Here is a 72,089-nt window from a genome sequence, read left to right on the forward strand (position 1 = left end):
TTGATGTATTTTAATTAAGTCAAGTGACAAGTTCTCTACAACCGGACATTAACAAATTCCCATCTGCCTCATAACCGCGGGCACGGCTTTCGAAAGATAATACCCTGCAGGGGTGTCCCAACTTAGCCCATCATAAGCTCTCACGGTCAACGAAGGATAAACCTTCTCCCGGAAAGACCCGATCAGTCTCGGAATCCCGGTTTACAAGACATTTCGACAATGGTAAAACAAGACCAGCAAAGCCACCCGAATGTGCCGACAAATCCCGATAGGAGCTGCACATATCTCGTTCTCAGGGCACACCAGATTGTCCAAGCTTCCGCTGGCGAGTCCAGAGTTGCCCCTGGTGGCCACCGGCGACTAACAGGTTGGACCAATACTCAGAGGAGCACTGGCCGGGGGGTTTAAATAAAGATGACCCTCGGGCTCGCAAAAACCCGGGGGAAAAAGGCTTAGGTGACAAATGGTAAAACCAAAGTTGGGCCTTGCTGGAGGAGTTTTATTCAAGGCGAACTGTCAAGGGGGTCCCATAAATCACCCAACCGCGTAAGGAACGCAAACTCAAGGAACATAATACCGGTATGACAGAAACTAGGGCGGCAAGAGTGGAACAAAACACCAGGCATAAGGCAGAGCCTTCCACCCTTTACCAAATATATAGATGCATTAATATAATAAGAGATATTGTGATATCCCAACATATCCATGTTCCAACATGGAACCAACTTCAACTTCACCTGCAACTAGCAAGGCTATAAGAAGGGCTGAGCAAAAGCGGTAACTTAGCCAAACAACGGTTTGCTAGGAAAAGATGGCTAGAGGCTTGACATGGAAATATGGGAGGCATGATATAGCAAATGGTAGGTAGCGCAGCATGGCACTAGAGCGAACAACTAGCAAAGCAAAGATATAAGTGATTTCAAGGGGTGGTCATCTTGCCTGCAAGGTTCTCAGAGTTGTCGAAAGCTTGATCCTCGTAAGCGTACTCAACAGGTTCCTCATTCACGAACTCGTCTCCCGGCTCTACCCAAGACAAGAACACAAGCAAAGGAACCACAATCAATCACGGGAAATGCACAAGCAACATGATGCAATACATGACTGATATGCAAGATATGATATGCGATGCGTATGCGTGCTCCGGAAGAAAAATGATGAACAAGTCAGTAACTTGGCAAACCAAGCATGCCACTGGAAAGATGAGATGATTTCGGTTGAAACCGATATAAAGATCACCGGAAACGGATGCACGGTTTGCAAATGGCAAGCAAAACAAGAATGACACGAATCTGCGGTTAACAGCATGATAGCACATAGAATGCAACAAGTAACACTGCTACAGCACTCCAACATAGCAACAAAGCATATGACAGTAATCTACAGGAGATGCTTGACAAAAGATGAACACTGAGCTACGGCTAGATCACACCACAGCAGGTTCAAACAAGCATGGCAAAAGTGCAAAAGATAACAGGTTCACAGACTTGCAAGGCATGGCTACAGGAACTTAACATGGCAAAACAAGGCATGACAGTATTCTACTAAATGCATATGACAAAAGTCCCTTAGTGACTATAAGCCAAAAAGGACCAGACGATATGATGGCAACCATGTAAACATAGCAAGTTTCGTTAACAGGTTTCAGACTTAGCAGAAAACAGAGCATGGCAGAAACAATAATATGAAGGCATCTTGGTGAGCTTGATGCACTCACCAGAAAGCAATGCATGACAAAACAAGCATACCTACAGCAAGATGGCATGTTTATGAACCTATCCATGGCAAGATCAAGTACATAGCATGTATGGATCAACTACAACAAGCTTGGCAAAATTGAATAACACGTAAACAATCTGCCAGAAATATTTTATAGCAAAAGTAGAGCAAGAGAGAGTCATGCTATCTACAAAACATCCTTACTAAACATCTACAAAATATGCATGGACCTCTCTGTAGCATCAAGTTTACATGGCAACAAAATAACAGCAGACAAAGACTTAGAGAAATTACTAAGTCCCTGAAATCAGAAACATCACGAGGCCTAGTTTGCATGCTTGTGCTAGTCACCACAGAGATCACAAAAATACATGGCATACACCTCTGTAAAGATGGCATGGCATACAACAAAACACATGTAGAGCTCATGCCCATAAGATGCACAGATTAAATGCAACGAAAACAACAAATCTCCAAGTTCTGCTAAGTAACAGCAGACAACAACAACTAGCACTCTTGCACCAGAGATTTGGGCATCAAGATGGCCTCAAATGAACATGGTGCAATGGAACAAAATGAAGAGCATCTCGAGGCGAACATTTCGATATATTACATGCGCGAAACGGAGCTATATGTAGAGAGTTATGATGCGATGAACATGGGCATATACTGTGAAAATAAAAGACTTGGAAGTTTCGGGGGGAGAAAAAGTCAACGCACGTTTCTTCCAGATCCGATCGGATCGAGGCATGGGCCGGCTCGGGCTCGGGGATCGCCGGAGTACGGAGGCCGGAGTGGAGGGGGAGGTCGCCGGTGGTCGGGCCGGTCGGGTCCGGCCGGCTACTCGCCGGAGATGGCGCCGGCGGACGGCGGCGGACGGGCGGAGGCGGATGGGCGGGGCGCGCCGGGGCTCGGGCGCGGCGGCGGCGAGGGCCGGCGGGGACCGGCGAGCGGCGGCGGCGCCCGGCGGAGCCCTGCGAGAGGCGGCGGCGGGAGGCGATGGGCCGCGGGGGCCAGCCTCGGGCCCAGGCGGGCCGGCGGCGCGGGAGGCCGGAGGCGATGACGTGGCGCGTCCCGATTGGGCGCGGGTGGCGGCGCTGGTTCGTCCGGTGGCGGCGGACGCGTCCGGCCGCGGAGAGGGCGATTTTTAGGGTTTGGACTGCGAATGATTTCGGGAGGGGTGCAAATATATAGGTAGAGGGAGCTAGGAGAGTCCAAATGAGGTGTGGTTTTCACCCACACGATCGTGATCGAACGACCTAGAGCATGGAGATGACTTAGAGGCGTTTTGGGCTGTTTAGAGAAGGGTTTTTGCTGCACACACAAACGGACTTTGCGGATGCCCGGTTAACCGTTGGAGTACCAAACGACCTCCAAATGGAACGAAACTTGACCGGTGGTCTACCGGTGGTATACCAAGGCCACTTGACAAGCCTCGGTCCATTCCGAGAACGTTTAACACCCGCTCACGAAAAGAAACAAGAGGGGTGCGCCGGAGGAGGTGGGAGCGCCGGATTGCAAAACAGACAACGAGGAAAATGCTCGGATGCATGAGACGAACACGTATGCAAATGAGATGCACATGATGACATGATAAGAGATGCATGACATGAAAAAAAAATGCAAAATGAAAAATAAAACCCGACCACGAAGGGAATATCATAACACATAGCCGAAAAAGGCAAGAGTTGGAGTTACAAATATGGAAAATTACATCCGGGGTGTTACATAAGTGCAGTAAGAGCTTCCATAGTCTTCGGCTTTTCCTGACCGAGGTGTCGGGCGAGCCATTTATCACGGACGCTGTGTTTAAAGGCCGCTAAGGCTTCGGCGTCCGGAAAATCAACGATTTGGTTCTTTTTAATTAAGAACCGAGTCCAGAGTTTGCACGCTGACTCTCCGAGTTGCAGGACTATGTGACTAAGGCCATCAGCGTCCGGTGGCCGGACATAAGTACCTTGGAAGTTGTCTCGAAAAGCATCCTCCAAGTCTTCCCAGCCGCCAATAGAGTTCTCTGGGAGGCTATTCAACCAGTGCCGCGCTGGTCCTTTTAGCTTTAGGGGGGAGGTATTTAATGGCGTGGAGATCATCTCCGAGAGCCATGTGAATATGGAGAAGGAAATCTGCAATCCATACAGCAGGATCTGTGGTTCCATCGTATGCTTCAATGTTTACGGGTTTAAACCCTTCTGGAAACTGGTGCTGCATTACCTCATTGGTAAAGCATAAGGGGTGTGCGGCGCCTCTGTATCGGGCAACGTCACGATGGAGTTTGGATGACATCTGTGTTCGGTGTTCGGCCCAAGTTTGGTTATGCTTATCGCGCCAAGCTTGATGGCCGTCGTCTCATGTTGGAGCACGTCCCCTTGATCCGTAGATTGATCTAGTCTGACCGGCTCAATTGTCTAGGTCCTGTCGTAGGTCATAGGTATAGCTCGGAGCCACTACCTCGTTGCCTCGATGGCAAGGTGGCGCGGGCTGGTGTTCGGCATAGGTAGCCGTTTTGTCCCGTCCACATGGTGGTCGGTCCGGCTCGTCAGAATGATTATATTTTGACGGTATTGGCTCAAGGGCCTCGTCGTCGAATTGTGGTAGTAGCCTTCATTTTGGATAGCTCTTTGCTGGACGCTTGAGGTTGTATGCTTCGGCAGCTAGGACCTTGGTCCATCTGTCGTTGAGCGTATCCTGTTCGGCTTGAAGACGTTGTTGTTTCTTTTGCAGGCTCCTCGCGGTGGCGATGACCTGCCGCTTGAAGCATTCTTGTTCGAGGGGTTCCTCTGGTATGATGAAATCCTCGTTACCGAGGCTAACATCCTCCGCGGAGACCGGTAAATAGTTACTATCCTCTCAATCTTCGCGATCGATAGGTTCGTCTGGGTTGACTTGTCCTTTTTCCCACTCATCCTGCTCGAGAGCAGGCTCGACGGGGCGGTCGGAGTCTTCGGCGTTGTCCGGGGTGTTATTGTCTCCGGTCCCGGTGTTACTGTCCTTTTCTCGACGCGGTCGTGAGCGGCGCCGCTAACGTCGGTGCTTTGGTGGTGCTTCGACGGGCTTGTCCTCAATCGAGTCTTGCATGCCGTCGTCGTCGTCCTTTTTGGGTGTATCCACCATATACACATCATATGTAAAGGTGGCCATCCAATGCCCGGTGATAGGCGGGTTTTGGCCTGGGTCGGCTCCGGCATCGTCGTCCAGACCGTCGATGTCCTAGGAGGCGTAATCTCGCATGTCGGTTAAGTCCTCGACAGTGGCTACCAAGTGGATGGTGGTTGGGATGCAAAATTCCCGGCTCTCAGCCCCTAGTTTGGGTTGGGCATAGTTCAGAGGTGATACTTCCGTAATGGCGAGCGATCGCATTAGGTCCAGAGCCTCATTTAAGAGCGAAGGCTGGACGGGTGACCGAGGACCTACGGAGCTGGGCATGGTGAACGCCGCCTGACAGTGCTCAATGAACGCAGGCCTCGAGAGTTCGGACTTAGCATCCAGAGGTGAGTCCGGCTTTTCGATAACAGGGAGAGTCCTGCTTGATTCCAGTCCTGCCGATAATATAGTCACCTCTGGGTCTCCGGCAGGGAGCTCCGTAGTAGGAGAGGGTCCGGCGGGGTTCATACTTCTGTCTTCGGATAGGGTGGTCCGCTCTGGATCTAAGGCCGGGGCAGGAACGATAGTTGGTTCTTGAACGGAGCCTGATGGTGGATCCGACAGGTTTCCCTCTTGTAGATGAGGAACAGCGGTCGAGGCCGAGAACCCTTCGAAGATCAAATCTCCTCGGATATCAACGATGTAGTTCAGGCTTCCGAACCTGATCTGATGACCAGGGGCGTAGCTATCGATCTGTTCAAGGTGACCAATTGAATTGGCACGCAGAGCGAAGCCGCCAAACACAAAAAGTTGACCAGGGAGGAAAGTTTCCCCGGAAGCAGCATCGTTGTTGATGATCGAACGAGCCATCGAACCTTCTGTGACGACACAGTGGAACTCTCAATGAAGGCACCAATGTCGGTGTCAAAACTGGCCGATCTCGGGTAGGGGGTCCCGAACTGTGCGTCTGAGGATCGAAGGTAACAAGGGGGACAAAGGGGACACGATGTTTACCCATGTTCGGGCCCTCTTAATGGAGGTAAAACCCTACGTCCTGCTTGATTGTCTTTGATGAGTATAGGGGTTACAAGAGCTGATCTACCTCGAGATCATAATGGCTAAACCCTAGCAGTCTAGCCTATGTGAATTCGGATAGCCTCTACGGACTAAACCCTCCGGTTTATATACACACCGGAGGGGCCTAGGGTTGTACAGAGTCAGTTTGTAGAGGAAGGAAATTACATATCTGGACACCAATCTTGCCATCCACGCATAGGGGAGTCCTACCCAGACACGGGGGAAAGTCTTCCGCTTTATATCTTCACGGCCCATCAGTCTGGCCCACACCAAATAGCCCGGACATCCGAGGACCCCTTAATCCAAGACTCCCTCAACGGTCACCTTGCGCTCGTTGTCGCCAGCGACAAGGAGGCACACGGGGAAGGTGATGAAGGCGATGATCCACATCTAGCGTCCTAGAGGGTCTTTCTTTGACAGGCCTCGCATTCATTCTTCAAATTCCTGACGTTTTTGCAGCACTGGCACCTGCTGTATAGGCAACGCGACCGAGAGCGCCTGGGACTAATGATGAACACACTGCATGATGTTGCTTGCCGCCTTTGCCTTGTAGCAGGCCCCCTGAGTCTGCCTCCACTTGATGGTCTTTTTTCTCTATTTCTTTTATACTTTTCTTAGGCATGTTTGTGTTGATGCCCTAGTAGGATCCTCTTTTTGCGTTGAACTTGTAACTCTTGTATGGACGGGGTGTTGACTTTATTTATAAAGTGAGGTAAGAGCATCTATAGCCCCCCCCCCAAACCATTCCCAAATGCTCAGGCGGACGCCTCGGTCACTGACAAGTCAAAAACAAACCCAGCCCAGACAGGTGCCTCAAACTGGCCTTAAACGTCCGGGTTGACTAGCACCCCTCATATCCAACCCAAATCTGGGGTGGATATGGGGCGTCCAGGGCGCGACCATCCCGTCGGAACTGACAGCCCGACCCCCACAAACACCACAAGAAATACGTCAACTTGCGACCATCTCTATTGGTCACTGGATGGTCATTGTTTTCCATTTGCGACCTTTTTGTGACCAAAAACAGATGGTCAAAATCTGGCCGTCATAAACTGAAATTAACGACATTCTTCGGGATAAGTTCGTGGAAGGCAACGACCAAAACAAAAGGTCGTTGAACCAACGACCTTTTGTTTTGGTCACTGGCTGTCTGCCCAGGCCACGTCGGATCCGACGTGGCAATCTGACGTGGCAAAATTGCAACCAATTGAAAAGGTCGTAAATTAGAATCCGCCCGGTCTAATTTGTTGTTTTAGATGGTCCGAGCCCAACAATTCAGCCTTTTTATATATATTTTTTCTTATTAATTTTGGTCAGCTATATGGGCCAAGCCCTACAATTCGGCCTTTTTATTTTCTGGGCCTAGGCCATTTTGCATTCCGTTACATTAAGCCTTTTGTTGTTGTTTTTCATAATGCACAATATTCCAGTCCACTATTGTTTGGGCCATAGCCTTTTTAGACCCGAAATATTACTTGGTCCAGTAGAACGTGTTCGGTCTTTTTCATTCACAGATTTCAATTTTACACATTTCAACAGCAAACAATAAATAATTCTCGATTAAATTATTAAATACAGAATCATTCACTCAAATATTCACAACATCACATACATGTTTGCATGTCCAACAGCATATACATGGTGGCAAACTAGCAACATCAACAACATCAAATATTCAAAACATGGTGGCAAACTAGCAACATCAACTAAAACTGTGGTGCGCGTCTCGAGGCTTCTTTGATCTTCTGTCACAGCACCAGCATCCTCAACAACATTATATCCTGATGTACATAAACTATTAGTGAGATACAGTGGGAGTTAAATTATTGTCAATAAAAAATATTGAGACAATTATACGTACATGCCCAAATGCTTCAGTTCATTAAACACTAAGCAAGGCATAGCAAAAATTCCATCAACTTGACTGCAACACGTTAACCTGTTGTTCTACACTTCCACTAAAACATTCAAGCTCAGTTTAGGCACCAACAATACTAACCTACTGGTACGAGCATGCTATATTGGTACAAGTGCATGTCATGCAATGAACATCACTGTAACACATTCACCTGAAGAAAAGTACTGTACTATTCTACTACCATGACCATCCATTCAACTGATAGCATCTAACAATACTAGTAAGCCCACATAGACCAACATCACAAGGCAGGAGAGCATAAAGGGAATCAAGACCTGATGATGATAGTGTTGACGATGATCTGATTGGAATTATCAAGAAGAGCAAAACAGCAGCGTGGCCATCAAGTCGCAGCCCTGAAGAAAGAAGGAACCAATAGGGTCAGCTACTTATTTATTCAGAGTTTAGAGCTGAACAATCATCAGAAAACTAAAGATATTGCTCAGCCAACTAAATAACACATGATTCAGTCACACGGTATAATTCTGACTATAATATAACAAGAGAACTAAAGATACTACATACTTAGAACTCAACTAATAAGTGAGAATGATCCAATCTAATGCAAACAACTGATTTTATTTGTTGATGTTACAAAAGGAAGTGTATAAAACAAACTGCAGCAAACAAGCTTTGATTTGCTGCTCCAAATAGAGGACCCTGGGATTGGGGTGCTGATCACATAAGTAAATAAACAGTAGTACATCTCCAAAACCTTAATTATGGTATCAACTTCTCAGATGACAAAGGTAAATGAACAATAGTATATGTCTGAATTTATAGCATCACACACGAGGTCTAAATTTATACTATGTTCCTTTAGTAGCAAGAGCTGGTTCATGTCTAGCTTGTATTGCAGATAACTAGTACATTTTTCACACACAAGATAGGAGCGACATATGTTTTAATGATCAACTCTGGTGTTGAAGTATATATTCACAGCATGTAAGAATACTTGGATTAACAGACTAATCAACCATCAACTAACACTTCACAGTACCAACTAACACTTTACAATACCAAAAGAATGGGGTGGCGCTCACCACTTCAGATGTGCAGCAGCCATGAGGGCTTCTTCCTGTTCCACCTGCAACAGCAGCAGCGGCGGCGGCGGCAGCTTCTACAGATCTGAGACACAAAACAAAACACAGGCAGGAGGAATCAGAGGGAGTGGAGATGAAGAACATGGCAGGCATTTATATGATGGCAGTACATCACTACATATGAAACAAACAGCAGTCCATACTTGCATCATCATGTGTATAACAAAATCACGATGGCCTCTACAGACAGCTCTACTAGAGTAGAGAGCCAAACATAATAATTCTACCATGAGACAATGTAAACACAGAGTCACACCATTGACAGGTTAAGCCATATAACATGTTTGGTGGCTTAGTGAGAAGATATATTCATGCACAAAAAGGGGGACAATTTTTCAATCAAACTGAAGAAAAACGCACATCATCCAGTAACCAGTACAAATCCCTTAGCTGTAGATGCATGCATGGTGTAACAACGAGTAATCAATAGCATTTCAGAGTTGTGCAGTTACTAGTGCCTCGACCTCTGTTTACCACCCCACACATGGGCATGAAAAATTGCTAAAAACCACTGATCATGTGCTAATCTACTTGGAAGATATGGCACATGATGGCACGCAGTGGATATGAAACAAACAGGACTCCACACATGCACATGAAGGCCTGCAGTACAAGGGGGTTCGGAGGAGGTGTGAATCATACCTAGAAGCAGTGTGGTCGGACTCTACCCAGCAGCAGCAGTAGGCCTGGCATGGCCTTGAGATCTGGCGCGTCCATATGAGGGGCGACGGTCTGAGTACCCCTCCTGGTTCCTTAGCCGCCTTGTTAGGGCTTCGGGGTGGCAAGCCAGGCCGTCCCTTGTCGCTGGGCGTCGTCGTCCACGGCCAGCTCTAGCCACTCCATGGCGCCGGGGCACGGGATGAAGCGGCCATCGCGTCCATGGCGCACCGCATCAAATGAATGAGGACTCCTAGAACAATTAGAGAATGAATGAATGTGAAAGGCATAGCAGCATCATTAGTACCACAAGCTGCATTATCCTACTATCACTAGTACAACAAGATGCAGGTTGGCATAGTTAATGAAGAAATATTATTCATTATCCTCCTACAACTAGTACAACAATGTATGTAGTAACACCAGACACATTACACCTAAAGAATTATTATTCATTCAAGAGACTAAAAATTATACATACATGCCCAAATTCTGGTGCCCACATGCCTCAATGTAGTAAACAATAAGCATGATACATAGTAAATTTTGACACAACCAGAACTGAGATCACTCAGTCCTTCAATGACACACACTAACTTCTTTTACATAACCAGGCAACCAAATCCAATACAGGCAGACTAGAATGACTAAGAAATTAACCGCTCCAAAAAGGGGCAAGCCATACAACACGTACAGAATTAGTAGTAATCTGTTGGCAGTGACCCAGTTGCCATAGGAGTTCGAGCTTGGAATTGCAGGTTTCCAATTCATGATCCTACCTTGAGAACGATAAGACAAGATACACTACAAAGCAACCTGTTGTCTTTGGAAATCAAACATCACCTTTGCTAGGGAGACGTTGAGCCACTGACGCCGTCGAGGTACCCCCTCCGTGATCACCTGTTCACCAGCAAAACCAAGGTGATGGAAAACCCAGCAAGAGAAAGCAATCAGTAACCTAGGTGTGGAGAGGGTAGAGCTGCAGCTGGAGTAGGTACTGCTTCCATGTCCTGCGGGAGGGAGTGAGGGAGATAAGAAGTTACCGGATCTGAAGCTCCTGGTGCTCCTCGGTGCCATTGTTGTCGAGGAAGAGCGGATCCGGAGGTGTTGCTATCGGAGAGGAGGGGATCCGGTGGCGGCCTTGTCGGAGAGGCGCGGGTCCAGCGGCGGAGAGGAGCTGATCCGACGGCGGCCTTGTCATGGAGGAGGATCTCACTCGCGCCGCCACCACCGCTGAGGACGTTCACCTCAGGCGTGAGCAGCAAAGAGGTCCACCACACCACCGAAACCCTAGCGGGAGGAAGTGATGCGGGCGACCACATGAGGCAGGGTAAAGCAAATCGACGCGGTGGTGAAGAAAGAGAGCGGCGAGAGGAAGCTGTGGGTAGGCTTGGCGACGCTGGAGGATGCCGGAATCAAGCGGGATCCGTAGGTGGTTGTCTCAGCGAGGAGTGGTGCATGGGAGAGGGAGAGACGAGCAAAAGAGGGGTCGCCTGAGGTGGGAGGAGAGAGAGATGGATGGGTGGTGGCTCTGCTTGAGGTGGGAGGAGAGGGAGAGGCCACCGGACAGCGAGGTTTGGATGGGTGGCAGCGGTGATGTGGGAGATGAGGGGAGGGATGGGATCGGGGAGAGGAGGGGGATGAGGCGGAGGACTGGATCGGGAGGGGGTGGTGGCGGCGAGGAGGGGGGTCTGAGCTAGTGTTTGGGCTGCGGGTGGGTACCTCCTTTTTAGTTTTTTTCTTTTTTCTGTAGATAGATGGATGTGGGATGGAGAGATGGATGGATGGATGGGCGCCATGTCATCGATTCGTGGAAAGAGTTTTGATTGGTTCGGAAAACCAATGATTTAAATAGTTTTCAAGTACTAAAAATAGAGGGATTTTGTGAAGTAGCTATCAAAAATATTTTGCAAAAGGGCACCACACAAATTTTCACTAGAGTTAGACCACATTTTATGGATAAGGACCAATTTGTATGCATTTCTGATCTTTCTAGCTATTTTAATCATTTTCCGAGTGGCAAAAATGGGGTTTTTTTAAGAACCTACCAAATATTTGTTGTAAAATTGGACTCCATCAATTTTCTAAAATACTTGTCCATATTTAATATACAATTGACCAAATGGTTGGGTGTCAAAAGCTTTGATCGACCTCTCATGAAAAAGAAAAACAATTTGCTGATTCAGTTGGAAGCGGGTCAAATTTGAACTGCAGCTGCCTCATAGTTTGCTCTTTATTTTTTTCAAAAATCATTTCTAGGTACAAAAATATCTATTTCTTCATAGATACTCCAAAATATTTGCAAAAATCAAGCCCTAGCTACGAACGGTCATAGAAAATTCAAAAAAATGAAAAACCTTCGCATTGTGTCATTATATGTGACCAAGTTACCAGAAAAAATAATAAACTTGTAATACGATAATTATTTTAAAAAAAGTGTTTTCAGAAACAAGCTAGCATGTGTGGAGATCAAAGCTAAATGATCAATCTTATGGCCACATTCATGGCATAGTTTGTTCAAATGATCTCATATTGTGCCAAGGGTGCATATTGGAATGGCAAACAATGTTGGCTAAGGAAGTTTTCATTTTCTTTGGACCAAAAAATTATTTTCCATTTTTCGAGTGCCCAAAATGAGGTTTCTTTGTGAAGAACCTACCAAATAATTGTTGCAAAATTGGACCAAATCAATTTTCTAAAATACTAGGCCATATTTAATGCAAAATTGACCAAATGGTTGGGCGTCAAAAACTTTGATCAACCTCTCGTGAAAAAGACAAATTTCTGCCGATTCAGAAGGAAGCGGGTCAAATTTGGACTGCAGCTGCCTCATAGTTTGCTCTTTATTTTTTTCAAAAATCATGTCTAGGTACAAAAGTATATATGTGATCATAGAAACATCAAAAGTTTTCCAAGATTAAACCACTAGCTATGAACGGTCATGCCCGTCGTTTTGACCGCATTTTGAAATGGGCATGAAAAATTCAAAAAAAATCAAAAAATTGGAAAACCTTCGCATTGTGTCATTATATATCGCCAAGTTACCAGGAAAAATAATAAACTTATAATACTATAATTATCGTTAAAAAGTGTTCTCAGAAACGAGCTATCATGTGTGGAGATCAATGGCTTTCAAGCCAAATGATTAATCTTATGGCCACATTCATGTTATAGTTCGTTCACATGATCTCATATTGTGCACAAGGGGGCATATTGGAATGGGAGACAATGTTTCCTAAGGAAGTTTTCATTTTCTTTGGACGAAAATATCATTTTCCATTTTGAGTGCCCAAAATGAGGTTTTTTTTTGTGAAGAACCTACCAAACAATTGTTGCAAAATTGGACCAAATCAATTTTCTAAAATAGTAGGCCATATTTAATGCACAATTGACAAAATGGTTGGGTGTCCAAAACTTATATCCACCTCTCGTGAAAAAGACATTTTTTTGCCGATTCAGTAGGAAATGGGTCAAATTTGAACTGCAACTGCCTTATAGTTTATTCTTTATTTTTTTTTCAAAAATCATTTGTAGGTACATAAGTATCTATTTAATCAGAGAAACGCCAAAAGTTTTCCAAGATTCAACAACTAACTAGGAAGGGTCATCCCGCGGTTTTGACCGCATTTTGAAATGGCATAAAAAATTCAAAAAAAATAAAAAAAGGAAAACCTTCGCATTGAGTCATTATATGTGACCAAATTACCAGGAAAAATAATAAACTTGCAATACCGCAATTCTTTTAAAAAAGTGTTCTCAGAAACGAGCTATCATCTGTGAAGATTCATGGCTTTCAAGCCAAATGATCAATCTTATGGCCACAATCATGGCATAGTTTGTTCAAATGATCTCATATTGTTCACAAGGGTGCATCTTGGAATGGGAAACAATGTTGCCTAAGGGTGTTTTCATTTTCTTTGGACGAAAAATCAGTTTTCCATTTTTCGAGTGCCCAAAATGAGGTTTTTTGTGAAGGACCTACCATATATTTGCTGCAAATTTGGACCAAATCAATTTTCTAAAATACTAGGCCATATTTAATGCACAATTGACAAAATGGTTGGGTGTCCAAAGCTTTTATCCACCTCTCGTGAAAAAGACAAATTTTCACCGGCTTAGGAGGAAATGGGTCAAATTTGAACTGCGCCTTCCTTATAGTTTGCTCTTTATTTTTTCCAAAAATCATTTCTAGTTACATAAGTGTCTATTTAAGCAGAAATACCTGGTTTGGTGGCGATACGTTGAGGTTTGGATGGTGACCCAGGGCCCCAACTCCAAAGCGCGTAAACTTGCATGCCCGCCGTGTGGTCACCGCATGACCGTGGCGTTGCCATGTGTTCTAGGAGGCCTAGGCATGGCTATTGGGTTGGGCACTCTCCAGGTAGGTTCTAGGTAGAAAATGACAACAAAAGAATCTCATGAGGGGACCGAACTATGCTCAAACATGAATTAGCACCCAAGTGTTTGATTAGCGGTACGGGAAATTCACATGGCCAATGGGCCTGAGTTTTGGCTCAGGATGATCATATACTAGGGAGACTGTCTTGGCAAAATTCATCTCAAATGGAGGAGCTTAGATGGCACTTGCTTTGCAAAGTACCACATCGGGCAGAAATATGGATGTTGAAATTTTGTGGAGTATGGTCATTTGGGCATAGTAAAGCACTGTAAAAAGTGTATACCATTTGGATAATCCTAGCTTGTACTTCCTTCACAAAGCTTCTCCCTGGATAGAAACTTTGGAAATTTGTTGAGGAAGATTTAATAGGAAAATGAAGCTGAATATTGGAATGTGGCAATGATTTGGATATGTAAGATGGCACAAAAAGTTTGAGGAGAATAGGAGGTTTCTAGATAGCACTTGCTTTGCAATGTGCCAATCTGCACAGAAAATAGAAATTGAAGCTGGACTTACATAGATGATTGGATTGTGCTGAAATTTGGTGTAGGGAGTTTCTATGGTCAGGGTAATGTCCTGGTAAATTGGCGCAATTATAAAGCAATATAAAATGTAGTTGCTTCACAAACTGAAAATATTACCAGAAACAAAGATTCGATGTTGAGCTCACATGGATTGTTAGATAGAGCTAAAATTTTGTGTAGAGCTATGAATTTGGCATATAGAATATGTGGCAAAAATTCAACTCATTAGGATATTCCTATCTAGTACTTCCTTCACAAAGCTTCTTGCTGAAAAGAAACTTTGGAAATTTGCCGAGGAAGATTTACTAGGCAATTAGAGCTGAATATTGGCATGTGGCAATGATTTGGATATGGAAGATTGACCGAAAAATTTGAGGGCAATAGGAAGGGTATAGATAGCACTTACTTTGCAATGTGCCAATCTAGACATAAAAAAAATTGAAGCTGGGCTCACATTGATGATTTCATTGAGATGCAATTTGGAGGAGGATGATAATTTGGGCATATGAAGGCACTGTACAAATTTCATGCCATTTGGATATATAAAAATGGTACTTCCTTCACAATGCTCTTCACTGAACAGAAAATTGGGAAAAATATTGAGAGAAAATGGTTAAATTAAATGAGCTAAAATTTGGTGGAGGGAGATTCTATGGGCAGTGTCATGTCCTGGTAAATTTTTAGCAATTATAAAGCAGTATAAAATATAGTTGCGTCACGAACTGAAAATATTACGAGAAACAAAGATTGGATGGTGATCTCTCATGGATTGTTAGATGTGGCTAAACTTTTGTGGAGAGCTATGATATGGGCATATAGAATATGTGGCAAAAATTCAACTCATTAGGATATGCATAGCTAGTACTTCTTTCACAAAGGTTCTAGGTGGACAAAAACTTTGGAAATTTGTCGAGGAAGATTTACTGGGCAAATGGAGCTGAATTTTGTCATGAGGCAATGATTTGGATAGGAAAGAGTGCCCAAAAATTTTGGGGGCAATCAACAATATATAAATAGCACTTCGTTCACAAAGTGTTGTTCTGAACAAAATAGGAAAACGAATATTGTTGAATTATTTGACGAAGATATGACCCAAAGAATTTATGAGATTTTTTTGGGAATTTTGGGAATGACAGAAATATATATTGCTTCACAACCTAGGGCAAAAATTGACACATGGACATGACACATAGGCAAAACTGATGAGGTGGCGCCTAGTCATAGCAATCCACCACAATTTACAAGGTTATGACCATCTATATTGGTCGTGATCAGCTAGAAATAAGGCAGTGGACCAGTGTTGTTTGCTTTATGACCATTTCGTGTAATAAAATTACGACCTTTCTGACCAAAATGGTCGTTATAGTTTAGGGTTTGGAGGCCCCCGAACAGCTTTTGACCAATTGGTCTCAAATGGTCGTAGATTTATGACCAGTTCTTCCAGGGTCACTGACTGACAGAAGGTCACAAGTTGACATATTTCTTGTAGTGAAAAAGTGAACCAAATCCCCTTCCGACCTACCCCTTTTCACTTGCTCCTCTGCGTTGGACGTCTACTAGCTCCGTCGTCACCCTTGCACCGGACTGCACCTTCCCCTCTATATGTTCGACACATTATGATAAAAAAAAGCCAGGCAGCCATCAATGTTTCCTTTGTGAAGGATATACATCATGATTATTAATCATCAGTGAGAAGATTAATAGTGATAGTCTATATCCTTAACAAAGGATGCAATCATGGCAAAAACTTATCGCTTCTGGACCATGCGGTTTTTTACGCCGGTCGCCTCGCTCCTCACGCGGCGAGGTTGGACTAAACCCCGAACCCCGCCGGCCCAACAGGCGTGCTTGGTTGCCCGCATGCAGCCCAACCAGGCCCGCGCGGGATGTGCGCGGCCTGTTTGGTTGCCTGAGCTGCATGCGGTTTGAGGCCCGCACGGACCATAAAGCAGCTCGCAGCCTAGCCCGGCGGAAACTGCCGAATCGGCAGTTTCTCGCGAGCCTAGCCGCGCGCGGCCACGCGTGCGAGGCAGTTGCACGTCTCGGGCAGCGCGGGAGACGGAGGCAACGTCTCATTACTCTCCCACCACTCTCCTGTCATCGCCCAGACGCACTGTTCCCACCGCTCCCTCTCTCTCCCTCACGGCCCTCCCTCTCCTCTCCTCCGATGGCTCCGCCACGCCCACCGCCGCGCCGCCCTCTGACCCCCGGCGACCACCGCATCGTCGGCATCTAGGAGCGCTGGCTGGCCGGGCTCCAGAAATCGGGCCGCGACCTGGCATCGGCGCTGCGCGCGCCGTCCCCCATCTGCTGCCGGCCACCACGAGCACCGGACAATGCGGTGTCGGCCGCTCCTGCTCCGCCGCCGATTCCGGACCTCGTGGTCCTGGGCTCGGCGCCGTCGACGGAGCCGCCCCTTCTTGGGACCCCATTGGCCACGGGGGTTTTCTTGACCCCACTCCAAGGGTTTTCTCCGGTCGGCGGGCCGTCCTTCCCAACCTCCAGCGTGGCGTTGAGCACGAGGCCGAGGCCGCAGGCCGTCGCCGGGGCCGGCTCCTCCTCTGCTCCGCCCCCTCTCTCCTTCCCGCCGAGGTTTTCACCCCGGCCTCGGTTCGTCGCGGCTGCGCGTGCTCCGGTGAGTCAAACCCCTCAATCCTTGCTCCTAGATGTAGATTAGTTGTTTATTTCTTAGGCATGTTGTAGTATTTAGTGGATTCGATAGGATTAGATAGGATTATAGCAGATCCGATTGGATGCGATCCCAATCGAATCCAATCGGACTGATTTGTTCTTGTTTTGTATAGTGTGTGTGCTAGGATAATTTTTCTTGTGCTACTGCTTGTGTGTCCTATGATTTGTGTTCATGCTAGTAGGTGTGTTCATGCTAGAATCATGTTCATGTTGAGTGATGAATGTTATATTGATGGCATGTTCATGTTGAGTGATGAATGCTAGAATCATGTTGACTGATGGCATGTTCATGTTCTAGATAGGATCATGTTCATGTTTCATGTTGCTGACATACATGTTCTAGCTAGGGTTTGTGTTGAATGTTATACGTCCATGTAGTAGGAGCATTTTAGGATAGTGCCAAATCTGCATGGCTGCACATGGGTGCTTTTGGCACTTGGTGTTGCTATTTTTAGATGTTTCCATGTTTAGGATAGTGCAGTGATGAGTGCCAGTTGCATCAAAGAAGATGGCACTTATCAGTGGACTTGCCCAACAGCAAGTGCCATTGATAAGTGGCATTTTGCCCAAGAGCAAGTGCCACTGATCAGTGGACTTGCCAAACAGCAAGTGCCATTGATAAGTGGCATTTCCTCAAAGAGTTTGTGGACTGATCAGTGTCATTTGCTCTTGGGCAAATGTCCCTGATCAGTGCCATTTTGCAAAGAGTTTGTGCACTAATACTTGTCATCTTACCTGACAAGGTATTGAAGACTGACTGGGATGTGCCGGGAGGAGGAGCTCAGGTGGTGGCCGGAGCTGAGCGCGCCGAGGATTTCATCCCCACAAACAGGTGGCTCAGGAAGGTGGACCTGCCTGGCAGGATCGCCTTCATGAGCGTGCCTCATTCAAGGGGACGATCTCCGAGGCAGGGCCACAAGGAGGGGGCCAGGGAGCCGATGCGCTTCTACCAGCAGATCAAGGACAACGAGGACCTCGCCATGCTCGTCGTGCCTCCCAAGTTTGTGGAGGTGATGAACACCTGGCTGGTCATCAAGCGGCTCCCGCGCGTCGTTAGGCTGTCGGCGAACAAGCGGTGCGTGTTCTGGGTGCAGGTGCAGAACTTCGAGGGGCACATGGCGCTTGGCCGGGGCTGGAACTACTTCTGCCGCCGCCGCCGCCGGATCATCCCCGGCGACCTCGTCGTTGTGCGCATCTCAGGACTCGGACTAAAGGTTCAGATCTACAACCACGACTCCTCGGTGATGTGCAGGTTTCGTTGCAGCAGGCACAATTGCGTTGGTAACATCGAGCTGGCTATGTAGTTAACTTAAGTAAGGTGTTAGTGGAGAACTTTTATGGTGTGTGGCGAGACTTGTGCTGGTAACTTGTTCATATTTTGGCCAGGAGCAGCACCCTGTCATGGAGCAGGGAAGGAGGATGCCCCTGCTTTTAATCTAGATTTATGCTATGTAGTTAAGTAGTTTCCTGTCTTTTCTTTGCTTGTTGTGTTAAGTTTGCTGTCATTACATTGCTTGCTTTGTTTGATCTTGATGTTCTGTTGTTGCTGTTGTGCTGATCATGTGGTGGTAAGGCCACCACATTTGAATGGGGTGAGCAGAACACAAACGCTATTTGCAACCAAACAGCTGAAGTTTGCATCTGCTCACACCCTAAGCACAAAAACGGTAGCAGGGGTAAATGCCTCTCCATGCGATGCAGGCAACCAAACAAGTTGCATCTGCTGCATATGAGGCTGCATTTCATCAACCAGGCTGGCTGGAGATGGACATGCAATGCAACTACTGTTGCAAACTGCAACCAAACACGCCCAACATGGATGTGAAAATCTCAAGTACAAGCAATTTATTTGGTGCTTATTCACAACCGCGCGGGCCCAACATATACTATACATTAAAAATGATCAATGTGCATATGTTTGCATGTATTTGGTGTTTCAGAAATAGGGTTTGTGGTTGCAAATGGCAAAATTTAAGGCCCGCCTAGTCACTGTCCGCGGGCACGTCCGGACGCGTCCATGAACGTTTGAGGGCCTAAATTTGCAGATTTTGGCTGTACATGCTCTAAAAACCTATTTCGAGATGTCCTCTTGGTCATTTTAGTGTTAGTGGGGAAGACATTTTAGTGTTTAGTACATGGCAGTTTGTATTTTGGGTATACTGTAGTATGTGTTAGTAAACTAAGTTTTTGCTTGTTCAAAAATTTGCAAATAAATATCTCAACATTATTTTAGTTTGATTCCTTAATTAACGGGGAATTCGTATATCTACATGGCTGGAAAACGGGGACAGTAAAAGCCATCATCGCGTTGAAAATGGGGGCTAAACCTTTCTCCAAACACTAGACCTCCGCTTCTGATGGCGGTCACCGCCGGCTGTTCTGAACGTTCGGTTCCCCTCTCCGAAACGCGACGCCATGCGGGGGCGCCGGCAAGGGCGCCCAATATCCATTTCCCCGTCACGCCCCGCCCAGTCGTGCAACCTCGAAGTTGCCGCGGACTAGCCATGACGACGCGGTCGCGGCGACCCGTGAGATCCCGGTTGCCGTCGCCCTGCTACTCGCCGCCGCGGCCGCGATCGCTGCGTCCGGTGGCTCCATGGGCGGGCGCTCCTCCTCACCGTCTTCGTCCTCTAGCTCCTCTTCTTCAACATTGACCAGCTCCTCCTCCTCCTGGTCCTCCTCAACATCCTTCAACTCCTCCTCAAGACCATCTTGGTACGATTCTTCGACGACTCACGAGTCGGCCAGGATGGCGGCCGCGCCACCCGTCGCTGCTGCGGACGTCGACCCTGCCGTACTCGTGCAAGCGTGGCTGATGCTCATCGGCCTCATTCTCTTGGTCGTCGCCGTGTGGCACTACACCCGGCCGAGGAGGACTGTGGTAAAGCTCTAGGTTCACCTGATCTGTAGTTATCATTCTGAAACGATTGACGAGTACCTTGATCTTTACCTCTGCTTACAAAATCATAGTGCTGGTCAATCAATGGAGTTCATCATGATTTCAGGTTGCATTGCTAGGCTTGGCAAAGCTGTTTCAGAAGGAACTGAGCGAGATTGCTGAGAAGGTGGAGGATTCCAACCAGCATTGGTATAAGTTCATATTGACGGGTGTTATGTGGCTGCTAGAAGGAGGGCGCGAGAGGGCCGGCCGGGGGCCTTTTTGCCCACGGCCGGGCAAGAGGGAAGGGATTTCTTTCTTAATTCTTGCTTGATTAGATTGATACATCTTCTCCCCTTATATAGAGAGGTTTACTTGACTCCCCAGCAAGGCTTACTTGACCCCTAAGCAAGCGACCCTTATCTCTAATTAACCCTAAGACTAACGGCTATACCACCAGCCCGGGCCCATTAGGCCCATTACATACTCTAACACTACACCCCACCTGGACATGCAGCTTGTCCTCGAGATGCAACCTAACTAACTTATAACCATGACTCGACGCAACACAAACCTAACACCTAAAAACAAGCCTTTTACATCTCGGCTTGTTTTATTACTCTCAACCTGAAATGGACTGGTATGGTTTATTTTGGACCCCTGTGTTAGACTTAGAGATATTTAAGTGATTGTAATCTTAACTACTTCCTTTATCTCTTCCTCTCCCGTTCAACTTCCTATCCTAATCCTACTGAATCCTAGCGATCGGTAGATGACTTGTAAACCACGGCAAGGGTTATTCCTGCCCTCAATCAATAAATACCCACGGCTCCTCTACGGTGGAGTAGGAACGCTTCTATCGATCCAATCTTACATGGTATCAGAGCCAAGTCTCTTCCCTATCATCTAGCAGGACCAAAACCCTAACACCCTTCCATCACCATGGCTACGAGCTCAAGCGTCGTTGGCCTCAACCTCGATGCTCCACCAACAGAGAAGCTCACAAGGGGGAAGTACCTCCTATGGAAGGCGCAAGTCATGCCGGCACTGCGAGGCGCGCAAGTGACCGGTCTCCTCGACGGTAGCGAAGCCACACCGCCGAAGATAGTAGAAGTCACCAAGGCGGACAAAACCACGGCCATGGAGCCCAATCCTCTGTACGGCTCGTTGTTGTCGAAGGATCAGCAGGTTCTGAGCTACCAGCTGAACTCTCTCACTCAGGAAATCCTTGCGCAGGTCATCGGTAAGGACATCACCTTCGATCTATGGATTGCTCTTACCACATTATTCGTTGCGTAGTCACAATCCCACATAACCAATCTACGGATGGCCATCTCCAACACCAAGAAAGGCAACATGTCAAGCAATGCCTTCATCGCCAAGATGGAAAGCCTCGGGGACGAGCTAGCTGCGGCTGGGTGTCCAGTAACCGATCCAGAGATGGTGGACTACATCCTTGCTGGCCTTGATCAGGACTACGATCCCATCGTGGCAGCGGTCGGCGCCATCAAGAACTCCATCACCGTCGATGACCTCTTCCCGCAGATCTCTGCGTTTGATCAGCGGATGGAGATGCTGGGGGACGGACCAGCAGGCTGTCGCTCCTCTGCCAACGCCGTCTACAGGGCGCGCGGACAGTCTCGTGGCAGGGGAGGCCGTGGCCGAAGCAACAGAGGAGGACGCGGTCGAGGGAACCGCTCCTCTCCTTCTCTTGGTCGCGGTGGTGGTGGTGGTGGCGGTCATCAGCAACGATTTCGCCCCCAACCGCAACAACAACAACAACAACAGCAAGAAGGACACTGTCCAGAGTGCCAGATCTGCTACAAGTTCCATGCTGGTGGGGCAAGAGCCTGCTGGCATCGGTACGATGATGATCATGAAGAGAAGAAAGCAGCCAACCTTGTCACCAACAACTACGGCATTGACACCAATTGGTATGCAGACTCCGGCGCCACTGAGCATATCACGGGGGAACTCGATAAGCTGACGATGCGGGAAAGGTACCACGGCGGTGATCAGATACACACGGCAAGTGGAACTGGTATGGCCATTACTCATGTCAGAAAATCAATTGTTAAAACCCCCGTAAAAGATTTACATCTCAACAATGTCTTACATGTTCCGCATGCTTCCAAGAATCTTGTTTCTGTTCATCGTTTTTCCCTTGACAACAATGTTCTCATAATATTTTATCCCTACTCTTTTGTGATCAAGGACTTGGCAACGAGGAGAGTCATCCTTAGAGGAAAGTGTGAGGGAGGCCTATATCCATTCATATCATCTTCATCTTCATCATGGTCGAATAAACAAGCGTGGAGTGTCACCAAACCTTCCTCGGCAAAGTGGCATAGTCGTCTGGGTCATCCCTCTTCAGTTATAGTTCAGCACGTCCTTCGCAAGAATAATCTTCCCTATGAGTCTAGTGTTGAGTCGATTTGTGATGCTTGCCAGCAAGCTAAGAGTCATCAGTTACCCTATCCCATATCTACAAGTGTATCCACTGCTCCATTGTAGCTCGTTTTTTCAGATGTATAGGGACCAGCTCCCACATCAGTTGGTAGATTTTCTTATTATGTTAGTTTCATTGATGATTATAGCAAGTTCACTTGGATTTATTTGCTAAAGAAACGATCTGATGTTTTCCAAGTATTCACCAACTTCCAAAACCTTGTTGAACGTCAACTAAACTCAAAAATTCTTGCTATGCAAACCGACTGGGGTGGTGAGTATGAGAAACTAAATTCTTGTTTCCAAAAGATTGCAATTTCTCACCATGTTTCTTGTCCCCATGCTCACCAGCAAAACGGGTCGGCTGAACGCAAACATCGTCATGTTGTTGAGGTAGGACTAGCATTACTAGCCAATGCTCCATGCCCCTCAAGTTCTGGGATGAAGCTTTTCTCACAGCCGCATATCTCATAAATATTCGACCAAGCAAAGTCATCAAACTTGAGAGTCCCATCACACGTCTTTTCGGTGTAAAACCAGACTTCAAATCTCTTCGAGTCTTTGGTTATGCATGTTGGCCGAACCTAAGACCATACAACACACGCAAACTTGCGTCTCGTTCAAAAAAATGTGTGTTTTGGGCTATACTCCTATGCACAAAGGAGTTAAGTGCTTAGATGTTCCCATAGGCAGAGTTTATATATCTCGAGATGTTTTATTTAATGAATCAGTTTTCCCTTTTGAGTCTATTCATCCTAATGCCGGTGCCCTTCTCCGTCAAGAGATTCTTCTTCTTCCATCTACACTTCGAGATATTGATCACGGGGAAAACAATTGCACTAACCAACATGATGATAATATTCCTGCTGGAACCAGTCCTTGTCTTCCGTGTGTGCAAGTCCCTAAAGAAAACGGAGTTCAAAACAATCAAAATGATCAAAATCCAGTCCAAAATGGAGCTATATTTCATGCACAAGAAGAAGACGAAGCTGGCGCGGCGTACGAGGATGATTTGGCGGCGCCAGCCACTCCTACACGTCAATCCACCTTGGACCGGGCACGGATATTCGCCCCGGATCGCGAGCCAGTCAGTCTGGATGACCAGGCTCGGGCGACCCGTTCCGCGGCTTCCACGTCCCCACGCGGGGGATCGCCCTCGAGCGGCCTGCGCATGCAGCCAACCGCTGCAAGGCGCGGCTCTCACATGCGGCCGACAGGCCCACCTGGCGCGGGATCGGCTGCGGCGATGGACTCTGCGGCCATGGACGAACAAGCCACACCCGCGACCACTGGATCTGATGCGGCAACTCCTGGTTCTTCTCCAGGATCTTCTGCAACCAGCGAATCTATGCACCCTCGTGTACAGCAACCACAACCAGCCACATCAAGAGTTACAACTCGGCTACAAAAAGGTATTAAGAATCCAAAAATAAGAACTGATGGCACTATATCGTATGGCATGTTGTGCATTTCAGGCAAGCCAACAAGATTGGATGATGCACTTGGAGATCAAAAGTGGAAAAGGCTATGGATGAGGAATAGACAGCTTTGATGAGAAATAAAACATGGCATTTGGTACCCAACCAGAAAGGTAAAAACATCATTGATTTTAAGTGGGTGTATAGGATCAAGAAAAAGGCAGATGGCTCCATTGACAGGTATAAATCACACCTTGTTGCTAAAGGTTTTAAGCAGCGTTATGTTATTGATTATGAGGATACTTTTAGTCCTGTGGTAAAGGCTGCAACCATAAGACTTGTGCTAGCTATTACTATGTCTAGGGGGTGGAGCTTAAGGCAGCTAGATGTATAGAACGCGTTTTTGCATGGTGTTCTGGAAGAGGAGGTCTACATGCACTACTAGGAAAAGGCCTACTAATGGCGCACCTAATTTGGCCATTAATGGCGCATTAGTGGTGCGCCATTAGTGCCACGCCATTAGTATATTTTACTAATGGCGCACCACTGGTGCGCCATTAGTATCTGGTATACTAATGGCGCACCCCAGATGTGCCATTAGTATATACAACAGTGCGCCATTAGTATGCCTCCCAGGGGGCCATCTATACCCAGGTGCTTTGGCATACTAATGGCGCACAACAACAGGATGCGCCATTAGTAACTTCGGCATACTAATGGCGCACTATTTAGTGATGCGCCATTAGTATCCTTTGGCATACTAATGGCGCACTATGATGTGATGCGCCATTAGTATGAATATTAGGTTTTTTATTTTTATTTTCTGTTTTTTGCACAGGTTACAAAATGTATAATTGGACAAAATATAGACAGCACACATCAACAACAGATTCATCGAATACAATAGAAGATTAGTCTCTGAATACAATTCATCATTTTAGTCTCCGAATACAATTCATCATATTAGTCTCCGAATTGAAAAGACCGAACAAAGATAGAACATTATATTACAAGTCTCGAGACCGCGAGTTTGTCTTCACATTACAAGTCGATATCGATCATCTAAACTACCATCACATAGAAGAGAGCTGCGGTCATCACGATGAGCATCATCACGATGAAACTCGTCTTCATCCGGTTCCTCCAACGCTCCCTCCCCTCTCCCGCTAGATAGCGGGCGTATCTAGATTCGGCCTCGGCCCTAGTGGCGTACCCTTTGTAACTGTTACCGCTGAATCGGTGAACCTGTCTCCGACACTCCTCCCAGTCGTCGTAGACTCCGGGAACCTTACCCTTGTACACGACATACCACGGCATCGCTATGCAGTAGCCAAACGAAACGTTAGTACCAATTCACAGACAATACATAAGCAATATATAAGTATGCAACAGAACGATCGGAAGAGAAAAGCAAGACATTAATAGCATCGATTACATCTAAGTTGAACGACTCTCGAAACCAAAGAGACATACTACAAGTTCATTAAAGTTTAATTACAACATGAGCCAATCGATGTTTCAGAACTAGACACAGCATCACTGCTTTCGACTCGACTCAAGGGACCGGAGCGTGGATGAAGCCGCCGTCTATCGTGGGAGTCATGAAACAACGGGCGTTGTCAGCCTGCATTTGTAGGATTGTGTCGATGTCACTGTTGGACGGTTGATTTCTGAGGTAGAACTGCCCCGAGGTACGAAGGACATCTTGATGGATGATTTCCGCAAACTCCGACTGGATGCGAAAGAATTCTTGTCTGATGTCCGCGTCCTGGATTGCCGACACGCTCGCGGCCCAATCTTTGAGTCTACTCGGTAGCAGAAGTTGATGATGGTCCCGTACGATCGCCCGCATGTGATGGATGGCGTAGTAGGCACCCTTCTGACCGCCAGGCGGCTGCTTGACGCAGCAGAACGTCGTATTGTGGGAGAACACGTGCTTGCCGTACTTACGAATAGGCCTGGTGAAGGTGCCTCCAGATTTGACGTAGCCGGGGAGAACATCATCAAGAACCTTCTTGACATTTGTGTAGTCTACGTTCGACTGACGGTCCGGGTCGAAATACGTGGCCATGGAATATTTGGGGCTTAGGAGGATGAGCGTGCAATGTGTGTCACTGCAGAAAACACGGAATGTTAAAAGAAAAACGATCGAAATCTAAGAATTCATATGTTACGGGGCGGTTGAGGGGAGGACTTACTCGGGAAAGTAAGGCACGAGGAAGTTATCCTTATCTTGGTTTGCCAGAATGACGCCTTCGAGGTAAGAACTCGCGACTTGCCGGTCCCCAGCGCTGCCCAAGATCTTGGCACGCATGTAGAAGGGGTCGACTATCACGATGTCCGGGGTCTTGTCGCGAATGATCCGCATCTCCATACTCAGCGAAAATAGCCGAACGAAGGTGTAGTGCAGCGGATGAAGGTTCAACATAGCGTGGATGTCATCAAACCGCAGGACGATCGTACCCCCGATGGAGTTATCCACAAAGCCCTTGCCCTCTGGCACCTTGGCCGCGAAAACCGGGTATGCCACATCCTTCTCTCCGAGACGCCGCTTCTCCAAAGAAAGAACACTGTCATGCAGACTCCGCATAGCACCGGTTGCAGCATCGAGCATATTTCTCGGTAGCCTCGGCCTACCCGCCACATGCACCCTCCTCGAGATATCCTCAGTTGAAGGTGGCCCGTCCTGAGCACGGATCGTACTCGGTGCCGGCTGGCCCGCACCCTTGTTAGTCTTTCTTTTGCGTGCCTTCTTCTTCTCCTGTAATGGGACCGAGTTCTGCTCACAGACCGCCTTCTTGAGTGTGTTGGGGCTGATCATATTTCGCACCTCGCCTATCTGAGGCTCGGTGAAGTCGGCAGCTGGAGGCGTCTCCTGAGAGCTGAACTGCAGACGACGCCTGTTGCAACTTGGCTTCTCCGCGGTACCAGCTAGATCGCGCACGTCTTTTGTTGGGTTGGGTTCTTGAGAAGGAGGCCCCATGAAGTCGCCACCGTACCCATGATCGGCAAAGTACTGATCGACGTTGGCTAATGTATCGTCGTCGTCGTCGTTCTGATCCTGTGCCATATGCATGTTTGGATCCAGTGGCATAGGGATGTCCGGCACCGTTGCGGCGGTCTTGCCATGGGGCCGACTTGGCGCCGGCACGACTGGCGGTGTTGTCTTTGGGGTGGTGTCCCCCGCCCCCAAACGAATCTGGCTCTTCGGCCAAAGCAGGGGCCAGCTCAGGCACGCGCTGAGGGTCATCACGTCATCATCGTCGGCCCCGATGGGTCGAATCGGAGGTAACAACTCGTCGCAGCCTGGCAGCACCCGAACCAGTTGAACCCTAAACAAGTTGGGTGGCATCTGGGTACCGTGGAACAAGGGGTTGCCCGGTTGAACGATTTTGCCCTTGGCGACATCGACCAACTCGTTGTTCACGAAGTGCAGGAGAGTGCACGGAACGTCGGCGGCGCCCTGCGAAAACATGTAGGGCGTTAGGGATGCCCAGTCAAAGGCAAGGAGATGAAGTCCTCGGCCGAGAGAGGCTTAATTAGTTACCGTGATGATGGCGTCGAGCTCGGCTAATGTCGAGGCACCGCCAACGGCGGGCGTGCAGTTGACGGAGGGGCCGCTTGCTGCAGAGGTGCCGGCCGGCGTACACCCGGGTGCATTAAGCTCCCGTGCCGGCGTCGGAGACACCAATGCCGCCTCCGCCGGAGACACCAATGGCCCCGCCATCGCGTTCTGCGAGTTGCTGGCCGTGAAGCTAGGAATCGGGGGCGGCCCCTGTTGGCCGCCCGCAATCCACGCACTAATCCCCTGGATCAAGGTAGGCACAATGGCGGTGATCGTCACTCCGAGTTGTTGTTGCACTTGCTCTTGGACAATCTCCGGAATCCGCGCCACCTGTGCCCTGAGTTCTTGAACCTCGCGCGCCTGGCTTTCCGAGCTGGTCTTTTTCTCCTTTCGCCCACCAGTGTTATAGTATGACGACCATTTTGTCGACAAGCCTTTGCCGGCCACACGACCAGCTGACGTCGGCTTACTGAGCTTATCCTTGTTCTTCATTACATTCAACGCCCTATTTAGAGTGGTGTCCCAAGGGTTGCTCTTAGTCGACCCCGCGCTACTGCTTTCAGTCGCCTGCGGAAGGAATGTGAACCATTTAGAAATTTGGCTTCATTAATTAGAATGCAACCATATGGAGCTAATTACGCGGGGGTGTATTCCTTACCAGAACAAGCTCAAGCGCCCTGGTCTTCGGATCCGTGGTAAGCTCCTTTGTTTTCGGGTCCTTCTTGTACCGGGCCCTGACAAAGTTCCTGGTCTGCTTGTCACCGTATTTATCGAAGAGGGGCGGTAGGCCTTGCTCGGCACGGTCCGCCTCCTCCTTGTCCCATATAGGCTCCGCCACTCTGTAACCGCCGGGACCGAGTGTGTGTTCCCCTAAGTTCAGCTCCCGCATTTCTTTCCCCCACTTACTTGATTCGGAGTTTGCGGTGCTCGAGCAATTGATCTTGAAGTCGTTGTAGTCATCTTCGGTGATCGAAGGATTTTTCTCCTTGATCTTCTCATAACTCTCACCTTTCTCGATCATTCTCTTCACATTGCTTTTCCAAGTAGACAGGGCCTTGCTCATCTTCGTGAGGGCAGCATTGTTCACTTTATTCCCTTTGAGGCTTGTGTTTTCAAATTCAGCGGGGAACTTGTATCGTTCGTGCAGCTTCGTGAAGAGGAGGTTGCGCAAATTCCCTCGGTCAGGATGCCTCAGGTTCTCGGTGTTGATCGAGACGGTGCTCCGGAGAATGCACCCGAGCTGAAGCGAGTACCCCTTGACTATTCGTTCGGGCGCCGTTGGATTCCCGTCGGAGTCCACTTCAGTAACTTCCTCCTTGAGGGTGCGGAGCACGGTCGGGCGCCGGTCCTTCCGTTGCCTCTTCGGTTGGCTGCCATCTGTGCGTGCGCCGCCATCATCAGTGGTGGCATCCTCGGCGGCACCATCAGTGGTGGCATCAGTGGGGTCATCCTCGGCGGTACCATCAGTGGTCTCAGGATCGGTGGGGAAGGCGGCGTCCTCATACAAGTGAGGTTGTTCCTCCATCTCCTGGGACAGCTTCCAGAATGCCTTGACGCCCGAACCCCCGGCCTCATCGTTGTTGGCCATGTTTCTCTCTAAATAGGAACAAAGTTTGGTCAAAAAGTTGGTTATTGTCAAGGAACAAGATCATGGTCTCATCATTTAGGGTTTGTCGACACCGAGGCATCCTAAAAGCTAAGCTTTTATCATTGAGGGTTTTTCGACGCCGAGGCACCCTAAAAGCCTAAGCTTTCATCATTTCGGTTTTTATCGACACCGAGGCACCCTAAAAGCCATGCATTAGTCACAAGTACGCCGGGGCACTTGATCCTACTTAATTAACTACTAAGATACCCCGGCCCATGCATTAGTCACAAGTACCCCATATGTCCTATTTTTAGCAAAGTCATGCTAAAATTCACGGAAAATTTCAGCATGACCTTTGCTGAAAATAGGACATATGGAGTACCCGAATTTGCCGGAACGGAAGTTAATCGACATTCCGGCAAACTCAAGGGCCTCTCGGGTGGACAAGGCAAAAAAGGCCTCCATCACAACATGGAAAATACATTGGCATGTGAAGAGGTGAAACAATATATGCATCTCCAAGCAGTATCATTCAACATTTTGGACAAAACACTACAAGCAACATGAGACACTGAAAACAATTGCTACCAATGAATCTACACTTCTATAACAAAATAAATCAGAAACTTAGTCTGTCATCATTAGGCAGCCACCATTAGTTATTCCGTTATGTTAAAGCAGAAATAGAAAAATAGACTGAAAACACTAAAATCAGAAACAAATCCAACTGTACAGGCCAATGCATATAGGAAAAGTGAGGGGTTGAACTTCATTTTTTTCAGGTTTTCTTGGGTGTATGAGGTCTGCTCTAATTTGTTTTGAAAAGTGAACCTGCTGTACTGGCCAATGCATATAGGAAAAGTGAACCTGCTGTACAGGCCAATGCATATAGGAAAATTAAGTCATGGAGAGTTGTTCATGATGTTCCTTGCCTTTTTTTGTGATACATAAGGTAAGGTTCAACAGCTTCAGAACTTTTTCTGTGATACAAATACTGCTTCAGTTTAAGAACATGTCTTAGTTTTGAATTCTCTTAGTGAAAACCTACTTCAGAGCATCAACACAAGTTGGGATACACAGCCAGACAGACGCACATGAACATAAATGAATTCAGATCTAAAAAACTCATACAAAATTCGTTTTGCAGGAATTCGTTTACTCCCTATGCACACTCTATCAGTATAACAAACTTCCAACTAAACAAAGAAAGAAACTACGGGTGTTGGTAGCAAGAAACAATGCAACCACCTGAAAACTTCTTATGTTTCAGTCAATCATCACAACCAATATGATTTGCTTGGAGATTCAGAGCACAACCATGATACTGAGGATATCAGAGTGGTGGAGACATTGACTGCAATAAAGATGACTAAAAGAGAACTTTTCTGCCTCCTTAGATCTATCAAACGAAAAAGTGTACAAAATGGGCTGTCTTTGAGTGGAATGCATTTTCTCAAGGTAAAACAATCCAAGGTAAACCAGATATAAAGTTGTATTCCTTTATGCTGATCTTGACCATCAAAACTACTCCTCGAAAACAATTATAATGACCTGGTGTTTATAGTGATTCCATCAGGACTCATGCATAAGCTACTCATAGTGTACAAGCTGATTTCTCTTGCTAACCCCATTCTCTTTAAAAGGCAACCGAAACAAACAAGACAAGAAACACAATTATGTTCCTGAGCTTTCTTAGTTTTCCCATGAGCACAAGAAATGAGACGCTACTAAATCAAACAAGAATTAGCAATTGTCATAATGAACATGAAGCAATAGACAAGTCCGGGTGGTGGTGGAGCTCACGGGGGCGGTGGTGTGGACGGGGCGACGAGGTGGGCGACGAGGTCCGGGTGGTGGTGGTGCGACGAGGTCCGGGAGGCGACGAGGTCCGGGTGGTGGTGGTGCTCCGAGGAGACGAGGAGAGCGGCGCCGAGGAGACGAGGACGACGGGGCGGCGGGGCGGCGGCGTCGGGAGAGGAGAGGGCGGCGTCGCGGCGTCGGGCGTCGGGCGGAGACGAGGACGACGGGGCGGCGTCGAGGCGGCGGGGCAGCGGCGTCGGGAGAGGAGAGGGGAAGGGGATCGAGGGCGAGGGCGAGGGAGAGAGAGGGGATAGGTTTGGGCCGGGGATAGGAGAGGGGAAGGGGATCGAGGGCGAGGGCACAATACTAATGGCGCACCACCCCTCGGTGCGCCATAAGTACATCCATACTAATGGCGCACCTCACCCTGGTGCGCCATTAGTATTTTTTTTGATTTCTGCTCGAGCCAACAGGTTATCTTCCACCTGACCTGATCCACACCAAGTTCCCTCTACTAGCTCGACTGGTCAGCAGCCAGTTCTCACACCAGGAGGTCCTGGGTTCGATTCCCAGGCTCCACAATTTTTTTATGCATTTAAAATGCTGTTTGATATTTATTTGTGTTTAAATATGTTCAAACTTGTTTAAATCATAACAGTAATATTTTTTTATAAGACAGTAATAATTTTTTTAAAAATATCATCAAACAGTAATGCCGGTGGAGCGGGGGAGGGTGCGCGGGGTGCGGGGGGCCGGTGGACCGGGGGGTGCTCGGCGGCGAGGGGGACCGGATCTGGCGAGGTGGGATAGCGATCGAGATGGAGGGGGATCGAGATCGAGTGTCCATGAAATTTAAAAATATTCATGATAGTTCAAAAAGTGCCCATGAAATACAATCGAGAAATGAAGGCTACGATTTAAATACAATCGATCTTAGCTAGCTATCTGTTCACAATCTTCTTGCCCTTCTTTTTCGCAAATGGAGTTCTTCTGTGGAACGGACGTCCTTTAGGTAGGGTGGTCCTGCTTCTTCTTGTGGTGTATGCTGCTACTTCATCATCGTCGTCATGTTCGATTCTCGGGTCGCCGTACTTGTCGAAGTCTTGCTCATTGGCTACTCCATCCATTCCGATGATCTTCCTTTTGCCTCTCCTCACGACAACACGACTGGGCTTTGACGGGTCGGTAATGAAGAAGCATTGGTCCACTTGGGAAGCCAGTACCCATGGCTCATTTTTCGCGGTGACGTTTGCGCCTGCGGTCTTGGATTTGGCTTCGGGTATAACCATGGTGGTGAAATACCGGTCTTCTTTTAGGACGCTCTTGGCCCATCTGACACGGAACATCGGGACCTTCTCTCCAGCGTAGCTCAGCTCCCAGATCTCCTCGATCCTTCCGTAGTATCTGTCCTTGTCGTTACCGGTGTAGGATTCCATCGTTACCCCGGAGTTCTGATAACCATCGCTCTTCATGTCCTTGGCCTCGGTGTAGAATGTGTAGCCGTTGATATCGTACGCCTCATAGGTCATCAGGTTGTGCTCGGCGCCCTGTGACAAGGCGAATATGAGTTGTTCTTCCGCGGAAGAATCCTCATGTAAAGGGTACGACAGAAGCTTCTGCTTGAACCAACGCGTGAAACATGAGTTGTGCTCTTTGAGTATATCTCCGTCCGTCCTCTGTTGGCCTCGGTCATTGTACGTCTTCTTAATAAAGGTTTTGTGCTCTACCACCCAAGGATCGACCACGTCTATGTGTTGTAGCGCGACTAGGTTTGCTCTTTCAAAGTCGGCGAGTCGACCCTCGAAGTCGACATGCATTTCGCGGCGACCCTCACGGTGACCCCATCCAGCGAGCCTGCCGAGGTGCCTGTTGACGGGCAGACCAACGGGGTTCTCGATGCCTAGATAATTCGTGCAGTAGGAGATGCACTCTTCGGTCAGAAAGCCCCTGGCTATGCTTCCCTCTGGACGTGACATGTTGCGAACGTATCCTTTGATGACACCATTCATCCTTTCGAACGGCATCATGCTGTGCAGGAACGTCGGCCCGAGTTGGATGATATCGTCCACGATATGGACCAGCAGATGCACCATAACGTCGAAGAATGCGGGCGGGAAGTACATCTCAAGCTCGCATAGTATCACCACGATCTCTTCCTGTAGCCTTCTGAGTTGCCTCACGCCAACAGACTTCCGAGAGATGACGTCGAAAAAGTTGCATAGGCCAAATAGCGTTTCACGGACGTGCGCGTCCATGATCCCACGGATTGCAACTGGAAGTATCTGCGTCATCAGCACGTGACAGTCGTGAGACTTCATCCCGCTGAACTTCAGCTTCGCTAGGTCTAGGTATCTGCTTATCTTCCCCGCGTAACCGTAAGGAAGTTTTACTCCTACGAGGCAGGTGAAAAACTGCTCGATCTCCTCCTGACTTAGAGTGAAGCACGCGGGAGGGTAGTCATTTCCGGTCTTCTTGGCCTTTTTGCCTTTGCGACGACTTTCCGTGTCCTGCTTCGCCTCATCATCATCATCATCATCATCATATATAGCGTGAAGCTCCTGCCTGATGCCCATTGATTTCAAGTCTGCCCTTGCTTTCGGCCCATCTTTGGTCCTCTCTGGCATGTTGAGCAGGGTACCAAGCAGACTCTCGCACACGTTCTTCGTGATATGCATGACATCAAGGCTGTGAGGCACACGGTGGATCTTCCAGTACGGCAAGTCCCAGAAAACAGACCTCGTTTTCCATACCTTCAGCAGCGGCTCTGGCGCCTTTCGCTTCTTTCCCGGCTCTGGCGCCTTTTGCTTCTTTCCCGGCAGTGGGCAGTCTTTCCAATTTTTCAACAGCTCGTCTATTTCCTCGCCGCTCCTCGTACGCGGGCGTCCTCGGGGTTCGGTTTCACCATCGAATAGATCCTTGCGTTTTCTCCACGGGTCATCGTCGCGAAGCCACCTTCGATGTCCCATGAACACGGTTTTCGAAGACCCGGGATCTCTATCTAGCTGGCGATACGTTGTGTCATCCATGCACCTGACGCATCCAGAAAATCCGTGGACCACCTGCCCCGCGACATATCCGTAACCGAGATAGTCGTGCACCGTCGTGAGCAGCGCGGCTCTCATAGGGAAATATTCTTTCTCTGCGGCGTCCCACGTATTGGCTGGCGTTTTCCACAGCGTGTCAAGCTCCTCTTTCAGCAGCCCCAGATACAGATTGATGTCGTTCCCTGGTTGTTTCGGTCCTTCAATTAGCATACTCATGTGAATGTACTTCCTCTTCATGCACAACCAGGGGGGAAGGTTGTACATCCACACAAACACAGGCCAGGTGCTATGTGTGCTTCTCTGGCTGCCAAACGGATTGACTCCATCGGTGCTCGCGCCCAGCACGATGTTCCTTGGATCGTTCCCAAATTCTAGGTCTTCGAAGTTCAACGCTTGCCACTGGCTCGCATCCTTAGGGTGACTCAGCATCTTGTCTTTTTTATCTATCTCCGGATCATTTGCGTCATCTTCTCGCTTCTTCTCCTCCCTATCCGCGTGCCAACGCAGGAGCTTTGCTACCTTAGGGTCCGCGAAATACCGCTGCAGACGAGGAGTGATCGGAAAGTACCACACCACTTTTCGAGGAGCTTTCTTCCTCTTCTTGTATCGAGTGACGCCGCACACCGGACATATGGTAGACTCCGCGTGCTCGTCCCGATAAATGATGCAATTGTTCATGCACACATGGTATTTCACGTGCGGTAAATCCAGAGGACACACGATTTTCTTCGCCTCCTCCAAACTGGTCGGGCACTTGTTCCCCTTGGGAAGACGTTCGTGCCAGAATGACATGTTCTCGTCGAAGCATGCGTCGGTCATTTTGTGTTTTACCTTCATCTCCAGAGCCATGAGCGTTACTTTCAGGCGGGTATCCTCGGGCCTGCATCCTTCATACAATGGAGTAACCGCGTCTAACTCAAGTTGATCCATCTTGGCTTTCTCTCGGGCGGCAGCTCTTGCGTTATCCGTCTGCTTGAGAAGCAGCTCTTGAATATGAGGGTCCTGCACCCAGCCCATCGATGGTCCAGCGTCGTCTGCTCCGCCGGCATCATCATCTTCATGATCATGCCCGTCGTCTGCTCCGGCATCTTCCTCATCATCATGTCCTGCATCTTCTACATGATGACTGTGTACAGCATCACCGTCGTGATCATCTCCTGGGGATTCTTCGTCTTCTCGCCCGCCCGAGCCGCGGTGGTTGTCTTGCTGCCCTTCCTCATTTCTTGCCCGGCCCCCATGGACGACTTCGTAGTCATCTTCATCACCTTGCCACCGATAGCCATCCATGAAACCACGCAAGAGCAGGTGGTCCCGCACCTGCCCGGATTCCGGGTCCGCAATAAGGCTCTTCAGCTTGCATCTTCGACACGGACATCTTATCTCCGTCTCGTTCTTTTGAAGCATCTCGGCCTTCGCGGACCTCAAAAACCTATTCACGATGCCTTCGGTCATCATGCGGACCATGGTCGCCTGCGGGGTAGAGCAAAACGATATTTTAGAACCAAGAAAAAATTTGGCATGACTTTCCCTAAAAATAGGACCAAAAAGAATGCTTAATGCCAAAATTCTCGCCGAAACGGAAATGAATCAACATTCCGGCAAAATATTGGCAACTATCGCATTTCAAATACCGGTACACCTCCAAACACAAACACATATGCAACACCACAAACATATGCAACACCACGAACATACATAGATCTAGCTAGGCCATAAAAAGTGCATGTGCACATTGTTGTAGGGAGAACAACATAAATATAGCTTCCCCCCTTACTTACCTATCAAAACAAGGTAATTTAACCACTTAAATTGAATGAATCTATGGTGGAAATGAGGTGAAAAAGAGGAGGCACCCGAGACAAGGAGGAGGTGGAGAGAATGAAGTGGGGAGAAAGTGAGTGTGGGTAGGAGAGGCTGTCCAAAATATCTTGTTGCTGCCCACTTACTAATGGCGCACCAACTCTAAATGCGCCATTAGTAATCCAGGTTACTAATGGCGCACCTTCTGGTGGTGCGCCATTAGTAGTTTTGCAAAAAAAAACATACTAATGGCGCACTGTTCCACAGTGCGCCAACTAGTAATGGCGCACGGTGGAAAAGTGCGCCATTAGTAGTTTTGCAAAAAAGGGATAAAAAATATAATAGAAAAAACATCATTAGTGGCGCACTTTCCGGCAGGTGCGCCATTACTAGTTACAACTAGTAATGGCGCACTGTGTCTGGATGCGCCATTAGTATGTTTGGACAGGCGCACTAGTTAAAAAAAATTGATACTAATGGCGCACCCTAGGCCAGGTGCGCCATTAGTAGTTTCAACTCTAATGGCGTATCAGAAGGCGGTGCGCCATTAGTATATACTAATGGCGCACCGCTTGTCTGGTGCGCCATTAGTGTCAATCCCATCTATAGCCCTTTTTCTAGTAGTGATGAGGCAACCACCAGGTTATGATAACAAACATAAACCCCATTATGTATGCAAACTTGACAAGGCTCTCTATGGTTTGAAACAAGCACCTAGAGCATGGTACTCCAGGTTGAGTATGCAGTTGAAACATCTTGGTTTTATTGCATCAAAAGCTGATACATCCCTCTTCATATATAACAATGCAAATACTGTTATTTTGTGCTCATATATGTTGATGATATTATAGTTGCAAGTTCTTCTCAGAATGCTACTAATGCTCTCTTGCGTGACCTAAGCTCAGAATTTGCCTTAAAGGATCTTGGTGATTTGAGCTTCTTCTTAGGCATTGAAGTTAAGAAGGTTCAGGATGGTATATTGTTGAATCAGGAAAAATATGCCACTGAACTCTTGGTTCGGATGGGAATGAAGGATTGCAAGTCTTCACCCACACCATTATCCTCATCAGAACAATTGTCAGCATATGAAGGGGAACCACTTAAGGAGGAGAAAAGCACTAGATACAGAAGTGTTGTTGGAGCCTTGCAATACTTAACCTTGACACGACTAGATATTTCATTTGCTGTTAACAAAGTATGTCAATACTTACATGCTCCTACTTCTGCTCATTAGACAGCTGTTAAAAGGATCATAAGGTATGTTAAGCATATTGTAGGTTTGGGACTACATTTCAAACGTTCCAATTCTACACTTGTTAGTGCTTTCTCTGATGCAGATTGGGCAGGCTGCAGTGATGATAGAAAATCAACAGGTGGTTTTGCTGTTTTCTTTGGTTCTAACCTTATTTCATGGAGTGCCAGGAAACAAGCAACAGTGTCAAGGTCAAGTATTGAAGCTGAGTACAAATCATTAGCAAATGCTACTGCCGAAATCATTTGGCTTGAATCTTTGCTTGAGGAATTGGGTGTGAAGCACCATCGTACTTCGTGTCTATGGTGTGATAATTTGGGTGCTACTTATTTAAGTGCTAATCCTGTTTTTCATGCCAGAACCAAGCACATTGAGATAGACTTCCATTTTGTACGAGAAAGGGTTGCAGAGAAGAAGTTGGAGATACGCTTTATTCCTTCCAAAGATCAAGTGGCTGATGGATTCACTGAAGCTCTACCATACAAGCCATTTGAAGCATTCAACAACAATCTTAATCTAGGATAGGTAGTTCAGATTATGGGAGGGTGTTAGACTTAGAGATATTTGAGTCATCGTAATCTTAACTACTTCCTTTATCTCTTCCTCTCCCGTTCAACTTCCTATCCTAATCCTACTGAATCCTAGCGATCGGTAGATGACTTGTAAACCACGGCAGGGGTTATTCCTGCCCTCAATCAATAAATACCCGCGGCTCCTCTACGGAGGAGTAGGAACGCTTCTATCGATCCAATCTTACACCCTGAACATAAAGTGGACACCATCCGCACGTCGGACGTGCATGTGTACAGACACCTGGATCCCATAGACACCATCTGGACAAAAGGAGTGCATGTGTATGGCCACCTGGAAGTGGTCGCAAGAGCGACCAGCAGAGGCGCCCTCGCGGCGGCGGAATGCAGTGGTGCTATGCGGTGCGCTCCTGTCGGTGACACCATGGCTTCTCCCCGCCGGACGGCTGTTGGTCTACACCGCACAGAGAAGAGTGGAGGGCTTTCGATGGAGAATGGCGAGGAGGGGTGTGCCCCCCCAACTGCCGATGTCGCCGACTTTGAGGTCGTTGTCCGTGGGGAAAACAGCATGCCCGCCGCCCGTGGGAAAACAGCATGCCCAAGATCCCCGACGCAGCGGACGAGATCGAGGTCCTTTGCATAGTGAAGCACAACTTGGAGGAGTGGCAGCTGCAGACCACGCATCTCCCGCACACGCCGACACGCTAGGAGGCCGCGCGCAGCAGCCTGCAGCCTCACCGCCGCGGACACGTGGCGGGTAGCGATCCAAGCCGGAAGCGGTGACGGCGATGGCGGGAACTTGATCTGCTGGATGGGGACTCCCTGGGACGGCGGCGGCGCTGATGGGAACGAGGTCGTCGCAGTCCCATCATAGGGCATCCCATACTAGTATGAGATGACCGGCGCCGTGGTCGCGTCCGAGGGTGGCGGCGGCGGGGGTAGCTGCTGTTGGTGTGGCGGCGGAGGGGGTGGCTGCTGGGGATGCGGCTGGGGCGCATAGGACCCGACGAGGAAGGCCCTGATGCCCGCCACGGCCTGCCGTAATTCCAGGATTGCGACTGTCATCTGCTCCTGGGTGAGGACGAGGATGGACGGCGTCGGGGCAGAGGGTGCAATCGCCCCTGAGGACGCAAGCATGCCCAATGTCGGCGCGTCTGCTGTGTGGGGCAGCAGCGCCGATGAAGACGCTGGTGGCGGCGGGTAGGTGTGCGTCGGCGGCGGGTGGGAAGAACTCGGTGGAGGGCTGGACATGATCGAATCCGGAAAAGCTGATACCAGATTGTTATGTGGCTGCTAGAAGGAGGGCGCGAGAGGGCAGGCCAGGGGCCTTTTTGCCCACGGCCGGGCAAGAGGGAAGGGATTTCCTTCTTAATTCTTGCTTGATTAGATTGATACATCTCCTCGCCTTATATAGAGAGGTTTACTTGACTCCCCAGCAAGGCTTACTTGACCCCTAAGCAAGCGACCCTTATCTCTAATTAACCCTAAGACTAACGGCTATACCGCCAGCCCAGGCCCATTAGGCCCATTACGTACTCTAACAACGGGTAATATGCTTTCTGAAATTTTGTGTAGTGTCATTGATTCAAGTCCTCTGCACTGACTTCCATGCCTTCTTGTGCAATAGCTTCAGCTTGTTGTTAGCTCACAGAAACAAGGAAAGAAGATACTACATATGTTACTGATTATCTGCATAATATTGGTCATTTACCTGTTTAGCAGGCCCGTACCACAAGCAGGTGCGGGGTGTGCAACGGCACAGGGCCCCGTAAAATTTTGGGGCCCCCAAATTTATCTTAAATAGCAATTAACAACGTTAATCAAGAGGATAGTGAAGGAATGTATAAGGCTGGTCATAGTGGGGAGTATATGTTACTAGTCTATGTTACTACCTCTATAGTGCATAGTATCATAGATTAGTATCATAGGTGGTCTCATTTATTGGCATGCATGACACATAGTAGCATCACATTTATTATGTTACAGTATCTACCTATGTTACTATAACCATCCCTCTCTTATTTAATTGCCTGCCACATAAGCATGTTTGCGAGTTCCAAGTGCATGATACTACTCATGTTACCCTCACTATGGCCAGCCTAACGTCCAGTGGAACCTTCCAGCTTCCAACGCCAACCAGTACCCATCCTTCTCTCTCTCTCTCTCTAATAGTAGCAGTTAGTGATATTAATCAACGTCAAGTTTGATTAGAAAATTTCGCATGCATCATAATCCAAAGGGACGTCTTCTCTGTTCTCATTTCAGCTAATCACTTTGCAAATTCTTTAGAGATATTTGAAGTAAGAAATGGATTCATACGCTCTGCTGTCATCTATTTAGTTTTTCTTCCCATCATCCATCGCTCTTGTGTTATTATTCAGAAGATTATGTTTATTGTATGCTAATAAATGAGTGAGGCTTTTTAGCTCTCAGGCTCCACATTTATTTATTTTTTCAAACATCGACATTTTTTAAGTTAATAAACAGAATATAAATACACAAGTACTTGTAGATTTGTGTAAAAATTTCATTGTGAAATACATTTTGGTATGAGTTGTACAAAAAACAAATCTTGTATGTACTTTATAGTGGATAGTATGTGCAAGAAATACATAATTTTGTTATTTTCGTGTACCTCGCATAAAACGTATTTTGGCATTAAACTTTGCAAAAAGGAGTATACATCGATAGGTATGTGTGTATTCTTTGAAACATAAAATTTAAAGAAAAAATGTTCAAATTTCGGGTTCCGTGGAGTTTGAACCCTATTAGTAATTTCCGGTTAATAAATACTATCATATTGACTTTATAATTAGTATTTCCATATAAAGGCCTAATTTCAAATTTTGCACCGGGCCCCCAGATTCTTAGGTACGGCCCTGCTGTTTAGTGATCATTATCAAATGTTTTTACTGCTAATACATGGCTTGAGATCTATGGTAATATCAATTGTTCCTCAGTACTACCTTGTTCATCCTGTTCATGTGACTCATTATGCAGAGACCATATGTGCCTTGAACTGTCACAATGATTGTTGCGTCTCTTCAAGCTTATCAGTAAGGAACATATACTGTATACCTCTTGCTGATAAATAATGTCTATGGGGCTCAATGGATCTTCTCCGCTATGACTAGGATCTTGCATGAAGTCCGCTGTATTTTAGCCCACTTGATCTTGTAATTTTGTTATGTTTCGTTTACGTTAGGCTGATGTCAAAGTTGGAGCTGATTCTTGGGAGGGGCATTTCGATAAAATTTCTCCGGAAGAGAGGAGCAAATTTGATGAAGAAACACTTTACAACTTGGAGGGAATCAAGAGGAAGAAAGAGTACTCCAAGAAACCAGATGGCTTCAGCAATGAATATATAGTGGTATATTAACTTCGTCCACCGTAAAATGCTTCCAGAAAAATGGCCTTCCTATTTGATGCGAACTACTTATTGATCTGGACATGTCGGTGATGATAGTTCTTCTCGTAGCCTGATATTCTTGTGTTACAAATGTGAAGTTACACGTTTGCAGATAATGACTTTTGTGATGATTCACAATTTCTTCAGGTAACCATCCTAATGGCTGTTGATGGAGCACTGAAGTTCCCAGAAATCAAAAGACCCGCTGATCTGGTAGCAGTACTGGAAAAGCTTAATTCTATACCTGCAAGCGGAATCCAGGTATGGAGCATTTCTCCTACTGTTTCATGATTCAAAACTGCTTCCAGATCTAATTTCATCTCACATCGCTGATGATTACTTTCCTACTTGTTCCTGCTATCTCAGGGCGTTAATGTTTTATGGACTCCTCAAGAAGAGAATGACGTTCTTTCTGAAGAGAGGCTTCTTGCGGATTATCCTAATCTGAAGCCCCTGAGTGATTACTAGGATGACATACCTCTCATGTTCCTAGATGCCGTGATCATTTTTTAAGTGCAATCTCTATAAGTAAAATCATTTAGAGTATATATTGTAAGTGTCCAATCGCGGCAATTATGATGAGGGCTAAATTCCAGTTTTGATTGGACACTGAGTATCTTTTTCATTTTTTAGCTTAGGATATGAGGCTCGTATTAGACGCTGGTCATGGATGAACTTGCAAAAAATATAGTTCAAATTACTTGTAAAATTATCCTAGCATATGAGGTGGATGAATGCTTGTACCTTTCTAATTCAAATTACTTGTAAATTATCTTCAATTCTTAATGAAACCACCAAATTTTTTTTTGCAAGAACTGTTATGACCGGGTAGACTTATGCCCGTAGGAGGCCCACTGGGCATGTTTAGTTATGGGCTTAGCGCGCAAGTTATCTATTTTATTTCCATCGTGGTTATATATACTAGTTGTAAAAACTCTTTGAGAATTAAGCAATAAGAATAATTCTATTGCCCCTCTCTCCCAGAGGAGCCGGACCCTAACCCTAGCCGCCTCCTGCTCCTTGCGCTGCCGCCTCCTCCCTCACGCACGACGGCGCCCGGCCGCTGGCGACCGCGAGCTCCGCCACGTCCAGCACCCTCCTTCCCCTACAACCTTCGTCCTAGACCCGGTAGGGTCCTAGCTCCTACCAATTTGGTAATAGATAGCTTGGGTCCGATCATGTCTGCACCACCACCCACCCACCGCTGCCCACCTCGCCGCTGCCCACCACCGCCGCATCACCAACCCTCTCCACTGCGCCGCTCGACCTCTCCACCGCGCCGCTGGCTCTCCCCACCGCGTCGCTCGGCTCCACCGCGGGGGCCTCCATCGGCCAGTCACCGCCCTTCACCGCGCCGGCCGCCACCGTCTACTCCCCGACGAAGATCACCGGGGTCCTCAACGATCTCGTCACAGCCGTCCAGGGGATACGGCTCTACCTGGCCGGCCCCTACGGGCTGCCGCCGCCCATGCCACAGGCCGCCGCGAGCGGGCCAGCTGCCCTGCCGTGGTATTCGGCACCCGCGGCGCCGACCAAGCCTCTACACCACCACTGGCCGCTTCAGCCGCCGCCCGCCGTCGCGCCCCAATGGCCGCAGTGGCCGGCATCGGTCCTCGCCGCGCCCCCCACGCCACCCGTGTCCTTCCCGCCGCAGCCGCCGCTGTCGGCCCGCCGCCGCCCAGCACGGGGCCCGGGTCTGCCACGCAGGGCGGCGTACCAATCCAGCAAGTACGCTTGCCGCCGTCGCCGTCCCCAATTCCGGCATGGCTGACCGGATCAGCACTGCCGCCCGTCTACACGTCGCGTGGAGACCCACCGGCGCCCACTCTGCAGTACGGCGACCCATCCGGCTCTACAGGTCACTACACGGGTCGCGCCCCTCCTGACCGGGCGCCCCAATCCTCGCTGCTCCGCACCTCCGAGTCAGTCGGCCACGGCGCTCCGACCCAGACACCGCCTCGGTTCGCCAAACTTGACTTCGCCACTTATGACGGCACGGAGGACCCCCTCAGCTGGCTCAGCCAGTGCGAGCAGTTCTTTCGCGGGAAGTGCACCCTATCATCGGAGCGTACCTGGCTCGCCTCTTACCACCTCCGCGGCGCGGCACAGACATGGTATTACGCCCTCGAGCAGGACGAGGGCAGCATGCCCCCTTGGGAGCTCTTTTGCGAGCTCTGCCTCCTTCGTTTTGGGCCACCGATCCGCGGGAACCGCCTGGCAGAGCTAGGCCGCCTTCCCTTCACCTCCACGGTGCAGGACTTTCCCGACCGTTTTCAGGCCATGGCATGCCACGCGTCGGGTGTGACAGCACAGCAGCGGGCCGACCACTTCGTCAGTGGACTTCCGGATCACATCCGCGTGGACGTGGAGCTTCGGGGACCCTAGGATCTCCGGACGGCCATGTATTACGCCCACGCCTTCGAGTGTCGCGCCCAGGCCATGCAGCAGGCAGCCCCGGCTCGAGGAGGCCGACAGGCCGCCCGGCAGCCCCCTGCGCAGGGCCGGCCACCCCCGGCCGCTCCGGTGACTACCACCCCGGCCGCGACGCGGCCCTTCCGTCGTCTCTCTCAGGCGGAGCAGCTGGAGCGTCGGCGCTAGGGGCTTTGCTATAACTGCGATGAGCCCTACGCGTCGGGCCATGTCTGCCCGCGCCTCTTCTACTTGGAGACGGCCGACTACATCGAGGAGGACGCCCCGGCCGACGGGCTCGACGCACTGCCGCCCCCAGCGGCCGCCGAGGCCGCACCCGCGGCCGCCCCGGCGACGACACTCGTGGTCTCGCTCCATGCGCTTGCCGGCATCCGCGACGAGCGGACCATGCTCTTGCCGGTGATGATACACGGCGAGCGCCTGGTGGCCCTCCTGGATACGGGCTCCACTCATAACTTTTCGATCGTCTTCGGTGTCATGGGCTCGCGCAGAACGTGCCCATCACCATCGGCGACGAGCACTTCACCATCACGTGCGCAGGCATCGACTTGGGCTGCTTCGACTTCATCCTTGGCATCGACTTCCTGCGGACCCTCGATCCCACCCTCAAGGACTTCGACGCCCTGACGATGACCTTCTGGCGCCTCGGCTGCCGCGTCCGGTGGGAGGGCGTTGGGGGTGCCTCACTGGCGACGTCGCAGCTTCAGCTGGCCGCGACCACCACCGAGGCTGAGCACCCACTGCCGGATCACCTCTGCAGCAGCACGGCGACCTCTTCGACGAGCCGCGGGGCCTTCCGCCAGCCCGGGTGTATGATCACCGCATTCATCTCCTGCCGGACTCGGTGCCGGTGGCAGTCCGGCCATACCGCTATCTGCAGCTGCAGAAGGACAAGTTGGAGCGGCAGTGCACGCTCATGCTCGCAGCGGACATCATCCGGATCTCCACATCACTGTTCTCCGCGCCGGTCCTCCTCGTCCGCAAGTCGGACAGCACGTTGCGCTTCTGCATCGACTACCGCGCCCTTAAGGCCCTGACACTTAAGAACAAGTTTCCTATCCCGGTGGTCGATGAGCTCCTGCATGAGCTACATGGGGCGCGCTTCTTCACCAAGCTCGATCTTCGGTCGGGTTACCACCATGTGCGCATGCACCCGGATCATATCGCCAAGACGGCGTTTCGGACTCATCACGGCCACTTCGAGTTCTTGGTCATGCCGTTTGGTCTCTCCAATGCACCGGCGACTTTTCAAGCTTTGGTGAACGACGTCCTCCACCCCTACTTGTGCCGGTTTGTGCTCGTTTTCTTTGATGATATTCCTATCTACAGCGCCTCGTGGGCGAAGCACCTTCAGCACGTCGCCATCGTCTTCAACGAGCTTCGAGCACATCATCTTCATCTTAAGCGCTCGATGTGCTCGTTCGGGACACCTTCCGTCGCCTACCTCGGACACGTCATCTCGGCCGAGAGGGTGGCCATGGACGCCGACAAGGTGGCGGTAGTCGTCGCCTGGCCGACCCCGCATTCACCGCGGGCTCTTCGCGGGTTTCTGGGCCTCGCGGGGTACTACCGGAAATTTATCCGGGAGTTCGGCCTCATCGCATCTCCACTCACGCGCCTGCTACGTCGTGACGCCTTTGCATGGGATGAGGAGGCGACCGTGGCATTTGAGGCCCTCAAGGGGGCCCTCATGACAGGCCCCGTCCTTCAGATGTCGGACTTCGACCGGCCGTTCGTCGTGGACTGCGACGCCTCCAGTGCGGGGTTCGGCGCCATCCTTCATCGGGGCGATGGACCCCTCACCTTCTTCAGCAGGCCCTTCGCCGCGCGCCATCTTAAGCTCGCGGCTTATGAGCGAGAGCTCATTGGCTTGGTGCAGGCGGTGCGCCATTGGCGGCCCTATCTGTGGGATTGGTCTTTCCAGATTCGTACGGACCAGTACAACCTCAAGTTCTTGTTGGACCAGAGGCTCTCGACCGTGCCACAGCACCAGTGGATCAGCAAGCTCTTCGGCTTCGACTTCACCGTCGAGTCTCGCCCAGGCCGCCTTAACACCGTGGCCGATGCCCTGTCTCGCCGCAACGCCGACCATGACACCGCCGTCGGCGACACCGAGGGGTCGGCGCTCTGCATCCGCTCGGGGCCTACTTTCGCCTTCTTCACCGACAGCCGGCGGGCGACAGCGGCCGCGCCAGACGGGCTCCTCCTTCAGCTGCAGCTGGCTGCGGGTGAGCTGGAGGAGCCGTGGCACCTCGCCGACGGGTTGCTCCTTCATGGGCGCTGGGTCTTCGTACCGGCGCACGACGATCTCTGTCACCAGGTGCTACTGCTGGCCCACTTGGCGGTCCATGAGGGTGTGCAGAATACCCTCCATCGTCTCCGCGCCGACTTCTACATCCCAGGTGATCGGGCTCTGGTCTGCGACTGGGTACGGTCTTGTGTGACGTGCCAGCGTAACAAGACGGAGACACTACGGCCGGCTGGTCTGCTCCAGCCCTTGGAGGTGCCGTCTCAGGTCTGGGCGGATATCTCCATGGACTTCATCGAGGGCCTCCCCAAGGTGGGCAGCAAATCGGTCATTCTCACGGTAGTCGACCGCTTCTTCAAGTATGCTCACTTCATCGCGCTCGGTCATCCCTACACTGCTGCATCCGTGGCCCGTGCCTTCTTCGATGGTATCGTCCGCCTCCACGGGTTTCCCTCTTCGATCGTCAGCGATCGGGACCCGGTGTTCACCGGACATTCTGGCGCGATCTCTTCCGGTTGGCGGGCGTGAAGCTCCGCCTGAGCACGGACTTCCATCCTCAGACGGACGGCCAATCCGAGGTTGTCAACAAGGTGATTGCAATGTATGTGCGTTGTGTCACAGGTGATCGTCCTCGCGCTTGGGTGGATTGGCTCTCGTGGGTACAACACCTCCTATCACTCCGCCCTGCGCGCTACTCCATTTGAGGTGGTCTACGGCAGGCCGCCCCCGCCTATACTGCCGGTGGATCCGGCGACGGCTCAGACGGAGGTGGCCGGTGATCTTATGCGGCGCCGTGACGAGATGCTGGCAGAGGTCTGGCAACGCCTCCTTCAGGCCCAGCAGCTGGCCAAGCACTACTACGACGACCACCATCGCGAGGCGGAGTTCGCGATGGGTGATTGGGTGTGGCTGCGTCTCCTTCATCGCTCTACGCAGTCACTGGACCCATGCGCGAAGCGCAAGCTGGGTCCTTGTTACGCCGGGCTTTGCTGTCTTGGAGCGCATTGGGAAGGTGGCCTACCGTCTTCAGCTTCCGGCAGGTGCCCGCATCCACGACGTCTTCCATGTGGGGCTGCTGAAGCCCTTCCGTGGGGAGCCACCTGCGGCCCCTCTAGCGCTTCCTCCGACCTCCGACGGGCGCCTCCTTCCGGGACCGGAGAAGGCGTTGAAGGCCCAGCTACGTCGCGGGGTGTGGTACGTGTTGATTCAGTGGGCTGGACTTCCAGAGGAGGACGCTACTTGGGAGCGGCACGACGAGTTCCGCCAGCACTACCCAGAATTCCAGCTCGAGGACAAGCTGTTTGTGCAGGCGGGGAGAGATGTTATGACCGGAACCTTATGCCCGTAGGAGGCCAACTGGGTAGGTTTAGTTAGGGGCTTAGCCCGCAAGTTATCTATTTTATTTTCATCGTGGTTATATATACTAGTTATAAAAACTCTTTGAGAATTAAGCAATAAGAATAATTCTATGGCCCGGCTCCGAGGAGCCGGACCCTAACCCTAGCCGCCTCCTGCTCCTTGCGCCGCCGCCTCCTCCCTCGTGCACGACGGCGCCCTGCCGCCTGCGACCGCGAGCTCCGCCACGTCCAGCACCCTCCTTCCCCTACAACCTCCGTCCTAGACCCGGTAGGGTCCTAGCTCCTACCAAGAACACCGTAAGTAATTCATATACTAATTAATTAATTAAATCTATAAAGAAGATACAAATTATTGCAAGTCCTTGGTTTGCATGGTCCGTAAACTATCATGGTTTTCTTCTCCTGTCTCCCAGTTTTGCATTGAGACATTGAGATGGGAGTTAACACTCTCCATTAAAATTCTGAGATCAAATTAATTTGATATTACTAATTAGCCATTGTCAACATTTCAGACTATATATGTCAAAAATTGGGAGTGCTCTACGCTATCATTGATTTTCTCGCACTTCACCTATCTCCATGTTACGAGTTACTAGCCAAAAATCATCAAATTTCAGGTCAAGTTTGTAGAAAACATCGATTTTTATAAGTTTTGTAAGAAAGCATCAGTAATGATTTCACAATTCAGTAGTTTTTAACTCTAAATTAAATGGTACTCTCTCTGTAAATAAATATAAGAGTGTTTAGATTACTAAAGTAGTGATCTAAACGCTCTTATATTTGTTTACGGAGGGAGTACAATTTTTGCCACATAACTCGGTACTCAAATTCACAGCCAAAATGTGAACCAAAATACGAGGATGCCTATAAACTGAAAGGTAAGGAGATCTGCTTGAATGTTCAAACGGTCATCAAGCAAAGCTTCGTCAGATGCACCATACTCAGGCGAAGTCAAGTTAATATGGTAAGCATAAACATAAGCAAAAGTTCATAGCAGGCACTCTCATCTGCTGACAACAAGGCAACAAACGAGCTGCCAACAAGGCAACATAGTCCCCGAGCTAATGCAAGAGCGCATATCTCTGTAACAAACTCTGTCGTCACTGTCAATGAAAGGGCATCATCTTCCACTTCTGGTTCGGGCCGCCGTTGGCCTCGAACAAGATGATGGGCGTCCCATCGTGCGCCCCACCGGTTTCAGGCACACCCTCCGCCGCATCCAGGACGTACCCGAGGTCGCTGACGCTGCGGATGCAGTGGTACCCTTCTCCAAGGTCGCCGCAGATTGTAGCCGAGGGAGTGCTTCAGCGCGTCTCCGGTGGCCTTGTTGACCAGAGCGAACGCCGGGTTGCCGGCCTCGTCCTTGAGGACCTTGACGCCGCCGGCGTACATCACGTCCTTCTGCCAGAGCTGCATCGAACGTGGGGAGAATGCATAAAGGTCACACAGGAGTAGGACTGTAGCACACAGGAAAGGGGAGGAAGCAGACGATGGAAGGTAGCCCTGCCTAGCGGTCGTCGCTGGGGTCGGCGGCGGCGAGGACGACTTCGCCGTCGACGAGGGCGAGGCTGAGGTCGTCGGAGGCGCGGCAGTGGATCCGGAACGTGTAGGCCATGGCTACGAATTACTGCTGTCCGTGCGGGTCGAGAGTGGGGTGTGGGATTATTGTTTGATTACTCGCGCTTTATACTGCTACTACCTTGGAAGTTGAAAAGTGGATAGGCACCGTCGACGTTCGAAATTCTGGAATGAATTCTGGAGCAGAATAAAGTGGATAGGTTCGTGTCCCCATAATTGCATCGGAAATAATTAATGGCGGGAAGGGAGGGAGGGAGGTGCCGTTCGTTCGAATTCGTCTTCTCGGTAGTGCCAGCAGGTTTGCAGGTGTGTGTCCGCTGCTGCGCATCAACTTCCTTCGCTCTTTCTTTCGTGCGCGTTTGCCTCTTCATCATTATTCATCATTGAAAAAAAAATCAAAGTTAGCAGTATAAAAGATAAGAGTATCATCGTGGGGACTTGAACCCGGGTCTCTATCCAAGGCAAATATGACTTTTCTTTAGTGAAAATTGACTTTTTAGTGTTTTCCATTGCATTTGTGTTTACTTATTCATTCGGAAATGACATCCAACTACGTCAGGCCGGCTCAGGGAGGAGCGGCGGCGGCGGCGCGGTCGACACGGTTTAGAGGTTGAAGACGAAGGGCATCTCAAGGATTTCGTTGCAAATTTCGTTTTTGTTGAGACAATACTTTGTACTGTTTGGTGTTTCTTTTAATGCAAGGGTCCTTTTTGCAAAAAGAAATAAATGACTTTTCGAACACACTCTAATGACAAGTAAGTGATTAATTACACTTATTTGTTAACATCGCGTATTAACATGCATGCAAATGACATGAACAAACATATGGAACCATGCAAAAACTACAACCGCTTTATTCCCCGGTCTAGAGGCTAATAGTTCTTATTAATTTTGCAAGTTAACAAATAAGAGTTCAAATACAAATATTGAAGGAGTCATCCTATAAATTTAATATTAAAAAATATAATTCACAAAAACTCAAAGACACTAAACTATGTAGATTTGACTAAATCCCGGCATGGTGTAGGCATTCCTAACATATAATGGGTAAACCTATGTTTTGTGGCCTCATACATGTATCAACAACTTCTTAAGTTGCCTACTTCAAACAACAATAGCATTAACTTCATATCGGATCCCATAGTTTGCAGTAAGACATTTACAACTACGACCAAGATAACAACATGGTCATGCTATGAATTCATGCCATGCACTAAAATATGAAAAGACAAGTGGAATCAACTTAAATGTATTTTTGAATGACCAATAAATAGAAACTGGATGTAAGTTTACTAGCAAAAAGGCCCGTGCGTTGTAACGGGGCATACATAATCTAGGAAAAAAGTGCATGACTATGAGTCACACATAATTTAGTCGTTCAACGTCAATCGTGTGACCGTATCTAATATATGCGTTAAGATTCCTCATGTATATCTTCTTGTTCTCTCACCCTCTCTGGTGGCACTTATCCTAGTGCCAATGACATGGTCCATTCTGAAGCCATTTCATGGTATAACATTAGCAACCATCCACTCATATGATGCATGCACCCGGGATATATATTTCTTCTTATTATTCCACCTACGAGATTTAACGATGTTAGAAAGATAGCTTATCAGCCAACATGGATGTACAATGCACACGACAAAAAGCAGTAATTATGTTCATATCTAAACGTCTTATATTTCTTTACAGAGGGAGTATATTCTATTTAGAATAAAAATGACCAAGAATCAAAGCTTCTGTGCATACTTATTACTCAGTACACTTATCATGTTACAAGCTAATCCCGTGGCATTATAGAACTTGGTAGAGTTTAGTAACACTTTGATGGAAAAATGATCAACCAAATGATCTGCATGAGCAGACTACCTTATCAGAAATGAGTACATGACTCTCCTCCCTTGCTGCTGGTAACTTATAACGCTAATACAGCACACTAAACTAAACTCAATCAAGGTAATATGTATGCTCCCTCTGAAACACGCCCTTAACTACTGAAGAAAAATAAGAAATAGTAGTCAGCTTCATGCAAAAAATCTTGACGAAAAAGAAGAAATAACAATCAGCTCCATGTGTAAAAACAAATTATGCTGCAGTGTAAAAGAAACATAATTAAGTTACAGAAGGTTGACCAGCTATTCCTGCCCACTAAGAAAATCTGTAGCCCTATCAACCAGAAATATTGCACAATGCTAAACTTAACATATCTATACCACACCGTGCATCCAAACCTATTTCAGCAAGAGAAAGATCTATTATTTTAGTTTTACTTAATTTTTGTAAGCAATTAAAATTGTTGGAAGTGTTGCCGTGCAATGTCAGCTCTACATGGACCGAATAAACCACAGTAAGCTGATGTTACTCCGTGATAATAGAGGTTCAAAGTGTAGAAGGAAAACCAGTGAAAAGGGTAAAAACTGACTGTAGTAGAATAGTGATGAAAAATGAGTAGTAGTAATTACTAACTTCGCTTTGGTTGCGTCACAAAGGTCACTGATGACTCACCTTTGTCCTCATCGTGCTTGCGCTACCCACGCTTCGCATCACTGCAGCTATATATGCCCACTGCATGCAGTAGTAGGCGTTGAGCTGATGACGAGCAGCTGCTGAATTCCCAATGATCCTAGGGTTGAGATTGCGATATCCTAGGTGGCTCCTCCGCTGCACGATCTTGTTGCCCAATAAGACCTAAAAATAGGACCAACTCGGCACAGCAAGAGAAAATAAAATAAGAAGCAGCAAAGCTGAAGGGCGACAAAAAAAAAAACGATGGTGCAAAGGCCTAATCGATCAATCATCAAGAAAACAATGCGGAAAATCAATCAGGTCTGTCTAGGACACATCTAGATGCGACATAGTTATGTTACATCTAACCTTATGTCCACTATGTTTGTGGTCTATTTTTTTTGTCTCAGTTTTTTTTTTGTTCCTTGTTACTGCGTTATTTGTGGGAGCTTAGATGTAACATCCTTAAAAAACATCTAGATGTGAATTAGGCAAACTGAAATCATAAGCCTAATCACCAGCAGCCACAAAATCCATCACACATGCCTAATCACCAGCAACCGAATAGAATAAGTACCCTGCTCCACTCCCCCGGCCCTCGCGTCGCCCCGCGGGCGACTCGAGGGTGACTAGGGTTCTGCCGCGCCGCCACCCTCATCGATCCCCTTTCCCTCGCCGTCGTCGGAGGCAACCGCCGGGCAAGCCCGTGCGACCGTCGAGGAGGGCGACGACGAGGCTCTCGGCTGCTTCGTCATTCGGGTGGAGGGTCTCTGGTGCGCCGGGGCGGCGGCCTCGGGTGGTGGTGCGGTCCCGCTTGTTTGCCAGGGGCGGCCGCGGATGCTGGACCGGCTCCTCGGCCGCGTGGGCGGTGAGGCTCCGACAGAAGTTTCCTGTGGCACGGGGTCGCGCCGTTTGCCTCCGGTGCCTGGATCTGAAGTATGGCGTTCATCCACCTCCTCTGGCCTCTGCCCCCGCCAGATCCAGCTGCTGGTGACCCCGGTCACCATCCAGCTACCAACCGGGCGCGGTGGTGTGAGTTCCTGACCAGGAGAAATCCCTTGGCCGTCCCGGACGGCCTGCCGGTGGCGACGTCCACGGACGCCGCGCCCCTTCCTGGAGGCATCGACAAGGTCTGTTCTCCCCATCCCCTCCCCTCGGTTCCCGGATGAAAGTCCAGTATCCTCCGGATTCGGCGCCGTCGGCATTTCGCGTCGTGTCCTCCTTGGGGGCGGCATTGGGGGAACCTGAGGCGTAGGTGTGTGGGCTATGAGTGTGGTTGGTGCCGGTCGGCTGGTGGGTTGGGATTCCGGTGAGTGCAGTCCGGCGAGTTCCCCTGTTTGGCTATCCTCTGTCTTGGTGCTCGGCCGCCTGTGTCCGCCTTTTGTTGGAGGGTCGTCGCCCTCGAGTCTGGGCTGGAGGGGAAAGGGTTCTCTTCCCGGCAGCAGTGTTGCGGTGGTGCGCTGAGCTCCGGTGCCTCTCAGCATCAACAGGTCTCTCCGGTTCAGTTCGCCGCCTTTTGGCTCCCAGCTTCTTCTGCTCCAAGGTTTCTTCTGCAGTTTACCCCCTCTGTTTGGTCGTCCAAGGGGTGCGGCTTGGCTTCTGACAAGGACATCTTTTGCAACGAGGTGCTCATGTGATCAACAGTCGAAGGTGTACTCCGGTCCGCATTCCTCCCAGCTCTAGGGTGAGTGCCTCCTCTCGGCTGCGGTGTCCTCGAGCCTGGACGAGGGGAAAGGGTTCCCCTTCGTCGAGGGAGAAGGAGGGTGCATGGTCATTTCGTCTCCTAGTGCTGTAGTCGACGTGCTCGCTCTCTGAGCGTTGGACTGTCCTTTGATGTTGTTCTGTTCTCCTTCCTTGGGCTTCCCATCTTGTAGGGCGACTCCACTTCAGGCTGTGTTTCAATCTAAGATTTTTCTTAGTGCCTTGTGGTGTGTGTTGTGTTGTAAGCTATCGATCAGCACCCTTGTATCTTAAATTCCTGGCCGGTTGATGGCTTCGTTAATTCAAAGCCGGACTTTTCTTGAGCCTTCGTTCTAAAAAAAATCACCAGTAACCAGTAGCCACAGATCCACCAGCACATTCCTTAAAAAGCCGCAACCTAAGTTAAAGGCTTGAAACACAGATCATGCACTCATGCATGACAGCGTGAGCAGCAAAGTGTGACAGGAAATCAAAACGTGGAGACGGAGATCAGTCAGAGACCAGCGAGTGGACGCAGGAAAGCCAGGTGGCTGGTGACACCAGGTCTTCGATTGCACATCTCCAGCGCTTGTGGTTCCAAACATCCAATGGTGCGCCCGTTGCTCCGGCATCTCTTGTGCGACCGTCGGAGATGTGGCTGAGGAAACCCAGGGCTAGGGTGTTGGGCGCCTACGAATCGTTGCTCTGGGCGTCAGGCGACACTGCGGCGGCCGTGGAGAAGGTTGGCTGGCTGAGCATGGCAAGGGCCCCGACGTGTTCGATGGCAAGCGTGACGCGCCCTGAGGGGTGCGCGGGCGACGGTGTCGGTGACTCGGCGGGGCAAGTCCATCTTCGGAGGCAGCCAGCTGGTTGCGCGGGACGGGGCTGACATACTTGAAGGAGAGCGCGAGGACGATCGATGGCGGAGGAGTCGAAGAGCAGGCCGAGTCGGCGGCGGAGGGTAGGTCATAGGGGCGGATTGAACCCCACGGGACGCAGCAGCCATTAACAACAGCTTTGATCTGGGTATGTTTTATCTCGAGTATATATAGTACACGTAATATAAAGAAGCTAGCCTAATAGTACAATACGATTTGATGAAGAAGCCAACACGGACACCACAATTAGCTCCCAGTACGATTCGTATGGATTTTCTCTACACTGACCGAACTAAGAGAATCTCCAACAGCCGCGCTAAATAAGCGCCGCGCCGCAAATTTGTTCTTTTTAGCGCGCGCGTAATTGGTAGAGGGGCTCCAGCGGACGCGCAATAAGCGCGCGCACGGTATATAGAGTTAGGCGCGTGGTCCGAATCGCCATCGCGCGCTGTGTATTTGGTGCGCCCGCTTCCGCGCGCGGCACACTCGAGCGCTCGCGCCGCACTCTCTTCACCGCGCCACCTTCGCCCTGCACCCGCCGCCGCCGGCGAATTGACCCGATGGACGCCCGCGCCGGCACCCCTCTCACCCCTTCCTACAGCCGCGACCCCTCCACCGCAGCCGTCGCCGCCGCAAACCCTAGCGCGGGGAGCTTTGGCTCCGCCTCCGCCGGAGCTCCTCCGAGCACCGGCATCGTGCGCGGCCTCTTCATGCCGCCACGGATGACCTCGGCGGCAGGTGGCGTCGCGAGGGCGCCCGCCGTGAAGCCACGTGCCCCCCCTCTCGAAGCTCCCAAATGGGGCGCGGTCGAAGAAGGGCAAGGCATCCGCGAAGAAGAACAAGGCGGCGGACGGCTCCGGCTCCTCGAAGCCATCGAGGAAGAAGCTTGCAGGGCGTGCGACGGGCGCGGCGGCTACCGAAGCGCCGGCGAGCTCACTTGTTGAGCCGGCGGCCGACGCGCACAATGTGTTCGAGGAAATGCCCCAAAGGTATAAAATTTCGCCAACTTTTTTGTTGTTGTTATTTTTTGAATGCATACATATAGATAGCTTATTTGCATTGTTCTATATACTTTGTAGTGTCAACGATGAGGCATACATGTCAACTATGGGTGTTGGCTCCAATAATTCGCATTGGTCTCAAACCAATGACATCCAGTTCGAGGTGGACGAGGATGGTGAGGGCATTGTCGATGCACCGAAAGGAAGAGGAGGCAACTATGTTGGGGAATGTAGAAATTCAAAAAAAAAAATCCTACGATCACGCAAGACCTATCTAGGAGAAGCATAGCAACGAGCGGGGAGAGTGTGTCCACGTACCCTCGTAGACCGAAAGCGGAAGCGTTTAGTAACGCGGTTGATGTAGTCGGACGTCTTCGGATCCAACTGATCCAAGTACCGAACGTACGGCACCTCCGTGTTCAGCACATGTTTAGCATGATGACGTCCCTCAAGCTCTTGATCCATTTGAGGATGAGGGAGAGTTCCGTCAGCACGACGGCATGGCGACGGTGATGATGAAGTTACCGGCGCAGGGCTTCGCCTAAGCACTACGACGATATGACCGAGGTGTTGAACTGTGGAGGGGGGCACCGCACACGGCTAAGAGATTGTCTGTTGTGCTATTGGGGTGCCCCCTGGCCACGTATATAAAGGAGTGAGGGAGAGAGGAGGCCGGCCAGGTTGGGCGCGCCAGGGGGTCCTACTTGGACTCCTAGTCCAAGTAGGATTCGGCCCCCCCTTTTCCTTTCTTCCACCGGAGGGAAAGGAAGGAGCGGAGAAGGAGAAGGAAGGAGGGGGCCACGCCCCCACCCCTAGTCCAATTCGGTTTGGGCAGGGGGAGGCGTGCGCCACCTCATGGCCCTTCTTCCCTCTCTCCACTAAGAGCAACCCTAGCAGACCCCGCATCCGGTCGGCCCGCAAAACGCGTTTGCAGGTCGTGGAAAACCGCTTTTGCGGGCTGGCTCGGATAGCCACAGATGCAGACCCCGCAAACGGACCCGTAAAAAAGTATATTCGCGGAATATACTTTTTTACGGGTCGGCTTTGCGGGGTCTGCTCGGACACCGCCGCGACGACCCGCAAACGTAAAACGGCAATTCTCGCATTTGACATAGGTTTCCACAAATAAGTTCAAATTCAAACAACATAACACAGTTTCACGCGCAAATAAAAACCAAGTTCGGTACGACAAACGCAAAAGAGGGCCCTGCAAAAGTTTGCACCCATGTCCGGCACCATCTCGGTCGATCTTCACTCCGCGCCATCGAGTCCGTCTTGAAGTTCATCGCCACCACCGACTCCACCTCCGGCGCTTGTTCCAACTCCCGCACCGAAATCATCGACATTGCCACCATATGGAGCGGAGAAAATATCTCCCGAACTGTAGCACGCACCGGCCGACGCAACCATTCTCCTCTTCAAGATTTCTCTCCTTGCCATATCATGCCATGTTTTGGTGAGATCGTCCATGTCATTGAGGTTCATTGACATGATCTTGTTCTCTTCGGCGAGCAGCTTGGAGATGGCTTTGTTTTGTGCAGCACGTGCTCTTCTCTCCTCAATGGCAGCTTTGCGCAGCCCCTCTTCCTTGAGCACTTGCCACTTTTCTTGCTTCTCCTTTGCCTTCTTCTCAGCCAACTCTTTCTTGATCTCCAACGACTTCAACAACATCAACTCATTTGATTGCACCATGGCATCAATCTTCTCCCTCAAGCTCGATGCTTCTTGCTCTCTCTTTATCTTCTCCTTAGTCTTCTTGTCGCCATCGGGCTTGTGCAAATTTCTTGGGCCATCATCATCCTCATCTTCATCCATGTTTGTAAGTGAGCCTCTCTTTGGTGGGAATTCTTTGTCGATCAACGCCCACTTCTCGCACTTTTGGAGCAACTCCCAACAATGCTCTAGTTTGAAGAATTTGCCTTCCAAAGCTTCCATGTCTTTGTATCTATGTTGAGCAATCTTGTCTTACACAATGTGAACAAAGTGATGCAATCATTTCACATGATGCAAATATGATGATGCACAACTTGAACAAAGGCAAAACAAACTCACATAGTCGGATTCCACGGTTCCACTTGGAGGTGCATTGCGTACTTGCTCCAAGCAAGCTGCCCAACGGCTGCACATAGGCTTGATATTCTCCCAACGCCCTTGAAGCGACCGAAATGTGCGTGGAGTCCTATTGGGATGCTTTGCCATCATGCGGAAGTATTGATCTTCGATCCTTTGCCAATATCTCTTGGCGGTTTGAGAAGTACCCGTGCATGCATCAAGAGACACCGCACTCCATGCTTTGATCAAAGCTTGATCTTCCAAGATAATGTAGTTCTTCGATCTTTGGCTTTTCCCAGTTCTTGTTTGCGATTGCTCATACGCTTCCGCTTCGATCTCCTCCAATTCGTCCTCACAACCATGATCCCACGCCGCCCTCTGTTTCATTGTAGTCGAATGAGGCGAAGGGGGCTTGATCAATGTCAACCGCGTTCGTGTCCAACAAGTTCACGAACTCGGTGGTTGCATTGTTCGAACCACCGCTATAGTAAACGACAACAAGTCACGAGCTATCGAGAATAATGGCGAAAATGAAAGGAAATCGCCATGACCGAAGACGCATACCTTCCGGCCATTTCGTCGAACACCTCGCTTGCGGGGGGAGCGACACTGTTGAACGGCATCGCCGGAGCACCTCGTTCCGGTATGGAGTGAGAGGATGAAGAAGATGGCTTCTTTGTAGCTGGAATCTTCCTCCGCTTTCTGCCCGCGACCTTGCCGACCTTCTCCGTCGCTGGTCGGGATCCTGCTGCGGCGTTGGCGCCCGGAGCGCGAGCCTTCGCGGTGGGGGCAGCCGGATTCCCGCCCTGCACGACCATGTTGCCCTACCGCTTGCGGGTATGCGGGGCGTTTGCTTGGGCGACGGCGGCGGGCCAACATGGCCGGCGACGAGATCCGCCCGAGGGGAAGGAGCGTGCGCGACCTCGACGGTGACGGGGGACAGCAGGGGGTCATCCATGGTGGCGAGGGGCGGTAGGGGAGGAAGCACCGGAGCGTTCGGAGGCGGGGCAATGGTGGCGGAGGGTGGGGGGAGCGGGAAAGGGCGCGCGGAAATGTCCTTCCCGCCAAATCACGCTGTGGATGGAGGCTGAGCTCGGGTCGGCCTCCCAGCCCATGAAACTAGAGGATGGGGGAGAAGATTTGCCGCGGCCCTCAAAAATATTTGCGGGCCGGGGCAGGATGCGGGGTCTGATCGGGCAGATTTTCCCGCCCCGACCCGCACTTTGGCGGTTATTTTGCGGGCCAGGGCGGGATGCGGGGTCTGCTAGAGTTGCTCTAAAGCCCACTAAGGCCCATTAACTTCCCCAGGGGGTTCCGGTAACCTCCCGGTACTCTAGAAAAATGCCCTAATGTCTCGGAACCATTCCGATGTCCAAATGCAACCTTCCAATATATGAATATTTACCTCTCCACCATTTCGAGACTCCTTGTCATGTCCGTGATCTCATTCGGGATACCGAACAAACTTCGGTCATCAAATCACATAACTCATAATACAAATCGTCATCGAACGTTAAGCGTGCGGACCCTACGGGTTCGAGAATTATGTAGACATGACCGAGACACATCTCCGGTCAATAACCAATAGCGGAACCTGGATGCTCATATTGGCTCCTACATATTCTACGAAGATCTTTATCGGTCAAACCGCATAACAACATACGTTGTTCCCTTTGTCATCGGTATGTTACTTGCCCGAGATTCAGTCGTCGGTATCTTCATACCTAGTTCAATCTTGTTACCGGCAAGTCTCTTTACTCGTTCTGTAGTGCATCATCCCGTAACTAACTCATTATTCACATTGCTTGCAAGGCTTATAGTGATGTGCATTACCGAGAGGGCCCAGAGATACCTCTCCGATACACGGAGTGACAAATCCTAGTCTTGATCTATGCCAACTCAACAAACACCTTCGGAGACACCTGTAGAGCATCTTGATAATCACCCAGTTACGTTGTGACGTTTGATAGCACACAAGGTGTTCCTCCGGTATTCGGGAGTTGCATAATCTCATAGTCAGAAGAACATGTATAAGTCATGAAGAAAGCAATAGCAATAAAACTAAACGATCATTATGCTAAGCTAATGGATGGGTCTTGTCCATCACATCATTCTCTAATTATGTGATCTCGTTCATCAAATGACAACACATTGCTACCTCTTGAGCACTTCGTTGGTTTTCCCTTGAAGAACAAAGGGTGATGCAGCAAAGTAGCGTAAGTATTTCCCTCAGTTTTTGAGAACCAAGGTATCAATCCAGTAGGAGGCCACGCACGAGTCCCTCGCACCTATACAAACAAATAAATCCTCGCAACCAACGCGATAAGGGGTTGTCAATCCCTACACGGTCACTTACGAGAGTGAGATCTGATAGATATGATAAGATAATATTTTTGGTATTTTTATGATAAAGATGCAAAGTAAAGAAAACAAAATAAAAACGGCGCCAGAAATAGCTTGTTGTCGGGAGATTAATATGATGAAAAATAGACCCAGGGGCCATAGGTTTCACTAGTGACTTCTCTCATGAGCATAAGTATTACGGTGGGTGAACAAATTATTGTTGAGCAATTGATAGAATTGAGCATAGTTATGAGAATATCTAGGTATGATCATGTATATAGGCATCATGTCCGAGACAAGTAGACCGACTCCTGCCTGCATCTACTACTATTACTCCACACATCGACCGCTATCCAGCATGCATCTAGATTATTAAGTTCATAAGAACAGAGTAACGCTTAAAGTAAGATGACATGATGTAGAGGGATAAACTCATGCAATATGATATAAACCCCATCTTATTATCCTCGATGGCAACAATACAATACGTGCCTTGCTGCCCCTACTGTCACTGGGAAAGGACACCGCAAGATTGAACCCAAAGCTAAGCACTTCTCCCATTGCAAGAAAGATCAATCTAGTAGGTCAAACCAAACTGATAATTCGAAGAGACTTGCAAAGATAACCAATCATACATAAAAGAATTCAGAGGAGATTCAAATATTGTTCATAGATAAACTTGATCATAAACCCATAATTCATCGGTCTCAACAAACACACCGCAAAAGAAGATTGCATCGAATAGATCTCCACGAGAGAGGGGGGAGAACATTGTATTGAGATCCAAAAAGAGAGAAGAAGCCATCTAGCTAATAACTATGGACCTGAAGGTCTGAGGTAAACTACTCACACATCATCGGAGAGGCTATGGTGTTGATGTAGAAGCCCCCCGTGATCGATGCCCCCTCCGGCGGAGCTCCGGGACAGGCCCCAAGGTGGGATCTCACGGGTACAGAAGGTTGCGGCGGTGGAATTAGGTTTTTGGCTCCGTATCTGGTAGTTTGGGGGTACGTAGGTATATATAGGAGGATGAAGTACGTCGGTGGAGAAACATGGGGCCCACGAGGGTGAAGGGCGCACCCAGTGGGGGTAGGCGCGCCCCCCTACCTTGTGCCCTGCTGGTTGATGTCTTGACGTAGGGTCCAAGTCCTCTGGATCACGTTCGTTCCGAAAATCACGTTCCCGAAGGTTTCATTCCGTTTGGACTCCGTTTGATATTCTTCTTCTGCGAAACTCTGAGATAGGCAAAAAACAGCAATTCTGGGCTGGGCCCCTGGTTAATAGGTTAGTCCCAAAAATAATATAAAAGTGTATAATAAAGCCCAATAATGTCCAAAACAGAATATAATATAGCATGGAACAATCAAAAATTATAGATACGTTGGAGACGTATCAAGCATCCCCAAGCTTAATTCCTACTCGTCCTCGAGTAGGTAAATGATAAAAACAGAATTTTTGATGTGGAATGCTACTTGGCATAATTTCAATGTAATTTTCTTAATTGTGGTATGAATATTCAGATCCGAAAGATTCAAGACAAAAGTTTAATATTGACATAAAAATAATAATACTTCAAGCATACTAACTAAACAATCATGTCTTCTCGAAATAACATGGCCAACGAAAGTTATCCCTAAAAAATCATATAGTATAGCTATGCTCTATCTTCACCACACAAAATATTTAAATCATGCACAACCCCGATGACAAGCCAAGAAATTGTTTCATACTTTTAGTGTTCTCAAACTTTTTCAATCTTCATGCAATACATGAGCGTGAGCCATGGAGATAGCACTATATGTGGAATAGAATGGTGGTTGTGGAGAAGACAAAAAAGGGAGAAGATAGTCTCACATCAACTAGGCGTATCAACGGGCTATGGAGATGCCCATTAATAGATATCAATGTGAGTGAGTAGGGATTGCCATGCAACGGATGCACTAGAGCTATAAGTATATGAAAGCTCAACCAAAGGAACTAAGTGGGTGTGCATCCAACTCGCTTGCTCCCAAAGACCTAGGGCATTTTGAGGAAGCCCATCATTGGAATATACAAGCCAAGTTCTATAATGAAAAAATATTTCCCACTAGTATATGAAAGTGATATCATAAGAGACTCTCTATTATGAAGATCATGGTGCTACTTTGAAGCACAAGTGTGGTAAAAGGATAGTAACATTGTCCCTTCTCTCTTTTTCTCTAATTTTTTTGGGCCTTTTCTTTCCTTTTTATGGCCTCTTTTTTTCGTCCGGAGTCTCATCCCGACTTGTGGGGGAATCATAGTCTCCATCATCCTTTCCTCACTTGGGACAATGCTCTAAAAAATGATGATCATCACACTTTTATTCACTTACAACTCAACAATTACAACTCAATACTTAGAACAAAATATGACTCTATGTGAATGCCTTCAGTGGTGTACCAGGATATGCAATGAATCAAGAGTGACATGTATGAAAGAATTATGAACAGTGGCTTTGCCACAAATACGATGTCAACTACAAGATCATGCAAAGCAATATGACAATGATGGAGCGTGTCATAATAAACGGAACGGTGGTAAGTTGCATGGCAATATATCTCGGAATGGCTATGGAAATGCCATGATACGTAGGTATGGTGGATTTTTTGAGGAAAGTATATGGTGGGTGTATGATACCGGCGAAACGTGCGCGGTATTAGAGAGGCTAGCAATGGTGGAAGGAGGAAAAGTGCGTATAATCCATGGACTCAACATTAGTCATAAAGAACTCATATACTTATTGCAAAAATCTACAAGTTATCAAAGCAAAGTATTACGTGCATGCTCCTAGGGGGATAGATTGGTTGGAAAAGACCATGGCTCGTCCCCGACCGCCACTCATAAGGAAGATAATCAATAAATAAATCATGCTCCGACTTCATCACATAACGGTTCACCATACGTGCATGCTACGGGAATCACAAACTTTAACACAAGTATTTCTCAAATTCACAACTACTCAACTAGCATGACTCTAATATCATCATCTCCATGTCTCAAAACAATTATCAAGCATCTAACTTCTCATAGTATTCAACACACTCATAAGAATTTTTTTACTAATCTTGAATGCCTATCATAATTAAAGCAAATTACCATGCTGTTTTGTAGGACTCTCAAAATAATCTATGTGAAGCATGAGAGAACAATAGTTTCTATAAAACAAAATCACCGCCGTGCTCTAAAAGATATAAGTGAAGCACTAGAGCAAAAACTATATAACTCAAAAGATATAAGTGAAGCACATAGAGTATTCTAATAGATTCCGAATCATGTGTGTCTCTCTCAAAACGTGTGTACAACAAGGATGATTGTGGTAAACTAAAAAGCAAAGACTCAAATAATACAAGACGCTCCAAGCAAAACACATATCATGTGGTGAATAAAAATATAGCTCCAAGTAAAGTTACCGATGGAAGTAGACGAAAGAGGGGATGCCTTCCGGGGCATCCCCAAGCTTTGGCTTTTAGTGTTGGGGATCGTTGCAGAAATTAAAAATATATATACGCATCACCAAGATCAATCGATGGAGTTTACTAGCAACGAGAGGGGAGTGCATCTTCATACCTTTGAAGATCGTGACACGGAAGCGTTACAAGAACGCGGATGAGGGAGTCGTACTCGTAGCGATTCAGATCGCGGTTGATTCCGATCCAAGCGTCGAACAACGGCGCCTCCGCGTTCAACACACATGCAGCCCGGTGACGTCTCCCACGCCTTGATCCAGCAAGGAGAGAGGGAAAGGTTGGGGAAGACTCCGTCCAGCAGCAGCACGACGGCGTGGTGGTGTTGGAGCAGCGTGGTACTCCGGCAGGGCTTCGCCAAGCTTCACGGGAGGAGGAGGAGGTGTTGGGGAGGGGGAGGGCTGCGCCTTGGATGTGGTGCGGCTGCCTTCCCACCCCTCCTCTATTTATAGGGGCAAGGGAGGGGGCGGCCCCCTCCAGATGGATCTAGAGGGGGGCGGCGGCCAAGGGGGGAGGCTTGCCCCCCAAGACAAGGGGGCGCCCCCTCCAGGGTTTCCCCCAACCCTAGGCGCATGGGCCCTAGGGGGGTTTGGCGCCCAGCCCACCTAAGGGCTGGTTCCCCTCCATATTCAGCCCATAGGGCCCTCCGGGGCAGGTGGACCCTCCCGGTGGACCCCCGGAACCCTTTCGGTGGTCCCGGTACAATACCGATAGACCCCCGAACACTTCCGGCGACCGAATAAGGACTTCCCATATATAAATCACTACAAAAAAATACACTTCCGTGATGATACGTGTTTGTCACAGTAGGTCGCGTTTTTTGTCATGCATGTACATCCATGACAAATTTATGACAAAATCAAGATAGTCATACCTGTGCTGTCGTAGAAGTGTTCCATGACATTACCAAAATTATCATCACGGAAGTGTCCACTTCCATGACGATAAATCGCGCGTCACAGAAGTGCTTTCGTCAAGGGTGACCGACACGTGGCATCCACCGTAACGGAACGCCGTTAAGCTATCGGGTCGGGTTTTGGATCCGATAACCCATTAACAGCCCCGACCAATGGGGATTTTCCACGTGTAAAATCATCATTGGCTGGAGGAAACACGTGTCGGCTCATCGTTGGGACAGATGTCATCCACTCATTGGACAGAAGGCGCCTATGATACGTCGACACGTGGCACGGCCCAACAGAGGCCCATTCCTGTGAAAAGGCCGGCCCGTTTGACTTGGTCAAAAGGTGGCGGGCCGGCCCATGGAAAGCCTGTTAACGGCCTGTTCGCATATAGCCCATTTACAGCCCGCTAACCCAAGGCCCGTTACGCCCTATCCGAATTAGGCCCAGTAGCGTCATCTGGGCCATCCAATATGATTCCAGCCCGTTTTCACTTCTGGCCCATGTATGGCCCATGACGTCTTTCGGCCCATATGAGGCCCTATGTAACTCTTGGCCTATTAACGGCCCGTGGTGAAACTGGCCCGTAATGAACAGTGTATCACTTTACACCCATTAACGGCCCGTGGTGAAACTGGCCCGTAATGAACAGTGTATCACTTTATACCCATTAACGGCCCGTTATTCCGTTGGGCCGTTTCCAGCCCATGTTATCTTTCGGCCTTCTCAGAGCCCATTTATTCTTGGGCTCATTTCCAGCATTCGTTTACTTACGGCCCGTTACTGTCATTTTCTGCTTGTGGGCCAAATTCAGCCCGTGGTTACAGTCGGCCCGTTTGTGGTCCGTTAATACGTTGGGCCGTTTTCATAGCGTCATCAAATACGGCCTATTAACGATGGCCCGTTATGGTCGGCCCATGAACGGACGATTCCAACTCTAGCCCGTTTACGGCCATAATGCGGCCTGTTATTGGCCCATGTTTGGCCAATCGATCATACGGCCCGTATAAGGCCCATTGATGATACGGCCCGTAGAAGGCCCATTGTTTCTACGGCCCGTAGAAGGCCCATTGTTTCTACGGCCCGTAGAAGGCCTACTGTTTCTATGGCCCGTAGAAGGCCCACTGTTTCTACGGCCCGTAGGAGGCCCAGTGTCACTACAGTAAATATTAGCCCATGGTTATTGTGGCCTAGTTTTAAAAAATAGGTTATTGCAGCCACTAGCAAACCGCGGAAAAAGAACTGCACTGACTACAAGCAAACAAATAAACAAGACAACAAGGAAATAAATAAGCAAGCAACTTATGCTAGGCTATCACGGCTATTACACATATTACATCCACTGGGCATCAAAGTTCGCCACCAGTGATCATAAAGCGCAACGAAGAAGCAGATTACAAAAACTGGGCACCATTGCAGCGTAACAAAATAATACTGAACCGAGACCACTTCCAAGACAGTTCAAGAAAGGTTAGCCTTGCGGGGGAACTGCTGCGCAAGCTGCTGAGCAAGGCTGTGAGACCGGCCTAGCATGTCGGTCATAGCTTCCAGGTGTAGCTGTTTAGCGATGAGGTTCTCATTGGTGTTCTCCGCAATCTTTCTTAGAGATAGGACTTCAAGTCGAAGTTGAGTTGCAGAATGCCTTTCTGCTAGAACTTGGGACTGAAGAAGTCGAACTGATTCAGACAACGAATTCTGTGAGCTTGTCTGACTGTTAGTCTCAAGTAACTTGAACACTGCATCAAGACAAGACTTTGGGGTTGTCTCGCTATCTTCAAGATGTTTTGCCTTCTTTGCTGCAATATATGTTGGGTTTGTCTCACAGCCTTCAGCAGACTTGTGCATGCCATCAGGCATATCACCCTGAAACAAAGCAGAGAGATGACAGGTTTTGCACGTGTATAAACAAAGATGATAACTGTTCTGTCAATTCTATCCAATTTCAAATTAGAAAATAAAGAGTAAGTTCAAAATATCAATAGCATAATTTGGCATTGTTCATAATGCGGGGAGCTTCACCACACTACTGGATTACCATGTCAACATAACAAGCATAGATGAAGGGCAAAGAAAATCATTGTATCTATTTTGGATAATGTGCATGGCATGTTGTTCATATCATCAGCCACATCAGTAAGATAAAACAGGAGATGACAAGGTGCAAACGTGGGCTGCTTCACCACACACTGGATTATAGATCCACAAAAACAAGCATACATATAGGGAGTATTAAGTAATGTGCATGGTATGAATAAGGAATTTGGTTTTACAAGTAAAACTTAGAACTTACGGTTCTTACGAACATGCATTTTGGTAGAAACAGCAAACTAAACAGCAGTAAACGATAGGGAGTATGAGCAAATTAAACAGCAGTTGAGGATAAAGGCTTTAGAAGGACTGACTTACATTAACAGTTAACACCGGCTTTATAATGCCCTTCTCCATGTCAAGGGAAGGATAACTCAAGAATTTCAGCACAGAATCTTCTTCATAAGCATTGCCTGTACTCTACATTTTGTAGAGAGTAATTATAGATATGATAATACTGGAAGGGATAGAGGATAATGAAGATAAGATGCAGATTGATGCTACATAATCAACTACCAATCCCTGGAAGTACAAGCGTTACAGGACAAAATGTACTGACAAGAGCAATGGGCTACACTTCTGCACTGGCATTGTCTGTGTATTCTACTTGTTGGTAAGATTAAATATAGATCTGATCTTTTTTAGTAAATGGTGGGCGAGGGAGATAAGATGCAGAATGCTACAAAATGAACCAATCCCTCTTCCCATAATACAAGAGTGTTTTGAACACTGGTGTACTGTACAAAACGTTCTTATATTATGGGACGGAGGGAGTAGCTGTTAATGTAAGTACAGTGATAGACCACGTTCAGTCCTTACAAGAGGACTGCAGAGCTAAACCTCTTCAAAAGCATTGGGTTGATTCTAAATTTATGTAAGAGTCCATACGGATCTTATAATGTCCACCAAATGGACGATTACGAGGCTAACATGTGCAGTGATGCTACATAATCAAACAGCTATGAAAGTAAGTATGGTCATACAGGGCAAGAGGTACTCACAAGAGCAATGCAGTGTGCAGTATAGTTGCGAGATTCTGTGGTCCCTTGAGAACGAATGTTCTTCTGCTAACAGTTTTCGTACAAGTGAGACATTAAGGCAAATGCAGAAATGTAGTTCAAATTGTGATGTGATATCATAGACAGTACCTTACGCTGCAGCCGAGACCAATGTGTAACAAGATTATTCCAGTCACCGTCGGATAAATGTAGCACCGGAGACTTTACAGAAATTTCGTTCAGAGGCTTGCCATCGAAGTGCGCTTGCCTCAGGTAGGAACGATACTTCATCAACGAGTGCTTGAAAAGCGCAACCAACCCTTGCTCGTCATCACAATCCAGTTTGCTCCTCGCCTATTTAAAAGAATGAAATCTTGTGTCTTCTGTCAGCAGAAACATATGCAGTAATGACCATGAATAACATTAGTACATTACTTACGCGTAAGTTGCGGAGGAAGACTGGAAATTGTTCTGTGTCTGCGGTATAATCTTTCCATGAAGGAAAGATGCGCACAAAGTTCCTGACAACAACATAAGCTTCGTCTTCTAAACTGGGAAGAAATGGAACAGGGGTCCTATTTGCTGCAATTGGGGCTCTCTCTGGTTCGAAAAGGGATTTGGCAACTGGATTTGGTGTACTCTTTGCTGGAATGGGGGTTTTGCGTCGTACAGCTGGTGCTATGTCAACTGGCATAATCATACTGTTTGCTGCAGTTGGGGTCTGCTGAGTTGGGGCATCAGAAATGACCAGTGTAGTAGGGCTAGAGTCTGCTAGAGTTGGGGTATTTTGTGGGTCAGGTGATATTGCAACTACACCTAATGGGCTATTTGATTTATCAGGTGCCACTACCTTTTCCAAATACTTTGCTTGTGCTCCTCCACGATCAGCAATCGCCCTCTTCCTTTTGAACGTCTGATACACAAGAACAGCATTTGAATGGATAAATATGGTATGATGACAGATGGAATATGTACTGAAAATGGATAGGCAGGGCGTATTCACATACACGATGTGTAAACTAAGCTAATGGCAGTTCAACAAAGTAGAAGCAATGCAAAGCATCAGTTGCAAGATATGTGCGAGCAATGTAACCTTGGAAAGTTAGAGCAAGTACCTTGATGGGTGAATAAGATAGGGCATCTTCCTCTGACTCCTCCACTAGGGAGCTACATTGACTTAGGTCTCCCTCTAGCTCAGAATCACTGTTAGGATCATATTCTGAGCATGAATCTGTAGGTGGAGAGCGTTTGCATTGCATTGCATCCAGACTTGATTTCAGTCCCTTAATGCCAAGTTTGACAGCCATGGCATTGTTCTGCTTTATTCTTTTCATGCGCGCAAGCTCATAATCATTATGATGCTGTTCAGAATCTGAGATTCATGAAAACATAAAAAGTAGTCAGATTATCTATGGAATGCATTGCGGATTCAACTCGGAGAGTGTCTCCCTATAAACCCCTGCATATGCAAAGTTCACCTCCCCAACCGTGCTGACCAGACCACACACAGAAATACAAACCCCTTATGTCTCTATAACAGGCAGGCACACATTTCAAAACTGAAGTAGGAACATTAGAATCATATGAAATTCGTATTTGAACAAATAAACTAAGCAATTATGAGTGGCGTAATGTTTAGCTTCAAGGGTGGAGTGTTGGTAGTGCGACACAAAGCAAGTAGGCAGATTGTATTCCATGTAAAAGATCGAAACCTATGTAAAAGCTGGAAATGACACTTTCTTTCTATACAATGCAGTGTTCGTTACCCACACATGATGGAAGAGATCACATAGAGAAATACTATTCACTCATGTCTACGGTTCCAGTATTTAGAAACAGGGTGGTCCACCCTAAAAGAATATTGACAACAAATATGACAAGGCAAGCATAGATGTAGTGAATCAATCATTTACTTGTGAGCTTACTAGGACAAGTATGCAGAATTGTAACTGCAGTAAGAGACCGTCCAAAATCTGAATGAAGAAGTTTGTCTAGCACTTATTGTTTGCAACTAATCGACGTGAATAATTGGATATTATATCGAATGAGTAAGAAAGACAAGTAAAATTGTCAACAAACCTGGCTTGCAGTAGTAATCTGGGTCAATGTCACTACGACCAACAATCCAAAATGACTAGTTTCTGTTCCGAGGGCCGGAATTTTGAAAACCCTGTGAACTTTAGAGGTACTAAAGATTACCGAAATACATCTGAACCATTAAGTGTAGGTAGCACTGAGCACACAACAAACCCTAATGACAGTCCTGCCTAATGAGTAATGAATCAATTAGAAAATGGGTGATGAGGAGTGGCTGCTGAGTGTTGAGGACGTATCTCAGGATAAATCGGGTTGGCTTGGTGGGTGCTGCACGCCTGAGCCCTGAACGGACTGGGAAGGTAGGCACGGCGGCGCGCCCGGGCAGCGGTGACGCTGTTGGGCGAGCGGCTCCTGGCCTCCTGTTAGTCCGGCGTCTCCTCCTAGAGTCATGCCGTCCGGGGACGGCAAGTCGCCGGCGAGGCAGGCGGCTGGGGGCGAGTAGAGATCGGAAGCGCGCAGCAGAACAGAGGGGAATCGGGGCCTGGGACGACCCAAAATCCCAGGGTGGGCCGGCCCACCGTGGGCACCCTGTAGAGATACACACCCGAGCGGCGAACATGCATTTTCGAAACTAATTTAGGAACATTTAGCTGACCAATTAAACAACTCTGTTTTAATAATATCAGATTCGTATTTGAACAACTAAGCTTGTTTAGCTTGATGGGTGGAGCAGTGTTATTATGACACGAAGCACGTATTCTGATCGTATAGTGATCATAAAAGGGGGAAACTCTAAGCATATTTTTTTAGCAAAAGAGGGTTTCCCCTCCGATTTCTATTAAAGAAACCACCACGGAACCAACATGATCAATTAAACCCTAAGCATGATCAATTAAACCGTATTATGGCTGTGCCATGGCAGATTTGAAGCTGCAAACCGGAGAAATGATATTTAGCATCCATTGTTTGCTTCGAACTAAGAACTAAATTCTAAGAGCTGAAAAGAAAGTAGAGTAACCAAGTTAAGATCTATTTTCTGGTTGAGATCAAAAAGTTGAGGAGATATGAAGTACCACCTCTCTTGCGGCGCCGTGTAGGCATCGGGGGTGCGATGGCTGTCGGTGGCGTTGAAGCAGATCTGCGACGGTAGACGGGTGCATCGGGGGATAAGTCCCGTTGCGGTGGAAGAGAAGGTCGTGTGAGCGGCCCCGGCAAAGAGGACGACGGCGCCGATGAAGCGAGAGGACGCGATGCAAGGCTATTGGTCCGTCGCCGTGGATGAGAAACGTCCATCTCTAGCAGTGGACGACGCGGTCTTGGTAGGCGCTCCGGCATGGTGGAGGACGGTGGCGATGGATGTGGTGGAGGACGGCGGCGATGGATGGGGTGGCGGACGGAGGCTGGTGTGGGGATGGGGTGTTCTAGCGCGGACGGTGTATGAATGGGAAAATGGAGGGAGAGGTACGGGGAACCATGTTTTTGGGACGCGCCTGTCTGAAATATGGGAAAGTTACGAACTTAGCCCCCGTTTAAAATTTGGACGTCTCGTCGGTTGGGGATAGGACGGTAATCTCGCATCTCGCCAATATTTGCCCAGAGCGATTTCGGGCGAGGAGAGGGTGGTTGGCGCCCATGGTTGGCGCCCACGGTGTATGAACGGGGCTGACAGGTAGGGCGGTTGTGTCACGTCTGAGTGAAGTTACAAACCTGCCCCTATTGAAAATATTTGCCTACATCGATTTCGGCCGAGTCGAGTTTGTTTTGCCGCCCACCGTGTATGAATGGGGAATGGAGGGAGAAACAGAGGTCTTTCGGACGAGCTTGAATCAAATGAGTTTTGCCGCCCATGTTTGACGCCCACCGTGTCGGAATGGGCTCAGAGGCGGTCGTGTCACGTCTAATTGAAGTTACTAACCTACCCCTATTTAGAGCAGTGGAAATCGGGCCGATGGATTGTCCGTGTAATGGGTAGACAGTAATTTCCATCTCCCAAACACTTGGCTTCGGGCAGCCGACGTGGGAGTGGACATTTTGCTGCTTCTTTCGAATTTTGGGACAATAAGCATCCACGTTTACCCTGGCAACTAAATTCGAATCCATTTTGTATTCCTATATGAATCTTTATAAATCATTCTATGTGTTTTTATATATCTTCAAAAGGACGACAAAGATGTATTCCACTGTCATATATGAATATGGTTTACAAATGCCGATACTCAAATTCAGAAACTAGAATCCAGTTTAAGGTGAATTCGAATATTTGGAACACTTCATGTCCAACTCAAATGTCACACGCAGCATAATGTGTACTCCCATTTAGATATGTACACAAGCGATGTATCAAGATTCAAATACCGAGTCAATCAACCAAGAATGTACAGAACTAACAGACATATAAACACTTATAGAGTATATGGATCAATAATATCAACTAACATACATAAGCCAGGCCGCTGTACTTTTTTTTGGCTACAACAGCATCCTTTTTTTAGCCAGCATCTTGGCCCTTTCCAATGCGTGCCACTTATGGTCCATCTATACTACTACTATTGCTGAATGCACATTCAGCCCGATTGGCATATTTGTAGGTCTGGCACAGCAATCCAAATGAAATGTCTCCGAGTCTTATCAATTGATACAGACTTGTGCTCAAATAAAATTACAAACCAAAAAACAAAAAAACAATTATTACATGATCTCTAAAACAAATGGTTTGATTGATTACATGAACAGACAACACAAAGGTTATTCAACTATGGAAAGAACATTTCACCTATGATTTACCAAGTAGGAATTTAATTTCCTTTTTTCCTTCAGGACCTTAACAATCTGGTCAGTCTCAGCTTGCTTCGTTTTGAAATCCACCAAATATTTAATGGTTGTCTTGAGTACTGCTTGTGATTGTGCTGTTTGCTTCCTCAACATGTCAACTTCATCTCTAAGTGCAGAAGCAGAATCTCTTTCTACCACTAGTTTAGCCTCTAGAGCATCAGCAGTTGGCAATTCATAATGCACGATTGGGCCGGTGCCACTGCTGTGGGATGATGCAACGTCCATGGGGACCTCGCTCTTTGATCTTGGGCTAACCTGTTTTGCCATTAAAGTTCCGATTGGATTCAGAAAAGTTGAAGTTAGCAAAACATCTCAACTGGGAGTTATAACAGCAAACCAGTTAAACAAACAAGGAATTAAAGAGTTTCAATTGGATGCTGAAAAGTAGTTATTAACATCATTGTAACCCGCTGTTGCAGCAGCAAAGCAGTTAAACAAACAAGTAGATATTTAAGTTAAGGCAAACAGGTAATTCTTAACAGTAAGTATCAAACACATAGATAGGCGCAGTCTACAATATGATTAACAGGCTGTGCCATTATGTAATCAGTAGCAAACTAAATTAAGCCAAGCAACGTAATTGAACAATTTTGCAATAAGTGGCTAACTAAAATTCCGAGAAGCAGGTAACTGAACTTACGCTAGTTCTTTGTACAGGCACACTGCAACTTCTTTTTCGCTTACAAGGTTGTACGAAGGAGTCCATGGCATCAATTGCTTGGATACGCAGTCCCAATACTTCTTTCTTCCCACACTGCATGGGTAAGTCGAAT

The 72,089-nt window shown here is 48.5% G+C and overlaps 1 pseudogene; it reads left to right on the forward strand.

The window, feature by feature from the left end:
• The first annotated feature begins 19,915 nt into the window (after window positions 1–19,915).
• Window positions 19,916–41,366, forward strand: LOC123171384 (uncharacterized; annotated as a pseudogene).
• The last annotated feature ends 30,723 nt before the right edge of the window (window positions 41,367–72,089 follow it).

Source organism: Triticum aestivum, chromosome 7D (assembly GCF_018294505.1).
Source record: "Triticum aestivum cultivar Chinese Spring chromosome 7D, IWGSC CS RefSeq v2.1, whole genome shotgun sequence".
NCBI classification, from domain to species: Eukaryota; Viridiplantae; Streptophyta; class Magnoliopsida; order Poales; family Poaceae; genus Triticum; species Triticum aestivum.